Here is a 62,263-nt window from a genome sequence, read left to right as displayed (position 1 = left end):
GTCCTCAGTGAGATGACAGGCGCCATCAGGTGTGAATGGCCACACTGCTATACGTTATGGACGGAAACTACACAAGCGTGCGGTGAGCCCAGTGTACAGGCGTGTGGGTAATGCCATGTGACATGTGACTGCTCCTTCCCACACTCCTACCTCATCGTATCCAAAAATAGCAGCGTAGAAATTCTCCGTCATGGATCTCATGGCCTCTTTCCTATGTATGGCATCAATCTGCAGAAAGAAGCACACAACACAAAGAGGATGTTAGTAAGCAAGCTCATGGGTGGGGTGGTGTGGACAGAGAGAGAAGAGAACCAGCTTCTCAGCATGGGGAAGGTCAGGGAGAGCAACTTGGGAGAAAAGTGATACAGTTTTCTTGGCCAACACGCGCAAAAATGTCAACTTTAGCCTGATGGAAGTCTGCAGACAACTCTAACGAGATTAGGAAAAATACTTTCCCCCTGCTGTTGTCGACGGTTACGGCGTGCCAGATCTGCTTGGTGGCTGCGCAGACTTTTGACACCATTTGAAAATCACCTCCCTCTCTAATTAGGTTTAGCCTTTTATTCTGGTCTGTTCTTTCTATAGCATCTTCGAATGTCTGGCATTCAAACAGTACTGTGTAACGCCAGTCAAACAATTTAACAAGTCTTATCTTTGTCGTCAGCTTTCTTCATGAGATAAAGTAGTGAGAGGGGCACACAGAGTGCCAGGCTTAACTTCACCCTGCATATGACACTGCTCACAAGCTGCTTACTGCGGGGATTTTATCCATAAGAGGATGGGAGAACACACACACACACACACACACACTCACACATTTCCACTTGGCTATCAATTCAAAAGCACAAACGTAAAAGTTATTACCCTTCATGACAAATCCCCCTGTAAGCGGTGACCAGACCAGGATGGAAAGAAGAAAAAAAGATGGCAGAAAACAGAAGGCCAATAAGCCCTCTCTTTCAGGTGCTGCAGACCGACACACACACACACACACACACACACACACACACACACACACACACACACACACACACACACACACACACACACACACACACACCAGAGTGCAACCCTCAGGACTTTTTCTGATTCATTTTGGGAAAATTAGCTTGTTTATTCAGAATCAAGTTTTAAGGGCTCCGACACTCATGCACAGCATGCATGCATGCTTGTTCTCTCTCACACACTCACTCACACAGGCACAAACCTCCACACACACACACACATCCAGGGATATTTGCACGCTGCGGAGAGCACCTGTGCGTAATTAGGGACCTGTGGATAATTGTGGCCATGTGGCAGTGTTTTCCCCCTTCAGCCTGTTATGGCTGACACAGCTCCTCCGACCAAAGGCAGATATTTAATACACCACACCAATCACGGGGGGGGGGGGGGGGGGGTCTGGAAGGTTGGGTGGGGGGTTGATGGGGGGTGAGAGGGGACTGAATACTGCCATTTCGCTTGAAATCAGTGTCATATCACAGTTGGGGTGCATTCCAGTGGCAATTCTGGCCCAAGACACCTCCCCTGCCACACACTCAGTACCTGTGAAGGTCATTTTGTATGCCATGGCCTGTTCTGCATCAAGGAAAAAGCTGGCAGGTCGACTCCGCTCCGAAAAACGCATGACAAGTGTTTTCCTTCTTCTTCCTTTAAGTTAGAAAGGCTGTTTTCTTTTTGCACAATTAGTGTGAGTAACCCAAGCAGATCTCTGACTGACCACAAAGGGGCCGTCTCGTTTCCCAGCGCTGTAATATTATGCTGCTGCTCCACTGAGAAGCTCGAACATACCTGGCAGGAAGGGTGATTGCACTAAATTTGCCAAGGGCCCATTTTTATGGGGTTAGAAAACAACTTCTTCACGCTTGGACATGGACAGAAATTCCTTTGGTGTGACTGAATAAAAAATAAAATGTAACCCTTCTAAAATTGGGTCAAAGTGTAGGTCAAGTCCACAGTAACCAAAAGTATGTTTCCCAACTTCAATTTAACGTGTTGAAGATGAACTAGCCAGTAACTGACATTTTCAAGACAATCTAACCAATAACTATGAGCCACTTACACCAGACAACAATGCTTCTCGGAAAAGTCTTCAAGTCTAAAAAAGAATCCCTCTTTTATTGCATTCAGATGCTTATTTAAATCTTAAAACAGGTCACCTCTTCTGCATACTGCTTTATAGTCGGTTAAGGCTACAGTGCAATAGTTCACATAACCACCAGCAACAGCTTCTTGACACGCACACAGTCGTAGATGTATTTAGAGGATACAGTGGGCTGATAATGTTATTAAACCTCCAGGTGAGCAGACAAATAAACTATTGAGGACATCCATTCTAAAGAGTCTAACTTCAGACAGACACATTCGAGTAAGAAAAACAAACACTCAACACATTCCTTTTATGCTTCAATCAAAAATCACACCCACATCCTGTGAGAGACAGGCTGCCAGGGCGACTTGGGACGCAGCAAACCTAAGCAGTGTTTGTAATTTAGTAGTGAACCACGGAGGATGTTTAAATGTCTGACGCTTTGCCTTGGCACACAGCTGGAAGAGTAGGAGTTCTGCCTATACAGCGGTATGAATCCAGCGGTCCATTGCCAGTCTCTCAAAATGGCCACCGTGACTCCCGTTGCCACAGTGACTCGTACGTCAGGGCTTTCCACGCTCGCGCTCGTGTGGTGTTTCAACAGAGGGACACATTTGTTTGGGGTGGGGCGCTGGACAGATGATGAGGTCACCCCGCGCTGTGGTGGTGTCACCGGGGCGATTGCTGGCGCCAAGGCCACGGGGTCGGAGGGAGGGGGGGGTGAGAGGGGCTGTGACTCGGCACAAGGGGGCCACTCCCTGCTCCTCACGCAGCTGCCCACCGAGCTCCAGATGAGCTCACGCCAACGGGAGCCCAGCAGAATCCAAGGCTGGCGCCCCACTCTCTCAGCACATGCTAAAACCAACTCCCCAACTGACCAACCAAAGTTCCCCACTACTGGGGGAGGATGTGCGCTGTGCATCTGCCAGACAAAGTCCCAACAATGTGCTCCAATGAGAAGCAGGAGGCCACAGGGCACATTTCAGGCTCTTGCTCCCAGGACGTCTGCATTCAAACTACAAAATATTGACTTGGGCGAATAGCGTCTCACACTGCGATGCACCACTGAAGTTCATAGCCCATACCAACAGGTGGTCACGGGACAATTAAGCCGTTCATCTTGGAGCAAAAAAATAAGCTTGAATATTTGGCAGTCAGTGATTCCCAGCCATTTATTTACAGAGATGTACTGGTGGTCTGCCATAGCTGACTTCCTCTCTCTAGCTTTTCCTCCCTTGAATATGACCGTGAATGACTCCTTCCATGGGTAACAGCTGGCTAGTGCTGAGGGCAGACTTTATGGTGAAGGGCAGGGCAGGGCGTGTCACTGACTCAAAAGATTAAGGTTGTCAGCTATCGTGCAGGTAGTCGACATCTCTAACAATTCACTCACAAATTGAACTTGCAACCAGGTTCACCTGGCCAACCATGTGCGAAATACATAGAGATCACTGTTTTTCAGGTTGGGACACCCAAAAAACCCACAAAATTGGTTTAGGATATCAGTGCCCTCAGAGTGGACCAGTAGCAGGCCCTGGCAGCAGTCTACACCTCATACTGGACTTTAAGGATCTCTCATGCTTTGGTCAGCTGAGATGCAAAAGCCCATCTGTTTTCACAAAGAAGCGTATTATTCTCTCATATGCCTATTTTTTGCATTGGATGGCAAATTAAAATTACTGCCTATACAAATTGTATTTAATTGTAGAGCAGAGATGTTCAGGTGAGAAGTATTCAGTCAGCTGTTCAGGCATTAGAGGCCTATGAAATCAGTTTTTTCATATTTTGTATCAATTTGACTATCATCAAATCACATGTCCAATGAAAAATGTACTCAAGACATAGGCTACTGTGCCTTTACACACATCATCTATCTGTCTGAGTGATAGACCTGTTGGTACAGGGTAGGGAATGTAGGGTAGCAGTGTTAGTATAGCCATAAAGACTACAAATACATCATTCATTTACCATCATTTTCAAATACATTTGAAATATACAAATTAAGTTTTTCTTACTGAATTCTGCGATTCTGTTCGTGTTTTCCGCATTGTGGAAATCAATGGGCCCTAGGGCTTCCACCAGAGTGGGAGACTCACTGTGCAAAAGATGAATGACGTGATAATGAAACGCCGTCTTGCAGAGTTTCTTTGTCCTTCGGTCACAATTCAAAGCAACCGATTTACAAGACCGGACAAAGAAAATGCTGTGTGCACCTCCTAAAAGCAGTCATTACACCGTCATTTGCACCTGCTCCTGAGTTAAGGTTAAACACTCCATCACTTGGAAGAGGGCCAGAGCAAATTTTGACAGCTGTCAATTGTTGAACTTGGTCACAGTGTAAACCGAGGCCAATTAAGTCAATACATTAGTTGGTGAAATCCATCAAACACGCTGGCCGGGGTCCAGCTCTTGCATGTGCTGAGGGATTGGATTCTAAACACCTTGTCAGCTCAAACCGGGCTGTTCTAGTTCATGGCGACTGGCGCAGGAGTTATGCAAGCGGCCGAGCACAGTCCAGGGGCCTATGGAGCCATGTGTGTACGTCCTGCAAAACAGCAGCAGTGTGCAAACAGCATTGCTGTGGGGCTGCTCGGTTATGCTCCACGCTGGACTAAACAAACTCAACCCCTACCAGCTTTGTGGTTTGTATGCATCTCATGTTAAAAAGAAGGGTGAAACTCGCTCTAATGTTATAAGAAATCAGCACTGAAATAACATATGTAATATCCTGAAGCCTTCAAGTGCTGTCTGTCTGTCTGTCTGTCTGTCTGTCTGTCTGTCTGTCTGTCTGTCTGTCTGTCTGTCTGTCTGTCTGTCTGTCTGTCTGTCTGTCTGTCTGTCTGTCTAGCACTAGGCCCTTATTGTGGTAGTGGTCGTGGGGCGGCCCGTGACACAGCAGTGTGAAAGGCCTGCTAGAGGGCAGTCAGGAGTTCAGCGTGAGCCAGGGCGATAGGAGACGAACGTGGGAGCCGTGGTGACTGTTTTCACAGCTGGGCCCAAGACTTCGCCTCCGCCCTAACTGACAGCGGCACCCCTGGAGCACTAGCAACCTCAAACACACACACACCTCATACAAAAACACCTACACGCACAGACACGCACAGGCACACACATATACACACACACACATGAAGACATCCCACCATCATTCGGCTGAATATCAATCTCACAGAGACTTGGTGGTGGACCAAAATCCCTGACACAGAATGGGTCAAACCTCTTCGGTGACACCAAAAGTATTTGTGGTTAAGTTCGGTGCAAAGCTGTTTGGGAAAGAATGATCTGAAACACCAGTAGTGCCTGACGTGGCAAAGCCTTGGTGATTCACGAGGAGAGCTCGAGAGCTCCTGGAATGATCCTCTTGGTTTCTTTTTTTTATTCCACCCAGACACATACCTTGTTCCTCCAATAAATTCCACCTCATTGAAAAAAAAAAAAAAAGAAAAAAGAAAGGGATTCCTGGCGAGGCTTGCACTTGGCCTGCTGGAGGCCGAGTGCTCGGCAGTATAACTCACCCCCATGATCTTGCTTCTCTGTTCCACATCCTCCCACATGGAATGGACGATGTAGCGACACATATACTTCCCCTCTCGGCCCTCCTGACGCATTCGCACCAGACACATCCTGCAGAGAGGCGGGGATCAAACAGACAGGCCAGTTCAACAAGGGCTTGTGGGGTCTTAAAAAGACTCATTTTGGCCAGTTGCCAGTGCTGATATATACACTTTTTTTAATTATTTCATTGAAGAGAACACCAAGTCTCTCCTGTACTAGAATGAACCTATTACTCTTGTAATGTCATAACGAATAAGACATTTTCATATCTGCCGATACCAATTATTAACTTCTTAAGCTTTTACCAGCCAATACCGATGACATGCCGATATCATCATGCATCCCTATTTTTTAAACCAAGAGCTGGATTTAAACTGCAGTCAAACAAGCAGGTAAAATGTTTCAGTTTATACAGACAGTTTGGTTCACACCGAGATAGACTATTGACACATTATATTATCCAGGTCAGATTGGGACAAATTAAAGGTTTAAAGTGGATTCCCTGAATGGGTCTTACAGTAAGTGTCTTATCCCGGGAGTTTGGATGCAAGTTACTATCTATAATCTAGCGGTTGTGCAGTTACCTTGCTAATCTGCACCAAAATACACATACTCCCAGACCAACAGCCAAAATCACACACACAGCAACGCGCAGCACATTCACACAATAGAGCATACAAGCGCGCGGGCACACACACACACACACACACACACACACACACACACACACACACACACACACACACACACACACACACACACACACACACACACACACAGACACACACACACACACAAGCGCGCTCTGAGGGGCAGAGTGAGTTTGATTGAATCCAGGCTGTGGTTTTCCAGCTTGTGTCATACAGCATCCCTAAATAAACAGAGTTACTCATAGGAAACCGACTTTGACTGGGAGTCGGAGGCCGAGCAGGAGGCCGTTTGATGAAGAGGGCTGTGGCAGCGCAATTCATCATCAGGCCTCTCATGAGCTCACGCATTCCCCTAATGCCTCTAAAACAGGCAGCTCCTTTATGCCACATGTAACCTGAGTTACCTGGGCCTTAACATAAATTACCATATTTAAAAGGCATGACCATGGACATAAAAACTAAGGGGGTTTAGGAGTGAGTGTGTGTGTGTGTGTGTGTGTGTGTGGGTGGGGGGTCAAGGGGGTTATATGACAAACAGGTCAGGCCTCCATCTCGTATTTCTGACAGTTTTAGTTCTCCTCGTTTGCCTTGTTCTCCTTGTTCCAGATCTCTTTCCCATCCACAACAGCTACAGTGGATGGAAGTCATCGGTATGGGCTCTACCAAAACGGACTAGAAAGTTGTTCAAAGTGCATGCCATGTTCCATAATTGCTCCAAGTCAGACACTGGCCTCCTCTCATTCATCGGATTATATGATGGCACCACTGGGCTGAGACTGAGAGCTTAGGGCCTCAGGAGCCACAAGGCAGTCTGAGCCAATGACACCTGTCAAGGGTAAGATGCAGGAACCAGAACTCACCAGACATGGAGCTGCGCCACCAGGAACCAGGAGTTGAGCGTGTCAGGGAGGGAGCACTCTGGGTGATCGAGGAAGAGAAAAAGAGAGAGACGGAGAAAGAAACAGAGCAAGAAATAGGCAGACAGAAAGAGTGAAAGAGAAGAGATAGAGAGATAATCAGCATAGATGGAGAGGAGGCATGACCGAGACGGGGGGGGGGGGGGGGGGGGGGGAGAGGAAACATTAAGAAAGAGTGGGAAAGACATTAACAAAACATTGAGAGGGAGAGAGAGAATAAGAGAAAGCAAGAGCAAAGAGAGAGAAAGCACAACTTCAGCCAAGCCTATGCAAACTTGGGCACATATTCCAAAACCGCTATTGAGTTTACACCTGTTTTTCCCCCTGCTAAGGAAAACAGCATAACCAGGCTGTAAAGTGTCACATAAATCTTTCAGGACAGGGAAGAAAAGGTCCCTTCAGGCAAATTTCTGTCAAAGTGAGCAGCATTTGGGAGTTTGGATCCTTTTCAAAAAATAAAAATGAGCATGACATAAGACTCATAAGTCCTTCCCTCCTTATTAGTTTCAAGGGCCAAAGACCCCCCCTCCCCCTCCATCCCCCCTCTTTCTTTTTGTTGCATCTCTTCTTTATTCTCTTCTACCCTTTCATCACTTGTCCCTTGTTGTCCCTTGCTCACTCTGGTGGCAAGCAAACCTAAGTGGGGGATTATGTGATCATAACCAGGATGTCAACATTCCTACATTACAATACTGGATGGATGGCAAACAGATAAACTTACTTTCAAAAAAATCATCGTAGTTGATTCTCTCTACACAGCATGTGTACATTCGCAGGGCAGCAATCTTTATTTTCTGCAAAAGGAAGGGAGAACCAGAGAAAAACAGAGACACTGAGCACAAATGTACGATCCCTCTCATAACAAGCATGCATACCTCAGAGGCTTTGTCACACTGTTAAATGAATGCTGGCTAGCCATGGCTGCTTGAAGTCCACCAATCCGTTGATTCCTTCCCTGCCTGTAACATTTCTGTAATCCCCTGTCACATTGGTGGGGATGCCAGCCCTCACCATCAGATGAGTGTGGGTGATGAGTGTGTCCCAGTGTGGGGGATCTAGAGCATGTCTGTCTTAGCAGGTCTTTAGAGACCTGCCGCAGCTGCTATGGGCTCACAAGGACAGCGGAAACCCAGCTGCAATCTGACTACTCAAATGCTCTGCGTGTGCCAGAGGGCCTGCCATCATATACAGTGCCCTGGCCTCAACTCAACACCCTCCACAGAGGGCAAATTAGAGCCTGCAAACCCCAACTTTGATGGGGTCTATAAAGGTGACTGCTGGAGAACATGATCTTCCCAGAACAAATATTTCATCGATGACAAAAAAAAGGCCAGCCTTTGGCTTTTAAAATGTCTGTACATCTGTGATAAATCTCATTATGCCTTGTTTCCGAATGCTAAAATAAAGAGTGAGACAGCTAAACAGCATAAAGGTCTTAAGCCTTGGCTCTGTCCAAACAAGCCTCATCTTCCTGTCCCATTTCTAGACATACAGCAAATGTAATGCTGTATTTATGCACAAATAGAGCTGAAATGGATAGTTACTTTACAGTCTCAACTAAGACACCTCTGTGGAAATGTGTGTGAATGCACTGAGTAAATGTAATTCAGAGGAGCCACTTCACCCATTTGTTGTATTTGAGAGGTCCTGTGAAGCCCAAGGCCTCAATAAGCTTGGTGAAGGACCCCACTTCCTCCTCTGTGGCCTGCGGGGTTTCTTTTACCGAATAAAGCTGTGGGGTACACAGATACAACAATCAGGACAACACGTTGCATGTGGACCGACAGCTGACCGACAGCAACAGCAACAAGGACACACCAACCCCGGGCATAAATATACCTGTATGTGCATACATTGAAAGGTGTTCGTGCAAAGTCACGCACACACACATCTGCATAGCCTTATATAAACCACAAGCAGTTGTCCAATAGTTAATGTATTTTTAGATATCCTGACCCTGGAAACAGGAGTCATGGACATCAAGTAACATGTGACAACATGTTTATCACCAAGTCAGTATGGAACTTCAACTTCCACGGCTCATGATCAACAGTGTACCATTATAGAAGAGTACAAAGTCAGGTTGAAAATGCTCAGGGGGCACTAATGATTACACTGGTCTTCTGTCTTGCTGGAATGACCCACTAAGCACTCCACATCATATATCAAGTTTGTAAGTGTTTGTGTTTTCTGAAGATATTAGTGCACTCTTGATGAAGTGCTATAATTCATCCCTGTGTTTTACGATCTGAAGAATAGAAATATACTATACAAGATAAAATATCTCTTTATTATAAAATAAATAAATAAATAAAATAAAATCACAGAGAGCTCTTAAGAGAAATAGTAAAACTTCTCACATAAGGCAAATCTCCCATAAGGAGTCATGGGCATACCTGTCTACTGCTGTGCAAGATCCTGCATTGTGTCTGGGAGGAGGGGATGGTGGCAGCAACAACTAAAGCTTTGAGACAACCATCTTGATCTACTGCCTGTAAAATATGAAAATAGCTATTTCAGTGTATTACAACTTTTTGGTTCTGACATGGCGAGAAGATACAAGCTTTTGCCACAGACATGTGGTGAACGTTTTTCAACTTGGTTTAGCTGAAAACTACTTTCAATAATCAATTCACTTTTCAAGTAGCTTTGCTCACTGAGTGTGGCAGTTTCATTGCTCCACTATTTACACCACAGAAACATCTGACATTAATTCTGTAGAATTATCTTCAATATTGAGGCAGCCAAGATTAACTCTAAGTCCTCTATGGTGCAGGTGTGCGTTTCCCAAAAGTGTCGTTTAGTGTCTACCATAGTTAAATGATGGAGAGACAATAATTTAGAACGCTATCTCTTCACGGTAACCACGGTGGTTGCTCAACGACGCTTTCGGGAAACGCAGTCCTGGTAGGTAACACTTAACGTAATCAAGCAACCAACTAGCTAAACTTCCACCACTATCAGTGAAGTTCATCCAACGTTAACTGGCTAATTAGGATAGCTAAACTATCTACGACGGCTCACTTGGACGTGTCTGCTGTCCTGCTTTTTTCACGATTAAATATGAAAAGAATACGCACTTCGACCATTATCGTTTAGGTTGGGACACCAGTTACGGTCAATGACATCCGACAAATTGTCTAATAATATTAGCTTCCAAGCTATAGAGTGCATGAAAATGTCTTAGTGTTAACGTTAGCTAACGTTACCTTTCCGAGAGTGGCCTTGGATGCTGAAACGCTTAAAATGTTCCTGACGGCGTACTGTAATGGTCGCCGATACATTATCCCGCTAACAGTTACAATATTTTAATATTGCAACTTTGAAGCGGTCAACAATTACGCGTATTGATTACAGCGACAGCGTAACACGTTTGGTAACACCAATATTGTCCCTCCTCTTCTCCTGCAATGTCAAAGGAATCTGTCCCACAGCTTAAGCTTTCCGTGCTGAAACAGTGTGCGCCAACACATTCCCAGTGTGTAAGTTGTGAAACAGTCTACCGGTGGCTTCAATAGTAATAAAGCGATACTCAGAAAAATAAGTCAACACGATAAACATGTCTGCACACACTGCGATTTGAACGATTAAGGTGGTTAGTGGAAAATATCCTACTGCTACAGTAATTCACAAGATGAACAATGGGTTGTGTGAATGTTACACTATTACCATGTCTATTTGTGTCGATAAAGCTTATTAATAGCTCATAATCACTCGTTACAACAATCTCGTCGCTTGTGTTTCGTGGTAGAAAGATGGGGATTGTCAAGTAGGCTAAGTATTTTTATTTAACTTCCTTCCGTCGATAATTTCCACTGTGACAGACATGCGTCATTTTGGCGCCAATGCAAGCACCAAGAATGCTGTTCAGGATGAACATACCATTTGAAATCAGTCATCAGACGTCTGTTTATTTTATAATCAGGCCTAATAGTTTTTGGAGCCTGGTCCAGTTTGGTTTACCAATGCCAGAGTTTATAAAAAAAATATTAACCTAATGGCTTTCTGTCTGGCTTTGCTGAAAAGATAGGCTATCTTTAAAATTGACTTAGCAACAAGTTTGCTCCCTGAATGCTGAATTTGAAATGATAAAAACTCATGTCAATTTTAGGGAACAGCAATGTGGACCAGGAGTAACTCGTTAGAAGAGAATGCACTCTTTGTTATTTGTGAAAGGGTGTGTGCACAATTTCAGCCTTTGGAAGAACACAGTAGAGTGGAGGATATTGCAATATTAATTTCACTACATTCATATTCACATTCACTACATTCACAATATCGTTACATTTTTTTAGCCTACAGTGTCCCGGGGTTTTCCCATGGGTATGGCCTGGAGTTCAGAATTGAGCCTTGTATCAGGCAATTTGTTGTGGTCAAAATGTAAGGTCTGAGAGCTTTGTATTCTTCATGGTGCTATGAAAAGTCTAATGTGAACATCTACACTGAGATGCAATTTAATGACATCAAATGCGCTATAGTGACAAGTAGCTGGCCTGGGGCATGGACTAAGATTAATGTTGGATAAGTACCTGATTTCACAGCTCCCAAGCCACAGAGTAAGCAATGCCACGCATCGTTGCGTCCACAAATTGTTCAAAGGCATCCAAGCATTGGGGCGGCTTCCTGCCTGACAGCATCCAAAAATCACAAAATATGTAATGCACTTCTGCCTGAAAGATTGAGAAAAATAATACATAAACCCCAACACTACACACACGTAAAAGTACCAAAAACACATGGGGCTTTGAAGTAGGGATGTTTTCACAGCGGGACTAGATGAGGTAATGTTTTAGTTGTCTGTGCGTTGCTCTCCAAGGCCTGTTTATGGTAGGTGAGAATTTTCCTCTGCGCAGTGGACTTTCACATAATGTCACAAGTCCCCGGTTTTCATGTTTTGATTCAGGAAGAGGCATGTCACCCTCATTGCTGATGAAATATTTGTCTAGCTCTCACTACCACTTGTTTCTGCACTCAGGAGACAGAGGGAGTATTACAGTATGCTTGCAGTAGAATCAGGCCTTACAAAGGGAATTGTTCTTCACTCTTATGTCACACATACTTTTGTGGAGGACAACCATTATGTTTCTGTGCAGTTCTTTAAAATCGGAACAATGTCTTTAAATTTAACAATTGGAAAATAGAAATATTATAAAACATTGGTATAGTTTGTTGATGTCCCAGGCTTAAGTAAATGTAATAGTCTTTTCTGCTTGAGAATCAGATTGCTGTTTAGAGGGCACAGACATAGTAACAACGAAAAAAAAATATCCCTTGACATGATGGGAACATGTGGGTAAGGGTACTTCAGCAGTGCAGTGTAGTAGCCAAGAGGACTGTTCAGGTAACGATGGAGACATCTACACCTAAAATGTAGTCTCTCATTGGGTCAAGTAAATGATCTAATTTGCTTTTTGATCACATTTTGCCTTTCAGTTTAACGACTGGACGTATCTTAATGTTGTCCTTTATAAACAGACCTTTATGAAATATCCTTTGCATGCATAGCTTTAACATTATGTAGGATAGAGCTCCACTCCGAAAAGCCTTAAACTGAAATCTAGAGCTCCTCCTGGAGCTGCACCTCATTGTCACTTTTTTGTAGTTCAGGTCACTGTTATTCCAGGCTTGCTTGTCGTGGCCCAAAAGGTCTGAATTGACATGCCTGCAGTCTCTTAAATGAAACCGCATCACTGGAAACCAAAGTCTCACTTCCAGCACATGTAATGGACGGCTAAGAAAGCCAGCAACATGCACTTCACATTGTTGCAGTTAACTTCTCAGTTCTTGTTTGACTGGCACTGTGAAACTGCACTGTCAAACAGGGTGTTTGTTGTACCTTTTTGGTGCCGGGCCTCCGCATTTGGGCACTGAACTTTTTATCACTTCTTATTCATAGGCCTCAGTGGTCTTTAAACCTCGCTTGATGACTCAATGTGAGGCGTTCTTTTTTTTTTTTCTTCTCCACTCAGAAAACAAAATCGCCCTTTTCCTTGAGTGGAATACGGGTCTTTTCGCCATGTTTGGATTAATAAAGGGTGATTGATGACGATGGGAGAGGAAACGTCGGATTCCTCGTCTGTTCCTGTTCCTGTGAGAAACCTTGGGAAAGAAAGCAACCATAAATAAAGAATGTCAGAGCGCCGAGGCCATCCTGCTTAGGAATTCTCCAGCATGGGCGAAGGGAGGGCTGAGGCCTCATTCATCCTGCGCAAACCCTGATGGCATGGCTTTGGACGCCAGGCAAGGAAAACACCCAGCGTACACGTATACAAACAAACACGGCGTGGCAGAGCTCTCCCTGTTCACAATCATGCAATGTGTATTACAGCGCACCATTCCAGACACAGGTAGTGATGGATCGCCAGGCCTGTGTCAAACAAGCATTAGAAAACACATAAACTTTTTGCAGATGTATTTGAAATAGAGGCCCTCTGAATGCTGGAACGCTGACATTTTGGATTCTCTCATGTGCACATTTCTCTAAAACAAGCTTTTCTTTATCATTCTGACGCTCGTATATATACTCATGAACCTATGTTAGCCTATTGTAAATACAAAAGGTCTTTTTATGGATGGGCCAGTGTAGAGTAGACAGGACACGGATAGGGAGTGGGTTTGGGAAATGACCTCAGGTCGGACTCGAACCTGGGTCCCCGTGGTCACTGGACCCATACATGGTGTGGGACGCAGATGCTGACGCAGACCAAGCTCCCCCCCAAAGGTCTGTTCTTTAAAAAAAAAATTAAAAAAATAGTATGATGGGTTTGGTCCAGGCAGTACTGTTTAGACTCCATAGAGGTTAAATCCATTTATATGTAAAACGCAAGAATTAGGATATCTTGGACCGGCATGGGAGGGACAGAAAGGGTCAGGCTCATATCGTTGCATTTCACCCGAGTGACGCACACGTTTGTGAAACAATAAACCCAGCTCTCATTAGGGGTCTTGTCTGAGCAGTTCACCCTTAGAAAAATAAATCCACCCTGTGATGTGAGTATTGCCCAGAGAGGAGACCGTTGGTGGTTGCACCGGCACAGACTTCCTGACTGGAGTGGCATGGTGGAGACTTAGCACCTAGAGGACGTCTCGCTGAAAGACAAGCTGTTTGTCACCTCACGCAGAGAGCCAGTGAGAAAGACGCTGTTAGAGATAGGATCAATGACAATTTGTACTTTACAGAAATTCAAAACATATGGCATGATATCACACATGATCAAAAACAGACAAAAATGTCCTGGTATTCAAGTCATCCTAAAAAGAATCTCGCATGAGAAGGATCTCATGTCATGTCTCATCAGCATCTTGATATGCCCTCATGCCATGTGCAGAATGTTTTTTGAAGACACAATCTAAACTAAACTTCTAACGATAAAACGTTGCCAGGGTCTCTCAGAAACATGATTCTCTTAGTTGCAGTCATTGGAGGCCAGGGAATTTCACATTGCCAAGAGTATGAACTTGATAGAGACATTTGCCAGAACAAAGGAAGTTTACAAAGGTGAAAGTACATATCATTGCAGTGATTGGACAGTGGTTTTTGTGTTAGTTTGTGTTCGTTTCTAAACAACTGTTTGAGGGCATCACAAGTAGCAAACACTGGCATCCGTTTCGAATGCCTTCACGCCAGTCTTAGGTCTAAGCTCAACACCATCCATTATGTTGGCTTACATGATGGCCAAGACATTTGGCAGCAAGACTGTTGACTCTTCAGCAACTCACATTATGTTTAATCTAGAAGACGTCTTTAGTTGGACAGCACAGATCATTTAGTTGTGTTCCCCATTTGTGTGTTGGAATGTATTACTCAAGTTTATGGACCAAATGTGACATTTTCACGTAAAAACTAAATACAGAATTAAGTGAAGATGTTGAGTGCTATATGGTGAAATAAATCTTTGTGATAGAGGCGCATAATATTATAGCAAAATTATTCATCTCCAAGATGTTCTTCAATACCTTTGTTGTTTGAACTCTGTTGACCCCATAAGAACGTTGTTGTGTAAAGTTGTATGAACTAACCCTTTGTGAATAACTCTATGTTTACCCAGGTCTATTTTAACCTGAAACTTTTAAACAGTGCTTTATCGAATGCGCTGAATGTGTTTAAGTCTGTGTCACACTTTTAAAACATGAAAAGCAGTAAAAATGCTGTTGAACCAATTTCCTTGACCTGTCAAAAGACACTCAATCCTACTGGAACATTTATTTAGAATTGCTTCAGTAGGAGGCACCAGGTTTTCCCGGCAGAGCAGCAGCCATTACTGTAATCGCTTGAGCAGCCAGTTATGTCTTTAATGCACACGCTGCAAGGTCGACCTTGGCTAGGGCCTTTAACTCGGAGTGATGCGGGAAAAGCGTGGGGGAAAAACAAAGTTGTGAAATCAATCTCCGAGTTTCACTTATATCAGTTGGCATGGCGATTAGCACCTCCAGCCGTCAATCCCGTCAATCCTGGGCCGTCACTCCAAGGGCCCGGAGACCGCCCCATTCCCCCCCCAACAGGCCACGCGGGAAACCGGAGAGCCTCTTGACCCGGGTCTCTCTCTGAAGCCAGCAATTTTCAGGGCTCCTGACGTTTCTGGTTATTCTTGTGTTGCGCCGGCCCCTCTGCCTGGCTCGCCTCATTAGCAGCAAATGCGGGGAAGCGTAATCCGATGTCTCTGTGTATTTATCCAGTGGATGGGGCGAGGCGCAATCATAGCGCCGCCTGTGCCAAGGTGTGAAAGGGAGGCGCCAGTGGAAGGCAGCTGCTCTTTATGGCTGTTTTTAAGTAGACCTTGTGTGGGAAGCTAAGAAATGGAGATGGGGTGATTGGGGGGTGGGGTGGGGCGGGGTAGGGGGGGTCAGTAATAAGGTTAGTGTTTGTTTTTGGCCCCTTGGCCGTGATGGGGTCTCAGATGATCACACTTTAAACCAGGGTGAAATCCACTCGAAAAGTGTAGAGGCCCCTAGAAATAATTGGCAAAGTTGTTACATGTTGCAAAGTCAACTTGGAGCAATACTCAGCACCCAGTAATGATTTAAAGGCGTGTTGGCCGGGGATCGGGCTTAATCAAACTAACTGGCCGGACTGGCGGACGGGTCGTATTTGTAACTGGGTGAGAGTGATGTTGTTTGGCTCCTAAAAGGAAGGGTGACAGATTGCTGTCTGGTTAGGAAAGCAGCACGGAGGGGCCACAGGAATTACAGCAAGAAAATATGAGTCATTCACAGAAGCCATGCCTACTGGCCTCCTGCACTCGTGCGTGCACGCACACACACACACACACACACACACACACACACACACACACTCACACACACACACACACACACACACACACACTCACACACACACACACACACACACTCACACACTCACACACACACACCTCAGCCAAAGGCCCAAGGGACCACTCAAATCAAATGCAGAAACGCCAACATGCGCACACACATACATACACACACAAACATACATAATCACATGCATCATCATACACACAGATGCATATTTTTGGATTTACCCCAATTCTAATATACACAGAATTATACTCTGTAATACAGTCATTGAGTGCCTCTATTTTAATGCATGCACACATGCTGAAATGCATGATGTCATACAAACATACACATGCATGTGCATACACAAACTCTCATGAGTGTTCACACCCATAGGAGTCACTCCATTGCTTACATCCAATATTGCACTCTCTCTTGCTCTCTCTTTCACACACACGCACACATACACACACACACACACACACACACACACACACACACACACACACACACACACACACACACGCACGCACACACACAGGGGTGGGGGAGGGCGGTGTAGTGCTGGCTGCATTTATTCTGTGTTTCCTGGCTTGGAGCAGGTCATGCATAGGTGGGGAAACTGTGACATGTCAGAGACGCCCTTAATAATAGGGCCCAGCCAACAGAAACACTGCCATCGTATACACATGGGCCACTGCCTGGCCTGTGGGTCAGCTGCTCACACAATCCCCAGTGGAGGGCTGTGCTGTGCAGCATGACCAACGTAAAGTAGCAGTCGCAGAGAGCGTGTGTGAGAGAGAGAAGTTAAGAGACCAATATCGATACACTCTTAAACACCACACACACACACACACACACACACACACACACACACACACACACACACTGAATAATCTGGGTTTTAACAAAGGGCCACCCTACCTGCTTAGAAATAGATGCAAACACAAAGACCTCCCATAAAAAGAATACTCACTGCTTACAGTAGGAAAATTATGAATATTTTCTCAGGGCCTTGCGATGAAGGATTGGATGTGTTCATTCTGCTGCCCCCCGCCCCCCCCCCCCCAAAAAAGGCTAGCCGCAAGTGGGCCAATTTTGCCCTCAGTTTTACTTGTTCAGAACTGCGTGATACAACCCAGGACGACGCAATGTCATTCAATCTCCCAGAGCATGGCAACATTGATTTATGCGCTAAAATCGACACAAGCCAACCTGGTTCCAAAGGGGTCTTGCACAATATTTCTCCAAATTACTCTTTGGAGAATCAATTAAGAGTGTGGTGCTGAAAGGCGAGATGCTGAAAAACACTTCTAGTAAACTGCCACTCTTGGGAAAGTAGGGGGCAGGGGCACTTTTTTTTTTTTCTTTGCCTGCGGCTGGGTTTGCATGGTGGCAAAGGTGCAATGTTTTGCTTGGCATGGACTCCTGGGCCCCTGCACACAACAAACAGCAGTGACCTCATATCTTTAAAGTCCCCCCGTAATGTATAATCGCTCCCTGAATGCTAAGCAGCAACATTTAAAAGGCTTACAGAGGCCTGTGCATGTGACGTCCTGCTGCCTACGGCTCTGCTCTCCCCTGTACTCACTGCTAACTGCAGGCCCTAATTGCCTTTTGTGTTTTATTTGAAATTACCACCACATATAACTCTGCAGCGCCGTATGAGGACAATGCACAATGCGTTTGTGACACGCATGCTTTATTTCCCTCACCCTGTGACTGACGCACTTGATAACGAGACAAAAGTGCAAAAAAGGTCAAGCAGCCAGGAGGAAATGGGGACGCAGTGCAGTGCAGGATGCACTCTGGGATGCATCGAGTCCAGGAGTGTCTCTCTTATCACTGACCTCAGTCGATGGCCCTTATGCAATGTCTTGCCAGGAACAGCAAGGGGTGCTGTTGCCCCAGCTGGGCTGTGGTGATTGGCCGGGTGTCGAGCCGGAGCCTCACCCACTCGCCCACCGGCGTGCACACGCTGCGTCTCATCATGGCGAGCGTGACATGTTCCCATGCCGAGCCGTGGCGTGAAAGCCGAGCACAGAGACCAACTCCAAGTTTTGTCTTCGGGATGGCCCCTGTGAAACAATGGCATTTTCCACACATGTGTTTACGGTTTGTTGACATTGAGCGTAACTGTGCTGTATTCTGCCCTGCCAGGCTTTGTAGGGGGGCCGCTCTATTCAGTGGCTCCTTGTTTTGCAGTCGCTTTTTTTTATTGCGGCAGCCTGGTTTTCATTGAGTGTCCCATCAGACTCTTAACAGGGGCAGCTACAGCTCCCCAATGCTACTCCCAGACAATGCCGCTCCTGAGGAGCCACAATCACCGGGCCCTGTTAAACATCCAGGCCCCGAACCCTCAGCTGCAACCCCCCACTCCCCAGGCGCGCTCCCTCCCCACGCAACAGATATGCACCCACGGTACCATTCAGCTCCAGCATCATTGTGTTGAACGTAGTTAAGTCTACAAACGTCAATAATATACACCGTGACCATTAAACATTAACAATACACGCTCGCACACATGTGTTCGCACACACCCACACACTCACAGATACACACACGCTCTCACACACACACACAGACACACAGATATACACACACACACACACACACACACACACACACACACACACACACACCCAAATACACAACTGACACACATACAAGCACGCATGCATGCACACATGTACAAGCGCGCACACACACACACACACACACACACACACACACACACAAATACACAACAGAGTTTTCTCAATGGCCCCTTTATTGTCTAATATTAGTTTAGATCATAAAAAAAGGTCCCCAGTCATGTAAACAACTCCGAAAGCGCAGTAAGGTGAGCCCCTGTGAGTGATGTCAGCACACAAAGGTTAGTGTGGAGGACTGCTCCGCTCATAAATGAAACATTACAAAAACAGTGCTGGACTTGTGACAGCGAGAATGAGAGAACGAGAGAGACAAAGAGAGAGAGAGAGAGAGAGAGAATGGGAGAGAGAGAGAGAGAGACAGAGAGAGAGAGACAGAGAGAGAGAGAGAGAGAGAGAGAGAGAGAGAGAGAGAGAGAGAGAGAGAATGAGAGAGTGACAGTGAATGAGCGGCTTCCTGCCTCTCCCAGAGCTCCACGACCCAAAGCCACAGGAAGAGTGAATGCTGTGAGAAGAAGGGCCGACGCCAGTCCAAACTGGGGAAGCTGTTAAATGGCAGAGGCGGGTGGATGTGGCCGCCGTTGTTTTCTTTGGGTTCGCTCCACGCCCTCCCCCCCCCAAAAAAAAAGTTCAACAGGAGAATCACTGGAAATGTGGCAGATAACTGGAGCAGGACCATTGCTGGATGTGAGGTCACTGTTATCTCTGGGAACAGTGCTGTCAGGAGAATTGTGTGTGTGCGTGTGTTTGTGTGAGGGAGGAGGGGAGAGGCAGGGTGAGGGGGTAGAAGGAGTCGCTGGAGGACTCTCTCCCTCACTAAAGACAAACACCAAGGAGTTCAACGCTGAACACCTGCTTGACTTTCCTGACATGTTCTTAAAAAGAAAACAAAAATCAGGAATTTAGCTTCATGGTATGGTACTTTTGCATGTGATTTATCTCAGTGACCTCAGTTCACAAAAAGCTTTTTTTTTGAGAGGGGGGATTTGAACAAATAGTCCAGCGGGAACCTTCCACTGTTATGCTTCTTAGACTTTAATGACATATAGGTGCGTATGTAACTGCTCATGGAGGAATGGCAAAGCAAGGCCCTTCAAAAGGAAAAGCAGAGAGAAATTGCAAAACACTTCTCAATGAAATCAACACTTCGGCTCCAGCAATCTTCAGCTTTTTCTCTCCTTGTCTTTGACAAGCTGCTGACATCACAACTGACATGGCTTTACATTTGCACACAGATATGGCCGTGCTTGCTCTCCTCCCAGGGGTTCAAAACAGTAGGTGGTAGAAATAATGTGTTATGTACTGAAAAAGGAAAGCAAGAAAAAAAGGTCATCCAAATAATTACAACGATTCTGTCAGGATTTATTGGGCCACGTTAGAAGTTCTTACTCTCCGTCGGGCCATAAAAAAGGGGCTGATAAGTTAAAATGAGTACTGGGACAATGACATCACGAAAGGGAGAAAGTAATGTTTTCTTTCCTTTTTTTCACCACACTTTTTTTTCTCCAAAACTATAGTGTACCTTTCCCTCGTGGTTCATTTCTGGACCAAAACAGAGGCAAAGCCATTCATCTGGTGGGTGAGAGCACAGGAGCCTTGTCTGTTTGGATATAAGATGTGATGGCGGGGTGAAGGAGTTCAACTCAGAGGGCATGTTGTGCTTCCAATAAGGCCCTCCAGTGTGAGAGCGCATTCGGTAAAATAGCCGGTCACCAAATCTTCCACAGGTTTTTTTGGGGGAAAATCATCTATCAAATAAAGGGCTGTGTTTATTGATTTTGGATGTGTGTGTTATCTCTAAGCATCTCTGTCACAAACACATACCACATGATCACACATGTACACGTGTGGCTTTAATAATCGCCTGGCCGTTCACAGAAGTGTTGAAGTTTGTGGCCATTGAAGGCCGTCTCCTATCATGTTTGTGTAAATCATAAATGTAGTAATTCCTGGGTGTGAATTGCAGGGCTGCCTTTAGTAATCCAAACATGTGTCTCTGTATCATACAATTATCAACCATTGTTGGGCATGGCAGCAGGATTTAGGTTTATTTGCCAAATGTGCCAACATAAATAGAATTCTACATCTCTGCAGACCAATGTGGCAACAGAAGTGTTATGGAAACTAACAATGCCGTTAAGGCGGTAAAGATGTGCAGAAAGTAGAGATGATACGCTACAGATGAAAAAAAGCATCATCTATGCTTGCTGACAATAACTATACTGAATACCTCTGACAACTTGATAACAGCTCAAAAGGTGAACTGGAATTGGCAGTGTAATGTGACATGCAAGGCAAAATCTTCAGCCAAAGCATTGTTTTCTGCTTCTTCAGCAGAGTATGCATTGGCCCGCTCCTTCTGGCCTAGAATATGCCAATATAGGGTCACATCTGGACCAAAAGAATGTAACTATGCCAAGACTGATCTATCGTTACAACACCACAATACAACATTTTACAACAAGGATAAATGGCTCAAGGCCTTTGCCAAATTAGCCAGATACAGTAGAAGGGCCAGAACCTCTGTCGGAGAAAGACTGTAATAGAAAATTGAATGCATAGGATACATATAATAGACTAGTGAATGCATAGAGTACATATTGGTCAATGAGGATGTAATAGTAAGGATTTAATCGTCAACACTCAAGTACACTTCTAGCACAGCATTTCAGACTGATTTATTTGCTTGAAGAGTGATAAAGTAACTCTCCCATACTTATTTTCATTGACCACCGCCCAAATGTTCCTGGGGAAGGGTTAACAACAGTGAGAGTTTCCCTGAACTGTACACATCCCAAATCTTCTTTTATTTGCCCGTAAATGTTAAGCGGATCTTGATCAAGTGCAAGTTTACATCAACGGCAAACTGGACAGCCTGTTTATTTCCAAAGAGTGCACTGTCTTGAATTAATCATGCAGCCTCTTGCAAGAATGTTGGTGGGTTTACTTTACATTGTCTATCTTGTTATAAATTGTGTTTGACAAGGGAATTAGATTAAAAACTCAAAGGCTTATTTTCATCAGAGCTGCCCTGAATCACATGTGACACGTACCTCAAAACATCTTGTGGTGGGTGAGGAACGTTTTGCTGGGGTACCTGAAACATTTTACCCCACAGACGCTCAGGCATCAAAAGGCTACACTGAATGTGTGAGAGAGAGAGAGAGAGAGAGAGAGAGAGAGAGAGAGAGAAAGAAAGCAAGCAAGAAAGAAAGAAAGAAGCAGAGAATAACAGTAACGTACACCGACGACTCATGAAGCAGTGACAAAATAATGAGGTGGCTGAACTTGCCTCATGCAACCCGAGCAATAAAATTGGCCTTAATAGTTTGGCAAAGCCGGTGCCACAAGTGTTTATTTTCGTGTTTAACAGCTACATTCCACATGGGGCATCACTGGGAGGAACTGAAAGTGTATGCCAGAGAGTACTGCATGTTCTACCTAATCATCATATCACGTAAAAAAAAAGAAGGAGAAATACACAAACAGAGATGTTCACATGAGACGGATCTGGTTGGGGAATAATCCGGATCCGGTGAGAAGCCCTCCCCTGCCCCTCTCTCAACTCGGTAAACCCCAGGAAGGACTTTGTAAAGTGACTGATTTGAACACAATGTTTGTTTATAAAATTTGATCTAAGCTCCTAATTACCTTAAACCTGATTAAGCAATAGCAACTCTCAGTGTACAGCTGGAACTGTTTTGGCACACTCTGCGGGGATGAAAAAAAGGGGAAAGAGAGCGAGGGAGCAAGCAAGCCAGGGTAAAAAATGGAAAGCGATCGGCTGTGCCGAAAGAGAAGTGATGTTTTTAATTCTTCGCCTGACGAGTTCCCCGCCAGATAAGCAGTGTGTGTGTGTGTGTGTGTGCCGCTTCAGGAAGTGTAGAATTCGTTCTAAAATGTGTCTCCTCTCCATCAAGTTAACCGGGGATTGTTTCCACTGTGTTCAGATCAACCGCTCCTGACTGTGGTCAGGTCATAAACTGCACTTTCATCCATTCCAAATCCCTGTCAACTCAACTCCTTTACAATTTCATTTTCTGAAGGTGTGCTTTTATTGAAAGCAAATGTGGCCCTGTTGCTTTTGGTTATATCAGAATTGAGACTGAAATGGTGAATGGGAGGCCTTTTCACTGCCTTGGGGGGGGGGGGGGGGGGGGGGGTAGTATGCAGTATTCATACACGCGCACACAGACACTCGCATACACACACTCAGTCAGTCAGTCAGTCAGTCACTCACCCTCTGATCTACCCACACACTCACATACCCCACACACATGCATATGAGCACACACACACACACTCACACACACACACACACACACACACACACACACACTCACACACATACACTCACACACACACACTCACACACACACACACACACACACTCACACACACACACACACACGCACACACACACACACACACACACACTCACACACACACACACGCACACACACACACACACACACACACACACACACACACACACACAGACACACACACACACACACATGCACATAGTAAAACATAGGACCCATACTTACCCGTACCACTACCACTCAGGCAGGACATGAGGTCTTTACCCTAAAGATCTATTGATAGTGACAGCTAACTTTTAACTGCTGTTGGGAGTCATTGCAATCTCTGAGATATGGCTCACTTAGCCATAAACAAATACATGAAATAACCCGATAATATCAGAGAGTTCGTTTCAGAAGGTTTTGCCAAGTCCCCCAAATTCTGCTCCCAAGACGTTTCTCTCTCGATGTTCAGATCGTTACATCTCAGTAACTCATTCTCTTTAAGTTGTCTTCATCTTCAAGGAATGCGTTCATTCAAACACTTTTTTAGATACAACACTTTAAAAGCCTTGCTGCGTTATTTATGGCTCCGACCGAGCAAGGAGTTCCTTCAGCATTTAATCTTATCATTTAGGTCCTCCAAATCATTTTAATGCAGCCTCCACAGGTGGGGAAGATCAGCTGGACGTGCTTCTCCGAAACTGAGGGGGTGGGTGGGGTGGGGTGGGGGAGAGGTGAGAGGCAGCCTTCCTCCCATGTGAAGATAAGGGGCTACTGTGGTCACGATCGAGGCTCACTATTACGGCAGGTAATTAATGAAGAGGCCGCGGTTAAGGGGAGGGAAGTGGTGCGGCCATTTTTTTTGCTCCCCAGAGCGTCAGTCGGCAGCACTCGCGGGCCCGTCATCCCCCTCACAACTTAGCGGTCAGTCCGCGGTCCGGCGTGAAAGGAGTCCTTTCTTTCACCCACCACCCTCCCGCGGCTGCCACTTTCACTAAACACCTCGGATCGCGAGGGTTCCTGCAGGTCCAAAAAAAAGAGAGAGAAAGAAAAAAAATCGAAACAAAGGCACCGGTTATGTGACTCTGCTCCTGAAGTGTTGTACCTCAACCCCTCCACCACCAGCACCTACCCACCCCACCCACTCTACACTCTCAGTGCTCACTTTCACCTCTCGCTTTTCAACTCTCTCTTTCTCACTCCGTCCACCTTGCTCTTTTTTCCCCTCTTTCCTCTTCCATTCACTCGCTCCCTTTTGCCCTCCGTCCATTTTGCTCTATCCCCCCATCCTCACACTTCCCCTTTTCTCGTTCTCACTCTCGTTCACCCTCCCCTGCTCTTGAACGCTCCTTTTTTCCCTCTCTCCCCCGCTGCCCCAAACCTTCCTCTCACTCTCCTCCCTTTCTCGCTCCCACTCTCTTTGCTAGTTGGCTACAACTTTATTGTGCTGGTTGCCATCTGTTTTCTATTGATGGAGCTGAGAAGCCCAGTATGGAGCCCTTGGCCAGTGGCCAATAGGACCCTGTGTGGGAGTCACAACAGCAGAGAGCCTGAGGAGATGTGCAGGGCTGAGGAGAGCGCAGCTAAAAGCACCCCTGCTAAACCTGGGAGGGCCAAATATGCACATATGGAACCACCCAACAATTGAAACACTATCAGCCCGCATGATAATACTGTAGTAATGCATGTCTAAATGGAGCACAGATCAAATCACGGTTTGCCCAACAGGTTTGCGAGATCAAAGGCCACGCGCTGCACAGACTTTGCGGCTTTTTAATGGCCAGATGCTTTAATTGGTCAACGCTATTGGAAAGCTGGCGTGACATCATTTGGGGGATTATAAAAGACGGGGGTAGCCCGTAGCAACAATTTATGTAGTGGTCAATGACACCACCACCATCACCGACCGCCCACCCACCCTCCACCACCACTCCCTTGCATGGCAGACGCCTTCAAATCAAACCCGTCTCGACTCAACTTGACTCGACTCGACTCTCGACAGAAATAACTGACAGATGAGAGCTTCAGACTTGGTGTGTTGAGGGGTCACAGTGGAAGCATATGCTCGTATTTAAGCACTTGTCATGCGATGTGAGGTTTCTGTTTCTTTCTGTTTTTTCTTTCTCTATTTCTTCCTTCCTTTCTTCCTTCCTTTCTTTCTTTCCTTGTGTGGGAATGTGGACTTGGTGTACGAAGGGCCCCGGCTCAGTGGGAGATAAAGGGCTCGCAGTGCTCCGTGTGTCAGACATGTGCCCTCTGATCTACCCCTTCACACTCCACCCTGATGCCCCCACACACACACACACACACACACACACCCCTCCACCTCACTTCGTTGTTGCGCTCAGAGGAGTTGAGTATTGTCAATGTTGTTGTTTGTTTTTCAGTGAGCGCTTTGCAGTGGAACGGTTGCCATGTTGCATCATGGGATTCCATTGCCACCACAATTCAAGGTGAGCAATGATGATAGATGACCATGGAAAGCGCCGGAAAGGGCTTTTTAGTGGGACATCAAATGGATGTCCTTAAGAGGGAAAGGGTTGTGATCCTTAGATCATCTCCTTTGTGCGTCTGAGAGAAACCCTAGCCCTATTGCTTAGAGTGTACACAGTTATAGAGTCAAAGACTATTCTTAGGATGGGGAACGCCTATGGAAGGATTGTCAAATTTTAAATGCAACCTATTACAAAACCTGAGGTAATCCCTGATAATTTTATAGTCATCTGTTGTTTGGGGTGTGGTTAGGATTTACTCTTTTAAGGTAGCTTTATAGCAACACAAAATTAACTATGGCTATGGATCAACGAACAAAGGATCATTATTAGTTTGCCAGTTCAGTGCTAATGCGGTCATGTTCTTTTCTACATAAACATGTAGCTATTTTTGAAAATATTTTTCCTGAGATAAACAAATAACCAAAAAATTGCCTGTCTCTGAGAGTACAAAAACAAACGTGCTGTCAGACTGTGACAAGTCGTTTCTCATTTTGGGTAATTCAGTTCTTAAACAACCTGATCGTCATTCAGATACAATCCTCACTTTTTTTTTAAAAGTCACTCATGTCAATCAAACGCCCCTCTCACAGCATTATAAAACTTATATTCCTCGTCCATTTTTTCTTTCACCCCCTTCCACTTCCTGACGGCGCACTTCAGAGTAAGGCTACGCTGAAGGAAATTGCTTCAGAGAGAGAGCATATTTTCTTCTTTCACAGCGCCATGTTTGCCCAGCAACTTGCAGAGAGAAAACAGTGTTTTCTTAATGACAGGTAATGGGTGAAAATGTCAGCGGGATCATGTAGCCAGAGGCCCCGGTCTACGTGCAAAGTTTACACTAAATGCCAGATGCAAAAACCTTTAGCTTGCTGACTTCAATGGGCCACAATCGGGGGGCAGTGGGTGAACACAATCGGGGGGCAGGGGGTGAACACAATCGGGGGGCAGTGGGTGAACACAAAGGCCGCTTCTTGGGCAGTGAGCCCAGGGGACAGACAGGGTGGGAGGTAAGGAGGGGGTGTCACACTGGAGCTAAAAAGATTATCAGATAAAAAGCCCTCCTTGTGAACACTTAGCCCCTGCTTTCTCTATTGCCCTTTGGAGTAAGCCTACCCTGTCTTCACTCCCCCCCACAATCACTGTGAGCTGGTTGCTACAGACACAACACCTGTTTTAATTCTTGTCAAGGGTGGATGGTCAATTTCCACACGAGTGAGTGGTTGTAAGTGAGTGGTTTCAACAGTGAAATAAATAAACAAGGTAATGCCTTTCATTTTTATAAATTAAACATCCAGAAAAGTTTTGTGTGTGAGCTTTTGCTGTTGAGTGATTGCACAATTTTGAAAAGGTTTTACTGCTCATTCCCAATTGAGTATGAGGAGTTGACAGAAGACTAGATTGTTTGTTACCCTGGGCATGCGAGAATAATCCTAACTGGGTCTATGGTCTTTTAGGTTCTTCTTTCTAAATGGCATTGAATGAACTGCAGATGCTGTTAAAAGTGTTGCTTCTGTTCAGATTTACTCTGTATTTGTTATATACGTGGGGGTTACAAAATGGATGTCTCAAGTCATGGTGCCCCAAGTGAAATAAACAGGATGAATGATTAGCCTGCTCCTTGATCACCAGTTAGCATAATGTTGTGATAGTTCAGCATGACAACGTACAGTTTTTCAAATAATCTAGCACCAGGTGTCAGGTCACCAAATTCGGGTCAAGACACACACATCTTACCAACAGCCCATTCCGCGAGAATGATGCAAACCAAGAAAAGCGATGATAAAAGTTTCTTTTGTCAGTGTATCTGGGACCCCTGTACTGAAGTGAAGGTTCGGCCCAGATGCAGCGCTGCTGGTGGAGGACCAGTGGAGGACTGAAGTGTTTCAGGTGGTTGGATTGGTTTTAGCCGCACCACCGCGGCGGCACAGCGAGGGATGTGACCTGCTCCTCCTGTATGCTCAGCGGAGGTCCTCTGATTTCAGTTATGCATGCACCGGCTTTGATCACGGCCATGGCAATGGGATCCATACGATGGTCTCACCAGAAAAAAACTTTAAATCTGTCCCTTCTTGACCACCACCTACTTTTTTCATATGTTGATGTCTTTACAGAAAGAAAAACAGCAAAATAGCATTATTATATTATTTTAGTGTCTTCTGTTTCTCTCCCCCTTGCTTTTTCTCTATCTCACTCGCTCACACACCCCTTCACTCCAAGCATTATTAGTGAAAGCGGCTGCAAGGTACTTTTCCTGGTAGGTGCTCAGATGAAAAGTTTCTCTTGTGCCTTTGTGTGTATGTGTGTGTGTGTGTGTGTGTGTGTACACAGTGTGTGTGTGTGTGTATGTGTGTGTGAACTTGCCAGTGCGTGACAGTGTGCGTGCACGCATTTGTGTGTTGCTGGGGTGCAAACCAAGGATATGATGGCCAATCATAACAGGTGAGACTGAGGACATGTTTGTCCAAAGGCTGGAAATTTTCCTGCGAGATTGAGGAGCATTCACGGCCGAAAATGATTACAGGTATTTGAACAGATGCAGGGGGTTGGGGGAGGGGGGGAGTAGTGGCAGGAGCATATAAAGAGGTGATTTGTGGCAGCCTGATATTTTGGCCCTTCCTGAAAATAGCCCTTTTCTCGGCGCTGTCATTTTCTGCTTGACCCAAAGAATGCTGGCGTGCTGGTCCAAATCAACATCGAGCTTAAAAACAGTAAACCCATTAATTATGTATCTTTAAGCTGCCAGGGATGTTGACCACTATGTTGTGAGATTTGTCCGTCCTTGTTACGGTCTCGCCCCCACAGCACTGCAAAAAGAAAGAGAAACGTTGTGTTTTAGACTCACAAAATTACCCTCTGTGTTTATATTCAGCACCCCATAACATGGAGAGAAAAAACACATCATTTGAAACATTTTGAGGGAACAAACTTAAACCCAAGTGCTCTTTCAACACTACTTTGTCAATGGAAATGGCCATATCACAATGTTTATTTAAGCATGACACAACCAAGTTATAGAATCATTGCTGGCTCGACTCACATTTATGTGCAAGGCTAATATTAATCAATATTTCACTGCATCTGTTGAACTGTGCTTTACCAGGCACATACACACATTTGAAGCAGGAAATGACATAATTGTGTACATGGCGTTAGGCAGTTATTCAACCACTAACGGGCAGGCATTGTTTAAAATGGCATCACGGCATGTTTACTCACCCGTCTTAAATTTCATACTGTGGCCAAATGCAATAAAAGCTAACAAAACATACCTGTATCCCATTTGAACCCCAGTTGAAGTTCCACTGGGGTTCATTTGACAGCTGATATGCAGCCAGGTGAGTCTCGAAGGATGCAAGCATTTTCCTGTTAATAAATAACAAAGTCATTCCTGCTTCACCTTGCAGGAGTGCGTAGTACTAGGAAGGTATCAGTTCTCCTCTAGGAGGTGAAAAACCCTGAGCCAGTGATCTGCCCTGGGAGAGCCACTGGAACAATTCACAATAAGTCCCTTGTTGAATATTAAAGCGCACACTGATAATCTTAGCCATGCTTCAGCTCATTTTTGGTTGTTTTTCGTGTAATATTCGTGTAATCATTTTTTGGTGTAAAAAACTAAAAGTCGGGTGTTTTCCCGGTTTCATTGCATTCAAAGCAGAGCAACTGAATATTTCTACCTAGTACCTGAGGCGCACATGACTTTCAGACGTAGAGAAACTGACTTTTTAACTCAATGAGCACAGCTCTTTAACTCTGTTCTGACAACTGAAAGCTGCAGGCTATGAATCTGCAGATCATGCTTTTTTTGTCTCTCAAGCAGCCACCACACAAATCTTGACCATACCTACTAAATCTATGTACATGCTTACTCGCTACTGCAGACACATAATAAAACATGCTTTTATCTGTTTAGAGCAGATGGGATTACCCTGTTAGTGAAAATAGTGCCATCCAGAGGCTAAATATACATCAAGGTTTAATGGACTGCGCTAGCAAAATGCAAAGATGCAATGTTCACGCATGTACTGTAACATACTCTAAGTCTTTTTTTCATTAAACACTTTTTGAGCAGTTTAGACATTATGTCTTTAATTCTACCACCTTCAAATGTGGCAAATTTCTCTTTAATCCAACATTGAATATGTCCTACTAGTACATTTAAAATATATTTTGGGTATTAGGACTAAACCTAATCCTGGAGCAAAGTCATGTCCTGAGATAAGCCTCCCGTCTGACAGAACTTCTGCTTGGCTGTCCCAGATGGAGAGAGAGAGAGAGAGAGAGAGAGAGAGAGAGAGAGAGAGAGATCACTTGGAGACTCCTTGCCCCGGAATTTCAGCTCTGGTGAGAAAAGAAAGCACCACTGGCATACTACAATAAACACAATAAAAAGATATAAATGGCCAAATAAATACTCCCCCAGGGTGGCCCGCAAATATTATGAGAGAGTCCATTTTCAGTGACAATTGGAAATGTCCATGCATTTCTGCAGGTGTTCGCCACATTGGAAACCAAGGCAGGAAAAGAAAGCAAAGTCAGAAAGACAGGTACTTGGCAGGGTTTTAGGGGGAACGCAGCTTAAACAGACCTCCCCCTCCCCCTCCCCTCCCCTCCCCTCCTCTGCAGATGTGAGACACAGATTTATTACAAAAGCCCAAACATCTCCATTAATATGTCTCGCCATGACGAAGTGCCGCGTTAGGCTGCTGTGGTGTCGAGAACGCAAATAGAAGGAGGCAGAAAAATTGTCTGTCTCACAAGGAATGCCTTGATGCGAGGAAATGTCAGCCAAAATCATGTGACTCGAGACATAGAACTATGCATGCCATTGATCCATTAGAGCTCACTCTGTGAGTAGCGCTTTCTTTTTTTTAAGTAACATGATGAAAATCGGTATTGTCTAATCTGCAAAATGCATTTCCAACAGCCAAAATTCAAAAGGACAGGTGACCTGGCAAAGGTATGAAGCAGACAAAGGCAGGACTGTGTGGATGCTCAGGTTGGTGTGTGTGTGTGTGTGTGCGTGAAAGAGAGAGAGAGAGAGAGAGAGAGAGAGAGAGAGAGAGAGAGAAAGAGAAAGAGAGAGAGTGAAAGAAAGAAAGGCAGAGATAGAGGGAGAGAAACAGAGAAGACGAGTGCATGTGTGAGACATCATGAGGAAAGAGTGAAGAAACAGTTGAAGGCATGCAAGAATGTGTGTGTAATAGACATAGCATCATCATTACATACTGGGACATGCATTCCAGTCCACTACCTTGTGATGTTAGCTCTTATTAGTCTGGTCCAGCTCAGACACACACCCACACACACACACAATACAGATTGTACCTTTGCTATTCCTGTAAAAGCATTCCAGTGGGAGTAAGTTGCACAACCTTTGGATGAGTTTTGCCAAGCAGATTCGCAGTAGGAGGTCAGGAGCAAGGGGCTAGTGAACTCCCCAGAATAACACGCTCCTATAGCAAGAGCCATTTGTGTTGTAAGAGAGTAAAGTGTGTCTCAAAACTTTTACATGTGTTCAGAGTGCCCCTTAAGATCCTGGCACGGAATAACTGAAATACAACTGAGTATGCGAGTGTCATGCTCTTTGCCAGATAAAACCCTTTGCTGAGTTTCTTTCCCTGCGTAATCCCCTCTCTCTCTCACTCTCTCTCTCTCTCTCTGTCTTTCTCTCCCTCTCTCTCTCTGTCTTTCTCTCTCTCTCGCTCTCTCTCGGCCTCTCCCATTTTCTCTCTGCCTCTCTCTCCTGCTCGCTCTGTTTTACTCACTTGCCCACCTTTTTTCAAATATTGGCCTGCAACACAGTGAAATTCCTCCAACATCTGTCAAGGAAATATAAGACTGCATTTACAAAATGCTAAACACTGGTCAGGGAAGCCGCGCCAGATCTGATAATAAACCAGCAAAAATGCAAAGCTGTGGAGGAGAGACCTCTGGGACACGGAACACTCATTCTGGACAAAGCCACAGAAAGTCTATAAAAGTAAGTGTCCCGGGAACTGGGGTTACTAGGTGTCCTCTAAGAAGCCTGTTAGCACAGACACACTGTTGCCCAGCTTCCTGAAATACCAGAGTGGAAAAGCAGGATAGGTTCGCAATTAAAGTTGTGTTCAATTAGGTTACTCTGCAAAAAAAAAAATGGCCCTGGAATATGACTGAGCACGTGTTCCCAATTATGTGTAGAAACACAACACCACTTTTTGATGTCATCTGATCCTGTACAATTTAATGCAGTTTGACACCTTGCCACAATACAGGGCCACTTACAGTGACAAATGAAACAAAATACTTTAAACAATTTGTGCGTTTGGTAGCGCAGACACTTCAGCTTTCATGAAAGAAGAATTCCACATATTCCATAGAACATAATCGCATTAGGACGGACTCTATGGGAATGTATGTACATAAATCCACTCACTTGGACAAGTTCAGAAGAACCACTGTTGAGTGAAATCACTTGTTGATATGTCTTTTTATTTAGGAAACATGGATATACCATAACTCTGTGAATCTTGACTGTATGTGGAGGAGTCTGACACATGCCCTTGTCTCTTGGACACAGGAGAAACAAATTAATAGCAGCAAATGTCTTTTCAAAATTGAGAGAATGGTGCTGGATAGTAAAAAAAGATTCCTGAACATAAGCCTTATTCTGACAGTCAGTATTGGTCTAAATCATAACTATCATAATGATTTCATTGGAAACATTAAACAAGACACACCATCTTGAGACCTTGGTCAAATCTGCTTCCGCATACAGTACTAGTTATAACTGGATCCCAACAGAACATCTGAGGAGTTACACACAAAGCCTATTCTCCACAGCCAATGATCAAGTATTTCAAACAGAGTGTGTTGTGATGCAACATCTTTCCTGTAAATTGATATATCAGCACAGTTCACTTCTTTGTTCCTCTTGTCTTTGTCTTCAACACAAGATGTGACTGAGATGATATTGCCATGGGCATTCATTCATTCATTCATTCATTCATTCATTCATTCAGTGCACAGTTGAAAGCCAGTGAAACATAAAGGAAGCTAATTTGGAGCTACACAAATGTCCCATGGTCCACTCACTGGCCTTTTCCTGTGATAAAAATAATACTCTGCCAGAGAAAACCTGGGGTGATGACAAATGTCAGAGATAACTTCTGCAATCTTAACACACAGTATATTTGTTACTCAACTGACATCAACTGACATTACTCAGTTGGCAAAACCGAAGCTACATTTTATAACAGAATGTGTTTGATTGAAAGAGAAGCACATGATGAGTAATGGAGACAAGAGAGAACTTGATCCACAGCCATTGTTACCTAGGTGACAGTGATTTGGACTACGACATACAGATGTACACTTCCCATGGTCCAAGTGCTTTAAAAAGTGAGGAAAACAGGTGTGCGGCTAACCTCTGGTGACGATATGGAACACTGGTCCAAAGCACTGTAATGTTTTCCATTATATGAAGTAAGAGCATGAAATGTTTTTCCATAAAAGGCGATTTCCTCCGACAGTGACCAAATGGTGGGTGACATGTACACTCAGACACCAAGTTAAATAGATTTATAGATGATGCTTTGAGAAGTACACAACAGCTTTTTTTTTTACATATGCATTTCACATACAGTATATGCATTCTATCAAATTAGCTGTCAACATGGCGCAGACACATGGCCAAGATCTGCTGACTCAGTGGCTTCAAACTTCCTAAATCTTCCACGTAAGTGTCCACAGCTACTCAGAATACTGCCACTTTCTTTAGTCATTCAGGATTTTCAGTTTACCATAATAACAGATGATAATCTGTTATAGTATATCATAATAAGAGTCACTTTCTTTAGCTTACACATATACCGAGTGTTATACTCTTATCGTTTCCTCACTTTCCCGGTGAGGCGGGGAGGCGAGCCCCCAGCGGGCTCTCACTTCTGGTGTCAAACGGGCCCAGGGAGTTTGACTGGGGCAGTACAAGGGCAGTACAGTCAAACTCCCCACCTGCCACTGTCCCTGGAGCGGCTCGTGCCCGCGCCGCTTGACACCAGAAGTGAGAGGCCGCCTGGGGGCTCGCCTCCCCGCCTCATCGGGTAAGTGAGGAAACGATAAGAGAGACAAGAGAAGTCCAGTGCCCTAAAAAAAAGCATAAGTGGATTTGAAGTTTAAAATGTCTCATGTCAAACTCATGTCTTTTTTTCTTCTACTGTGGGCAAGGAGAGAGAAGGACAACAGTCATTCACCAGTCAGTTGTGACTGTATGTATGGCTCGCTACCTGCATCCACAGGACTCCACCACCATGTCCTCATACTGTTTGTACACAACATTGTTGGCTGAGTCTATGTAGAGGATGCTGATGGGGCTCAACCTAGTGGGCACACAGCAGGTTGGGGGTGTGGACCTGGGGTCCATGGAGTTCATGAGGGTCTGGATGATGGCGTGGTTAGTGGGCTCCAGGTGCGAGCGGATGGGGAAGTCGCACACACCGTCGCAGTGGTAGGCCTCATACTCCAGTGGGGCAATGATCCAGTCGTCCCAGCCCATCTCCTTGAAGTTGACGTGTAGCTGCCTCCGGTTGCAGCGCGGCTTGGGGCTCTTGACAGGCTTCTTGCCCCGGGGCAGTGGGGCCCTGCGCATGCGCCGCTGGGTGAACAAGTACTCGTAGACCGTCTTGTTGTCATGGCCCGAGCGCGCCTTGATTTCGTTGTAGAACAGGCCGCGCTTTTTCGTGCGGCTGAAAACCACGAAGAACGCCTTCTCCTTGGCCTGCCGACCAACGCGGGCGAAGCCCAGCTTTCTAAGGTCCCCAGCTCCACGCCCCTGCTCCACGGCCTCCAGCTCGAAGCAGACCTGCGCCATGTTCCTGAAGCTCTTGAACAGTTTCCAGATGTCAAACACCTCCCATTTGGAGATGCTGTGGTCCTCTATGGCGCGCGCCTGGAGCAGGGAGGCCTTCTGCTTACCTGCGGCACAGGTGTAGAGCCTCAGGCTGACGGGGCTGCCCGAGGCGTGGTGCTTGCGGGGGTCGGTCGGACGCTTGCGGAGAATGCGGAGCTCAGCACCGAGCAGACCCTCTTTTTCCAATGAGCTGATGTTGAAAGAGTACCTCTGTCTCCTCAGCTGGGGGAGACGGTCGTCTGCAGAAAAACAGAGTGGACAGTAACATACCCCGTATTTGAACAGCTTTCATTTTGACAGGCCAAAGACTCTCATTTTCACCTCTGTGGTGAACACCAAATGTTTAATCTTTCTTCCCTGTTTTTTTCTTTCTTCTAGCAAGAAAATATGATGGTCTAGCAGTGTACAAATGAAATGAGCCACTTTCATCCAGGCATTGCTTTCAAAAGTATATTAGAACCAGACATTTCCAGACTGCAGACCACAAGGTATTGTAAACAGACCATTATTATCAACCTGCAGCTGTTTACCAGCGAGCCCACCCCCATTACATATGGCATTTGAAATGAGGACCAGAAAAAACATACCTGAACAACTCAAAACATAATTCAGAGGGGGTAGATAATTGGCTGTTACAAAATGTGTATGTGTGTCTGTGCACATGTTTGGGGTAAAGCATTTAAGTTTAGGTGGGTGTTTGAGATTGTTATACAGACTGAGTGAAATCTCTGAAGTTGAGGCAGTTTTTATTAAATGAAATGCGAAAAACCATCCATATGTGTTTTCAGGCAGAGCAGAAAAATGTGCAGGTTTCAATTTGATCTCCCCCGCCCCCTGTGAAGGAGGTCATCTACAATTTGCAAAGGACAAGCTACACAAATAAAGTGCAAATTAAAAGTACATTAAGTGCTTGAAATGTAAACCTTTAGCAGCTAGAAATATTAAACTGACGTGGTTTAAACATCATTTTAAACAGTTTTACACAGAAAAGAAAACATTACACAGAGGCCACCTACTTGTAGCCTCATGGAGAGTTTATTTACGTTTGAGAAGCCGTAAATCACGCGTCCGGCGGCTGTGCAGAGGACTACTGACAAAGTCAGGCCAGAGACACGGCAAGCGAGAGGTGTGTCGAGCCGCATTCCCCTTTTAAAATACTTCCCTAATAAACAGCCTTTGATGGGCTACCTTGGGAGAAGGTTCACACTAACAACAGACCAGCATCTAGAAATATGTCAGTGTGGGTGCTTGTGCACACATAGTGTGAGTGCAGACGTCTGTGTGATTTCTACGAATCAACGATTTCAATAGTTTTCTAAGAATTAAGATTTAAAGTGTTTTTAAGTGCCCAGAAACCACATACAGCAGGCTGTTCGCACTCTAAGACAAGTGTGTAGTAGGCTAACAGCAAATAATTAGACGTCCAGTTAGTGCAATTACTATTCAGCTTTATTGCGCTTTCACATACCTTGTCCTTTATCAACAAAACTGGTGATGGTGTTGGCCAGTCCAGCTTCATGTAAAACACTAGAGTTCACTTCCCCTGTTGATAGCGACCAATATAGCGACAGCATATAATCATGCGGTGTCACCAGTGGGTGCTTCGGAAGGTCCCTTTCAGTTGTTTTTGCTGAGACTTTAGAGCTTCTTTGCGCCAAGGGAGAGAATCCTCTCTGTGCAGCCACAGCCTTCATCTGTCCCGTTCGCCCGGCAGCCGGTACTGTCCTGGCACTCGCCCTGCCTTTGCTCTGTGTGGCGGCATTCTTTCCCAAATGAGTGTTTAGTGCCGCGGGGGAAGATGCGCCACCGGAGACAGTTCGGCTTCCATCTCCGGGTACCCAAGAACGCGCAGCTTCCCTGCGTCCCAAATTGATAGGTGCTACAGCGCGACTGTCCACCCAGTTAGCGGTCCTCTTTGCGTTTGTCACTGATGTCACAGATTGCGCTTTGGAGGACTCGCCCTTTATCAGTGGGGGTCCAGTTCGGATCCGTGTGATCCTTGCTCCACTGGAAGACTTTCCACCCGTAGCACCATAGCTCCCCACCATTAACAGTGCAGTACTCCCGCTTCGGTCTGCGTCTGTGTGAGTGCCTGGTCTCCCTTCTGAGCGCTGTGCCTCGCCTGTAAGGCCCGTAGACACTGAGACGAAGTTCAGGTATAAAAGAGTCCAGCACCCCAATAAAAGAGGGAGACGTTTCAATACTTTCATCCTCTGAACTTCCTTTGAATTTTTACGTAGGAGAAATGCACACTGTCTTCTTCGGACTTAAGTAAGTAACCATGAACAAGTTTGGAAAGGAGAAAATATGGGGTAAAATTAAGTATTTGGGAATAAATTAAATAGTGCAAACCATTATCCTCTGCCCCGTTCTTCAGTACCATAGTGATGCAAATTGTTTGCCTCTGGATCTGCTTTCCGATGTAGATATCCGAGAAAATAGTTTGCATTGGGAAGCCCAACCTGACTGCCTTACAGCCCAGCAATTCTGCTCGATATCTTGTAAGAGACTTGTTTAAATCCCTCTTTTTCCAAGAGGGAAGAATGGCGTAATGCTGTCGCTGTTTTTTTTTTCTCTCTCTCTCAAAGTTTGAACCACGTCCAGTGAAAATATCTCACTCACTGAAACCTGCAGGTGCTCAGAATTCTCCGCAAACCTGAACTCAGGAATTGGAAACGGAATTCCAACGAAAACCAGTTTAATTACTCTCTGATGTCATGCTGTCTAAACTAATTTAAGTGCAATATTTCTTCTGAAATCTTCTTTGCTCTCTTTAACCACTATGAGTCATACGGTACATAAAAAGGCACTGAAACAATTATTTGCATTAGGTACTTGAAGTAAGTATTCGTTCAAGATTGTTAAGTAAGAAGCTTAAACTGCAGTAATGATTTCTCAGAGGGATTTTAAAATCGATTGTTAGAAACAAAATCATCCCGGTCATACCACTAATGATAACAATAACAATAAAAACAAATGTCTCACTGAGAAGCAAGCACTTAAGTGTAAGACATATTACTTGAGTACTTAAGGAATAGGCAGATAGATCCATGTAACAAATTTGTACAGAAATTCCAGCCAGAAACGTAGCTGCTCTATGCATATTGGGTTTGTTAAATGCCAATTCACATTCACAGCCTTTTATTCATTTTCATTCAGAGTCAGGGTTCTACCGTAGATATTATGCCAACACAAGATTGATCTGTCCAGTGAAGACAAGGAAACTTTTTTTTGTCATTGCTGAATAAAGCTCTTCAACAAATAAAACACACTTACACACTTAAACTGACTGGGCAAAGTAATAGTTAAATGCCCAGTACAGGCACAGTAATGGTTATCCCTAGGCAATGGTCACTTCTAATGACATATGATACAGTTTCATCCTGTTATATTTCAAGGGGCGTTTGACATTGCGAGGTCGTGAGACCTAAATTTATAACGTCATTTAGCCAATCTGCTTAAACAGTGTCGTAAATATAAAAGTGCAGCAGCTGAAATAATAAGATGCCAAAAAGCAGGACTGCACTCTGAAAACTGGCAGGTAATCACGTCTCTTGTGTTTTCAAACAGAAACTTTGGCTATGCTTAAACCCTAGGTGTGCACACAACGCTCTACTCCACATTATGCAAAACTAGAATCATTCAGCTCACATGGTGATGTCAAACCCAGTGTCTTTATACTTGGGTAGTGCCCTAGCTCTAATACCAGATATAGTCTTATAGTAGTCTTATCCTGTGGTGATCATCCAAAAAACATATATGGCCCAGTGGGATTCTGGGATACACAGTACACGTGATCACGACCAACTTAGGCCAGGAAACCACTTTGATTTTGTACTAAATTGACCCATCGCCACCAACGGATTTTTTTCCGACAACCTATCACCTCCCATCATCTCTCATTCCCTTCACATTGATTGGTAGGATATTCCACAGCTTTAATCATGTGGGCTTGTTGCCAGTAGAGGACTTTGACCCACTGAATGTAGCTTGACACAGCATACCATGAATTCTCTTTATTGATTATTAGATAGCTAAAATACTCTTGAACTACTATTAATCTAATGTGCTTTTCTTGTTATTTCCGTTTCATTTTGGTTATTTATTACTGTATGTTAGATTTATTTCTTCCTACCATGATTTTCACTTGGGTCTGTGTGAAGTCAGATCAATCATCCATATCTTCATCATCATCATCAACAACATCATTCAACATTCATAAGCCAACAAGCCCTGTTTTCCTCCAGTGCAAATAGAAATCTCTCAATAGATGTAATGTTTCGGCATACAGTGCTGTTATTAGCAACAGAAGACACTGGCTATTTGGTCTTGGTGGCTAAGGACTTAAAGAGGTAAGCCATCTTGTTTCTGGATACTCACTCACGCGCACACACACACACACACACACACACACACACACACACACACACACACACACACACACTCACGCGCACACATACACACACACACACACACTCACACACACACACACACACACACACACACACACACAACACACACACACACACACACACACAGATATAAACATTCTCAGTGAGGGATGAAAACCTCATTGCGCAGACACACTGTTGAAAAAGGTGAACACAGCACATTCTCAGGCTAACTGTCCTGGATGGGCTCTTCTCAGGATGTTTTAAGAAGCCCAAGAGGAAATCTGTGACCAGCTTGTGGTTTACCTCATGCTTCAGCAGCACGCAATGGCAAGAACATTTCTTTTGTACATCTGCTCCACTGCACTCCCCCCCCCCCCATCGGCAGCACCACGACGCGGTAGTAACTCTGTGTGGAGAAATGTGTACACTATTGGTATTGAGACGGGAGGCAGTTCAAAACCCGCAGAAGAATTCTCCATCACAAGCACAGTCCCAATAAAATAAAGAGACCACTTGTTACCAAAAGGTGGACAGAGTTTTGAACTGTTACTAGGAGACCTGACTGCCATTGGGTGGTGACCTCCCTGTTAGTCAGATTCAAGCATTACTGTATTATTGGAATATACAGAATAGTCTGTGTCTGACAACTGTAGAACATTTCTGAAATATGATGGGAAAGTTTATAGGACGTGTTGAGTAGCCATATTTTATAAATAATGCAGCAGATTGCATAGTGAACAGATGTTGCTGCAGACATTTATTGATACAAATGACATGAGATGTGATCAGCATGCTGGCATCAGGTTGTTGACAGTGGCTGACAAGGAGCACACAAATAGCTCACACACCACTGCCCCCCTCAGGCAGCTTTCTATCATTCTCCGAGGAAAGGGACAGTGGGAGTTCCTGATGTCAAATGTCCTAATGGTTTTACTTCTCCTTGCTGTAAAGCTTGTGTTTCTTCAGCTAGGCAATCGTGAATTATGCAGTCAAACCTCAAAAACATGTAAAGAAAGAACATGATGGTGAAATTGGAAAGATAACATCTTATTTGCCCCATTTTGACAACGATACCCAAGCAAGATATGACCATAAGGTATTAGAATAGACAAAAGCCACCTTGTGAGGAAGTCCATGACCGTTAAACCACAGAGAGCATGCTAAGGGGCTGGAGAAATCTCAGCACCGACCTTCTCAATTCTACTCCCCGCCCCTGGAAAATTTCATCTTAAAGTAATTTCGCTTGTGGATTTATTTGGCTGTCCTGAGGGAATGTACATTACAGAAGTAAAGGCCATTTCCCGAAAGCCTGTTGCTGACCTGCTGCAAAGTGAGCTGCCTGCTACACCCTCAGCAGATAATGAGTGCGACTTGCTGAAATGCTCCTCAGTGGCATTTCAGAAAGAGACTTCTATACCCGGGCATAGTTTTCCACCTGAGCTGCAGGTGTTTGCTTTACGTGCTTGTGGCTGTGAGTGGTCAGGCCTCATTCATTTTAAATTTGGGATGGAAATGTTTACCTTGTGCTCCACAAGCAATTGGTTCCCAGTGGACACAGAAGCTGATATTTTGATTATCCGTGTTGACTCTTCTCCTCGCCTTTCCGTTTGGCTTCAATTCGATTGAAACTGCTGTGAATGTCATTATAAAAATTGTCTTGCTGGGAAATGACATCCAAGTTGACGGTTAGATATTCAAACTGAACAAATACCTCAATATGTGAGAGATGCTGTATGTAAGAAGAGTTGAGATTTTGCCAAAACCAAAATGAATACAGTAATGTCGCAAGCAGTGCATTTTCATGTGAATGGTTTAACTCCTAAAACACAATAAGGACTGTTAATGCATAACACAAACATTTTCAGTCGACATAATCATTATATTTCAGGCTTAATCACTAAAGTTCATGCTTTTTATGTCATGTGTCACTGCCTCATTAATCACATTGAGTTGAGTTCAGTAGCCCATAGCTTTGCATAACTAATATGGGATCACTGGCAAGAACATCCAGAAGCTGCAATACATCCAAAACAGCGCTGCCAGGATCCTGATGAAGGTCCGGAAATATGAGCACATAACACCAATATTACACTCACTACACTGGCTCCCTGTCTCTTTCTGGATTGACTACAAAGTCCTAATACTCACCCATACATGCATAAATGGGCATGCACCTCCCTACCTGCATGAATTAATTACTCCCCAAACCTCCACCTGGACCCTCAGATCTTCAAACAGCTCGCTCCTCCGCGTCCCCAAAACCAAGCTCTGCACCATGGGCGACCGGGCCTTTTGCTCGGCAGCGCCACGCTTATGGAACAGCCTCCCTGACCACCTAAGGGCAACGCAGACGCTGGACTCCTTTAAAACTGGACTAAAAACATTTTTATTCAGGAAGGCATTTCTAAGCCTAAGTTTTCTATTATGCTTCTACTAGTCTTATTTTATTTTATTATTATAGTTAGTTTCTACTATGTTGGCACTCTGAGATTCTTCGGAATGAAGAGTGCGTTACAAATCAAATGAATTATCATTATTATTATTATTATTAATAATAATAATAATAATTAAGGTGTAAAGCAATGGCAAATGAACAATCTGTGTTGTGAATATTTGAGCTTCTAAGCCTACCATGTTATCCATATGAGGATACTGATCCTTCCAACAAGAAAACTGAATTGTACGTGATTCATACCTCAGATGGACAAACCATCACATCAAATCCCAGAGCATTATGCTATCTGCCTTACAATTTTTCTTTGCTAAAGCCTACTCGTTATTTAGGCCTGCTCTCGTTTCAGAATATGCTAGTTTTTAGAACCCATTTATAGTTCATTGCAATTAATTATTGGTCAATAAACCCATAACCAATATGGAAAGTTAATGTCACAGTTAATCCAGTTACCCTTTAACCGAGGCCAATTGGTAGCATATAAATGAGAGGGTCTTTGATTTAAGCATGCAATATTGCTACACGAAACCATCTGGACCTTTCTTCGGTTCTCAGCCTGTTTCACTTTAAGTCCACAGGGACTCAATTTTTCAGGGAAGAAAATTTTGAACAGGAGCACTTTTTAGAGGTCTTGTAAGGCATTGCCCATTACTGATGAGTTTGACCTGACTTTGAGGGTAAACTTACAACTCTCCACATGTAATTTAAGTGAAATCACCTTTGAGGCAAGCGAAAGCCTCGAGAACTACTCATACATTGCGATACGTGCTCCCGCGTGACAGCAGCAGCCTCCAAACTTCGCGCGGCCCTTCTGTTACCCGGTTTGCGGATGTATCGGTTTATTTATGCGAGGATACGTTTTCTAGCATTCTCTGCCAGAGACAATATTATGCTGGAAATATACAGGTATTAACTGTTAAAGTTACGAACGATAAAATAAACTACAGTGCTGGCTCCTGGCACAGTTAAACAGAGCACAGATTGTGTGCGCTGCTGGCTAATGAAACGCTGGAGCTAGATCACTAATGATTACCACACCCTTGAACTCCAGGTGATTATTGCGTGTCATTCATCTTTGGGTCTGCTTTATTTTTACTGGTTATTTTCAGTAATCTGTAATTGTCTAATTTTCTGCAAAAGCCACAGTTCTTTCATTGCAGTGTACCTAAATGTCTTTACAAACGCTAGTTGTTTGAGGTTATTGGTACCTCTTTTCCACTACATGTTGTGGACAGCTGTGTGCTCCATATACAGTATATAAGGATTTCATATGCTTAACAATCAGGGCCTATTTTATTTTCAGCTATGTTGTTCGGCCTGAAAACATGTCCCACTAATGGTAGTCATTGTTAAAATAAACGGAAACACTGATTCAATCCATGTACCTTCTGAGTTTGTTCACAAATGACCTATAGCCTATCAATTATTAGAGGCAGTGGAATGGAGATGGCATAGGTGTACAATGCCATCTTGTGGAAAAACATAGCTTGGACTGGTGTCGAAGTTAATTACTGTGTCATTTACGTTTCTCGACCCCTGTCTGTTATCAATATTCTAATCAGTTTACTGATCAGCTCTTTCCAATACAATTATGGCTAGAAAAGTAAAAGCCTGTGACGATTCTAGGAAGGTGTAATAAAGATTGGACGGTTGATTTTCCATTTTATAAGCAGTGTTTGCCACTTCAAACTTTTATGTCAGTGAGATTAAGAGCAATGTATCATTTTATTCTTATTTTTTTTATTTAAGCTCCAGTGGTATTCAAACCTCAAATCTAAACCATTAATTAGACTAAACTACAAAAGCAACAGAAGTATCAGCCTAAAAAAAGTGGTCAACGATGTTAAACATGTACCAAGACTTGTTGACTATAGGTTACTGACTGTGATACAACTGTATTTATTCCGTATTACACATGATGGTACAGTGACATTATTTATCAAGTAGGCCTGCCCGATACAATTTCTTTAAAATCCTAATTAGATCCAGACTCCTAACATGCAATTTGCTCTGGACTCAGGACATGTTATTTACATAACAGAAAATATTTTCTTGATCCGCCAAGAGTGTAGTAACCACTTTTGGTCAGCAGAGGACAATAGTTCCATGCATGAGAGAAAAAAACTCAGTAGTTATAAATGAAAGATCTCCGGTGTTACATAACATATAAGAATTATATAAATTATTTAATTCTATTTGGTTTTATTCATTTATTTGATTCTCAGAAGAATAATGGTGTAATACATTTGTATTAAATAATTATAACATAACGAGGAGAGCATGTAAAGGAGGCTACTATAGATAGAAGTGCTCCTGTAAAACTGTTCTGGCGTATGTTTCGTACACTTCCCTGTGCTTTATGGTGTTAATAAAGACATAATTTTTATAGCCTTATCTTGGATGAGTCATTTCCTTCTTTTTGTTCGGTTGTCAGAGGTGTTGTGAAATAGCCAGCAGTCAGGTATGCAAACAGCCAGGTGGTGATGACTCCTCCACTGTTGTTGCTCCGGGGGAAAGTCATGGCTCAGTGTTGTCTTGTACGTGTGCGTCACACTTCCTCATCCTCTTTTCAGCCAGAATGTTTATAGTTAGAGGGAAAGAGAGGGGGGGGGGGGGAGTAGTTGTATATTTGCAATGTATAAAGCTGTTTGTGTGTAGGGTGTGGGTGGGGGGAGGAGAGAGAGAGAGAGAGGGAGAGTGTATGTTGTTGGGAGGGCTAGAAAAACAACTGTGCAATGTGTTCATGAAAAACTTCCAGTTTATCAACCTTGTTCTTGAAATTTAACTTGCTTCCTTATTGAAACACTGCAGTATTCATGTGAGGTAACACTGTGGTGAATTTGTACGCAACCAGGAAATCCCCTTTAAATTTCCCCTTTGATCATTAACTAAAGCCTCTTGTTGTTTTCACTGAAACGTCTCATGAAACCACAATGAGTCATCATAACACTTTGAAAATTAGACCAGCGAGGAGAAGTGACCCAATTTTTTTAAGATCTAAAGAAAGTGAGTTAGTGTACAGAAGACGTCTGAAGAATGTAAGCATTCCAGTTATAATCAATCAGAGATCCACTGTTTGTTTTGTTCCCATTTTCCCATGCTGAATACAGACTGCAAAAGCAATGACTGTTATCATTGACATAATACCTTTAAATACCTAAACCTCTCCAAGTGATTTAAACACAGCCTGAGGGCATGGCCTGTACTTTCTGAACTGAGGAATTAAAACAAGGCAAAAATCATACACCACCAGTCAGTCCTCCTGATTTTTAAGTTTTAGAAGAACTCTCGTTAAATTTTATTTGAATAGTCCAGTCAGTGTTTAACTTCAGGTATTGATAACACCTTATAGGAAAACTGACCTGAAAGTTTGTAGGTATTTTGCAGCCATTAAAATGTTACCATGAAATACTGCAGCATTTAGTGCTTGAGTCTCCCATCTGCAGGCTACCCATGGTGCACTTCTGCACCCACTGCTGTGGCGGCTGTCTCCTGTTGTGCACTGACCACGTGTCCCTCACATGGCTCTCCAGCTTTTGAGACGTTGAACCCTATGTATATCCAAGGGATAGAATGACTGGTCTCAGGGGAAGCCGCACTGTTCCAAAGTGGCATCTCTGAAAGCAGCAGTGAATAACCCCTCATACAGTGGGAGGCCATCTAAATTCACGTGGCCAGTTCAGCCCTGATGCACAGTTCTCCTCCTAAGTTCAGCTGGAGGAGAGCACCTGTGGAGTGAGCTGGAGTTGATGCCCGGGCCCCATATCCAGCCACAGGCTCTGGCCAGGTGTCCCAGGAGTTCCAGGTGTTGTTAGAGGTGTGTCATAGCCTGGGTGTGATAAAGCACCAGTGTGCTACTGGGAGCTGTGTGTTTGAGCCCACAGGTGACGCATCACCTTTTCCATTGGATGCAGGCAGAAGCAGGCTGAGGCATACCAGACTCTTGCTGAAAGGGGCATACCAGCCTCTTAAACAGTTGGGGGTGTACAAATATTTTTGTCACCACTCTGGGGTGGAGCTGAACATAAAGCACCAGGGAGGGGGGGTGCGGGGGGGGGGGGGTTGGGTGTGGGGGTGGAGAACCTGTCTCACTGGTGTGTAAGGATTCCATAGTGACACTGACACAGTCACAACCTCAGCGATTAAAACACTAGGGTGCCTACCCTGGCACAAGTGGGTCTTCGTAATGGGCAAGTGAGTAGCCGGAGATGTGTAACAAAATGGGTTGGTGCCTGTGAGGCATTTTTTGTTTGGGTGGTGTGTGACTGCAAAGTCATCAAGTTAACCATGGTGCTGTGTTTTGTGTCAGACTGATTGACCCAACAGCCACCATTAGTAAGACCCAAACAGAAGGACTCTTCCTAGCTTCATAATAAGGTATGATGTAATCCTCATCCTCTATAACGCCACAATGTAACTGTATGTTTTGCTGTTTCAAACAGCTGTGATTTTGACATTTGACCAGTAGAGCAGAGGATTAAATGACTGCAAAGCAATATTAACATGTAAGTGACTTATTGGTGGAAACTTGGACCAATCCTCTGCATTACAGTGCCAAAGGTAACAGGTAGAGGTAGCAGACAGGGTAGAAGTATGACTACCACGTGAGTAGAGTGTAAATGGAGGTGTTTACCATGGCTGCTGCTTGTGTAACACAGCAGCACAGACAGGCAGTGGCACGCTGGCTCATTGTTCCTTTCTGGATCTTTGCACATTTCAATACAGGGTGGGGTTATTCCCAAGTTTCAGCAACCGATGACTAGCCCCCATCCATTATAAAGGGTGAGACTAGCTTCCAGTGAAAGGACAATGCAAAGTGATACGTGTGCAGAAGTTGGCTTGACAATTAGATCATAGTGTGACACTATTCGAAGCAAGATAGAAAATGCGAGATAGAAAAATCCTTAGGTGCTGGGAAAGTCGTTTTGAGAAAGACCATGCACACTTCCATAAAATATGAGTCATTTAGAAACATTTCAGTAAATCCCAACCATGGCATTGGAAGATGTAGAGATATATGCAAGCTCAAACTTTTTTTTAGCAACAGTCCCCTCTTGCTTTCAATCCTGACACTATAACATATTAGCAGCATAAGGTTCCAATGCATTCATGTGTTAAGACCATTAGGACAGATTCATTGTGTTGTACCAACCAGTGACATTATATTCACACAAGAAACAAGAAAGACCAAGATCTATTGTTTATAGAGCATGAATAGATAGATAGATAGATAGATAGATAGATAGATAGATAGATAGATAGATAGATAGAAAGAAAGATAGATAGATCCCGGTAAATATATATATTAATTGATTGCTTGATTCCGTTATTGTCATTGCACAGAATGCACTCACACATGGTACACTCACACATAAGACAACAATTAGAAATATAAAGAGTTCAAACTAAAACTAAATTTGAAGTGTAAAATATAAATCAATTATAAAATGTATATATTTCTTTGACCTATTAAAACAAGATATAAAACAATACTAAACTATGAGAAAGCACCTGAGATATTGTACTTGAGGATGTTACACTTTGATATTATTTTTACTTTAATATTGCAGTTTAGAATATTGCATTTGTTGGGTTATAGTGGCCCTGTTTACAGGTCGTGCAGTTAGGAATATATCAAAGGTGCAGTTAGAATGTAAACATCAGTGTGTGGAAGTAACCAAAGTATTGTAGTCCAAATAGTCACACAGGTTCGTGGCAGTGTGTGGCAGTGTTCAGTTCTCGTATGGCTCTGGGATAGAAGCTGCTCTTAAGTCAGTTTGTCTGTGATGTGATGGACCTGAAGTGACTATCCGAGGGCAGCAGGTTAAACAGACCTCTACTGAAGCAGCGTGAGCTATACAAGTCCTCCAAAGATGGCAGTGAGCAGCAAATGATTTGGGCGATGTTGATGACCCTCTAAAGGGCTCTCCTGTCTGCTGCTGAGCAGCTGGAGCACCACGCCGAGATGCAGTACACTCTCAATGGAGCAGTGATAGGACATCAAAAGCTTCTATTTAAGGTGGTTTTTCCTGGGGATCCTCAGGAAGTGGAGTCTGATGTGCCTTTTTGACTACTGCTGTGGTGCTGGTGGATCAGGATATCTCTTCTGCAAATTACTGTACATATGCAACAATATAGTTTTAAATGCTGTTTGTACAAACAGTACTTCAGTTACATCCATAACTTCAAATCCATCATGTTACATCATATATGCTGTCAAACCTCATTTTTGCTTTTTATTTTCTGAGGTTTTTCTTTAATTGCACATGTTCAACTAGCTTTTAGCAGCAATAGTAAGGAATTTGGGCCTAAAACTAGAAAACTACCTAAAAGGCATGCCAAAACCTTGCAAAGACCAACAACAGCCAAGTCGGCACTGAAAAGTGCTTATGATCATGCTAACTGGCCTTTATGTGTGCTGTTTGTTGTGCTGTGAAAGCTTTTCTTACATTTTGGAGGGGTGTGCCGCCCCAGACCACATAACTACATAGTGCATAACCTAGATGGCTAGTGAGAACAACATGTGTGTTTATCCGTCCTTCACATGACTACATACCATCAAAATGAAATTGAAGATGATACCAAAGCTAATTGCCCATAAAAACATACATCGAAAGGTAGCAAATTGTTTCTTAAAAACACAGACTTAAGAGTTTCAACTTGTGTGCATAAAAATAGCTTTATTTCCAAACAGATCAGAACCTGCGTGCAGAAATCAATGATTCATTGACTCCTCCACTCGATTGGTGATTCACATCTCTTGTTATGACGAAAAGCAGCAGATTTATTTTTCCCATGCAAATGACACATGGCTCAATTCTGTTCCCCTGAACAATTACATAGCAATCCTTCTACAAAACATAAATATATACCGCTCAAAAATGTCTAAAAGTAATAGAAACTCTTACAAAATAAAAAAACTGCTTCAAAACTATTTGCTTCAGAAATCTTAAAACTAGTGTATAATATATATAAAAATATTAAAAATCACATATACAACAGCTTAGAGGGGGAAAAGCCCCAACCTGAAAGAAGGCAATAAAATATTTGACAGTTAAATAAAAAAAAAAAATCCAACAAAACTGAAACATGTTATCTACTGGAACACTGAACACAGAAAAGTTAGTACTAGCATTGGTCATTCTTTCCCACTGAGTTTCTGAAGAAACTAAACATTGTGCAGTTTATTTCTTTCTCTATTAGCAGTACCGACATGAAACTGAGACAAAAAAAATAATCATGGGTGGAAAAAAAATGAAAATAAAAAATTTGGCATTTAAATATTTGGTTACTAACAGACTGCCACAAAATGGCTAAGTACCCTTTTTTTTTTTTTTTTGCATTTTATTTTGATGTCTATTTACAAATCCCTGGAAGTTCAAAGTCCATGTGCAGAGAATGTGAGTCATCAACAGCAATATACATGTACCTGTTAAAAATAGCTTTGCTGACAAGATACCAGCATCCAGAGTGAGCCTATTTGATTGGGCCTGGCTATCAGCTGATCGAAGAACACCGCTTTAGAGTACGTGATCTTTTTCACATCACACACGGCTTTAGTTCACTTGCTCCCTTGTACTTTAGACAGGAGCGTGTGAATACATGACTCTCCCACTACTTTGAACTGGCAGAAAATGGACCCCCCCCCCTCAGACCTAAAGCAGATTTTCCTTCGAGTTGCTCAGCTACACGACAGCCAAAGCACATAGTACCAACGGATTTTATTTCATATAAAAACGCACTGCATTTCGTTTTCAACCACTGATTTTAGACTTAACTTAAAAGGATCAAATTTAGCAAATTACATCAGTCATCTTACACAGGGATTCATTTAAAAAAAAAAAAAAAAAAGCAACAGTAACATCAACTCCCACAGCCCCATTGACACCAGGACAGGTGTGAGTGGAGGGGGAGGGAGGGAGGGAATAAATAACTATACCAATGATCTCTGTACCATATCATGTCACAGACTGAGCACCGCAGGATACCTTTTAGTGTTATAGCTTGAACAATAACCTCCAGAGGACAGAGGGGTGCACACTATTAGACACTGAATTACAGTGCAGCTCAGGACTCAGGACATTAAGCATTTAACTTTGGGAGGAGTTAAATATTTAAATTAAAAAGGAAAAAAAATGATTTGATGTTCCACAGTTTGGCAACGACTCTCTTAATTGCTTTCTCATATGTTTAAAAAAGGAACATGGCCTCTTCTTACATGGCCCACTGACTGGGGCACAGCTCATCAGATTCCAAAGAAAATGCACATTCCAATATCATGACTGAGGAGAGAGTATTTTTACAGTCTGTCTTCCTTTTCTCATCTTTTTTTGGAGAGTTTTACCTCTCCCTCTCTGGCTTTCATGGAAGTATGGAGGTTCAGGTGTGAGGCAGTCCAGGAAGAGAGAGAGAGAAAGAGAAAGAGAGAGAGAGAGAGAGAGAGAGAGAAAGAGAGCGACAGCTTAGCGGCTGAGTTTCAGAGGCACTGTGACAAAGGGTGCGGAGGCGCCCCGGCTTTAGGCGTAGATCTCCGTAGATGCGGCCTTCGTGTAAATGGGCTTCTTCCCCAGGGCGTAGCTGCCCTCGTCTTTCTTCTTCATGCGGTAGATGAGCAGGAGGATGAGGAGCACAGAGAAGAGCAGACCGACTGCACCGCCAGCGATCAGGGCTGCAAGAGACGGACATCAACATCACTTTAGGTGAGCATGGCACACAGATTCAATTCAGAAAGACACTGTGGAGCACAGCATGCTTGAAGGCTAATGTATTAGCGCAAGGCATTGTGTAGGACTCTTACCTGCAACAACTTCGGTCTTGTTAAAGAAGCTCTCATCTCCTGCCTGTGACATCAGCACGTTGGGAGGGCGGTCCTCGACCCCTGATGAGGAGCGGACGCCGACCTCGTTTTTAAGCACAATGTCATTCTCGTTCACTGTGGGCTGTGGCTTCACAGGGCCTCCCTGCTCTGGGATCCTGTTGTCGATTAGGTCAGGCTAGAGGGGAGAAAGGAACATGCGTCACTCGTGGCTCCAGGATGTGGCTAGAATAGAGTTCATTAAATGAGTGTGACGGTGGTGAGCAAAAGGAGAAATAGGCTATACCTTAGATGTTGGCGCAGTCTCTTCGTCTGACACTGTAAAAATAAAAACAAAGACGACAACAGTATTAGACACAATGAAAGGTGAATGTTACAGGAGTTATAACCAAACCCAAGTGTTCCTTAGATAAAGTGAAGAAACTAACCTCCATCTCCAGAACCTGACGACTCGTCGTCATAGAGTGAATCATAGTCATCGACAAGGTCCTCATCGTCGCTGGTTAACTCGAAGTCTGAACCGTTCTGGGAGTCACCCGACGACACCAGGTCTTCATGAGACTGCTTTCCCTTCGTTGGCATCCATGTCTCCGTCTCCCTCACCTGCTGAGCAGAAACACACAAGCCAAAAACAACGCTTTAGGGCTAGCATGCTAACAGTGCAACAGGATCAAACTCAAGGGAGGGATTTCATCATTTCTGGGTGGGGAGCTATCGATTATTTCAGGTGGTTGGTTTCACATATCTCTCCCTTAATAAAGAGGGGGCAAACACAGGACAACTAATCCAGCAGATCTACTTTACAAGCGCCCTGGTTTTAAAAGACGGTGGTGGTGAGACGCTACTCCTGACAAAAAAAACAAAACAAGAGGGAAGTGTCTACAAAGGTCACACCAGATGAAGAAGCTAGTAACCTTTGGCCTATCTTATCAGACACAAAGGCGAGGCCGGAAGTGATTGATAGCACGGCAACATGAACAATGAGGCCCGGCTCATTTCAGAAAGAAAGATGCATTACACCTATGATGATCTGGTTTTGTTCACCATTTGCTTCTGGCCCTTTACCCTTTACATACCCCTAAAAACAAACAAGAGAGGGGGGGGGGGCATTTAAGTGCATTTAAGGGGCATTTGTGGTTATCTCCTCACATCCACAGTCATCTCAAGGTGGATTTTAATGTAATTGAAAGACATTACCCTTGCTAATCATATTATCACCAGTTAACTTCATTGCCCTTTGCCAAGTAGGCACAGTCAACGAGATTAAACAAAGGCAATTTGATAGCCTGATCCAATTATCAACCCTCCATTTGGCTAGAGAGCCAGACATACACTTGCAGACGGTCTCGAACACAGAGAGACTGCCCTCAAGGTGTAAAGAGGACTTCTCACAGCAAAATTGGAGCCAAGTATGTTTGGGTTAAAGTCTCAGGCAGGCAAAGTCGTGTCCCGGTCAGATATCATCGCTGTGCTGGGTTTGCCCTGATTGCAGAACAGAGAGCAGACACGGGCATACGCTTAGGTAACACCTGGCTGGGCTGGGCTGTGCAAATATGTGGCCTCGTCTACGGTTAAAGAAACAGTCATGCATTATTCATTGTTGAGCTTTGGCTGGGCTGCGGAGTGAGAAGTGGATAGGGGGAGGGGGATTTTTTTTTTTATCAGTTCTGGATGGTTGCTCAAGGCTGGTTCAGGAGAAATGCAACTCAATGCCTTCATATGCCTTCAGCCAGGTGGTCCCTGCCTCACATGAAAAGCCCAATCCCTTCTTACCCCTCCACCAAAGTCAGAGAGAAGAAATGAATAACCTAGGTCTTTTAATTACGGTGGACCACTTCCCTTTCGAAATAGCATAGAAATCTATCGTCAATGTGACCTTTAGAGTGCCAACTGCTTGGTAACCACATTACTCAAGCCCTCATTTGAGTGATTGTGCAGAAGCTTCCTTTATCAGGAGCTGCAACAGTAATTCCATGCTGGAGGCAAAGGATCCCACTGATTTAACTGGCCTGAAATGTGTTGTTTCAAATTGGGTGGATGGAAGTTAATCCTCTCTCTTTAGGTTGCATTTGACTTAAGGGAGTGTTCAGGGAATGCCATTGTTCCAGATCGAGAGCTCGAACAGGCGGCCATTTTATTAGCCCTGTTACCACAGCAGCGAGCTTCCACATGCTTTGAATCATGTGGTCGTGAAAACTAGTACAAAATCAAGACGGCAATCACTCTGGCACCATGGATAAATTAACAACAACAACAACAACAACAACAACAACAAAAACCCTGATTCGTGGTGCTGTGCCTAAATCTATTTTACACACAACAAAATGAACAAAACAACTATATGCGACATATCCCAGACAAATTGGATACAGATCAAGGTTTGGGAATTTCCAAGGTCTTAACTCACTACTCCATCTTGCTCTGACAAGTCAGAGCCAGCAGCAATCCCATTCTCTTTCTCAATACACACATACATGCGCGCACACACACACCTGGCAATCGCTCCACTTTATAGTGAAACAGCCAGCCCTCCCTATAGTGGCCGTGCAGAGGAGAGCCTGTCATAACAGGTTTGCTGGCAGCTAGCTGAATGATGAAAGCCCAGAGCCAAGGGAAGGATCATGAGATGGACTCTTCACAGCGGGAGCTCTATGAGGTCCTGCTCTCATGCCAATTGTCAAACACAAGACTGATCAGATTTGACATCAAAGTCAAACATGAACTTACAAGAAAAGGAAAAGGGAGGGTAAAAAAAAAAAGAAAAGAAAACCAAAACATCCTTACCCCATCTGCTGGCTTCAACACCTTACAAACTCACATTTAACACAAAGTGTGTGACTGATTTTGTATTTGCGCATCTTTTTATGGTTTTGGTTAAAAGAGTAATAAATAAATTAACAATAGCTAAAAACTCCAGAGCTAAAAGGAAACAGGAACATATTAAAATGCTCTGGAACCTTGTTCTGCACATACTGCACCACACACATTTGTGAAAGCAGGTGACCGTCATTACAGGACAACATCTTACATTCATCAACAGGCATTTTCCTCAACAATATAAATCCAATTCATGCCAGAGTTGATTGAAAAAAGCAGACACACATCTCCTCAATGCATATTGGGTTAGATCACAAGTTAAACAGTGGAATGGCCACCATCTTGGCCAGTCTGTGATTTTCAAGTTCTCCCTTTGTTCTAATTCCAAAAATAGTCCAATTTCCAAAACATTTTAATTTGAAGTAAAAGAACAGGCCTACTCTCTACCCCATTTTGGTGACACACTTTGAGGACAGTTCCACTCGGTTTACAACAATATTGTGTTACTGCCAGCGAAAAAGAAGTTACAACTGAAGCTGTGGGCAAACCCCCCCCCCCCCCAAATCTCATTAAATTCAAGTGAGTAATGACACTGGATGCCTGGAGTCCATGCAAATTAAGAGGCTGGCTAAACCCTGCCTTACCCAGGGCTTGCAGACCGGGAGAACAAAATCCCCCCATCTGCTTGCAAATGGCTGAGCATCTGTTCCATTGAGTCAATCACTCCATGCATGAGGGTCTGCCTCTTGCACTGTTTTAACCATATGAGGGAGTCAAACCCACCGTTTATATAAGAATGTAAGAATTTAAGAACTGTTCAAGGAATTATGGTCCTAGAAACATAACACAACTCGTACTAAATCACTACTGGCCCCATTATATTTTCCCTATACCATCACAAAATGTTTTTGCCTGAAGTCACATTCCTGATCATCGACCATGGTAACAAAGTGGCAGCAAGTCCCTGCAGTGTGCCGTCCTCAGGGTGAGATTCACCACGTCCTTTCAGATCACATTCAATTACTGTTCTGCCTCTTGTCCCCTGTGTCACTTGAACCAATCGGATTTGTGATGCACAGTTCTGTGTCAGTCTGATCTCCTCCCAGAGATACACTGGCTGGAGCGAGGCCTTAGCCTTTCGCTCACACACACACACACACACACACACACACACACACACACACACACACACACACACACACACACACACACACACACACACACACACACACACACACACACACACCTTCACCGGAACTATAAATAGACAAGGGTTTTCATCTGGCCATGTCTAAGCTACTCTCACCAGCCTCCCCATGGCAGAGCAGGTTGGACGCTCCAGACATTAAGAGAGACATTTAAAAACAAAAACAGTCTCAGGAGGTTGTTTTAGCCAGGCCGATGGGGATATTTTGAAAAAGAAGAGAAACGGAGAGCTCCTGGAAGGAATGTGCAGCGAATCAATGATATGGCTACCAATCCCCCTTGACCCAGACATACACACCCAAGCACACAAATGAGTCATCCAAATGTTTCTTTGGACGTGTGTGTACGTGGTCATCCTGTTCCAGAAAATACTTGCATCAGCCATTCCCACTCCAAATGACTCAGAAGAATGGGATCTCTGGTTGGAGAGATGAGGAACAGGACCACTGATCCCTGCCCACTTCATAGGAAGTTCTTTGATGTCTTTCAGGATGTCACAGGCTTTCATTAATTAAGCCCCTCACTTTAAAGTGAGGGCATTTCAACACTCAATGGCTGGAGACTACCTGAAAGGCCAGATTATTGTCCCACCATGCCAAACAATTGCTATTGTATAGCTGTGGCACATAAGTCTCTAACAAAAACACTAATACTGGTTAGAGTATAGTGTATCTGGAGAGTCTCAAGGGGTAGGGTAGGTAAGACAATGTAGTCTCCGATCTCCAAAATTTAAAGTTATTTACAAGTTATAATGGCGTCCTAGTTACACTGATTTTCAAATGAAAAAATAAATTACGAACTGTAAGGCAAGTTTCTTGTACAAGCAGCGACGAGCAACAGAACTCGGGAACTCCCTCCCCCCCCAAAAAACCCTATGCTCAGCCTTATTGAGTCATTTCACAAACCACCATAATTCACATAAGGCCAGTAACACAGGGCTTTGTGTGCTTTTTTTTTGCTTTTAGATCTTCCACAACCAGCAGACTCAGGGTTTAAGCTTGTGTGGCATCAGACCGCACACGACAACGGCCTGTGGTTAATGCATCTGTTCACAGCAATGACATTTTCTTCTCCGAATGCATGAGGGTGAAACCCAACACAAACTCCCCAGCATTTGAATGAGAAATGTCAACTGTGATCTTCCCGACTGTAAAACGGTAGGCTGATATGTTAAGCATGATCAGACAGGAAAGGGGGTTTTGACACTTCCTTTCAATGGATCAAACCATATTCTAGCCAACATAAAGCACATTTTTAAAAGGTTTCCCTAAAGTTCATACATTTTATCTATGGCAACTTTAAAAGCTTTTCAGATCCTTACGACTTTATTTGAGACATTATATTTAACACATCAAAATAGCCCATTCAAATAAAACATCAAAGTAGACTAATAGGCAGCTAATGAGCTCAAGGACAATTCAAAGGAAGACAAAGTAAATACATCAAATTCTTAACATCTTTCAACCAAAAGCAGATCAAACCCCTCTCTCTCACTGCCAACATTCCATCTTCAAAAAGGGATTTTATAGCCCAGTGGACAGCAATGCAGAAACCATTATTACATCCTGGTGAAAGTATTTATCATGTTCTCCCTGTGGCCTTTCACTGGGCATTCAATTCAGCCCATCAAGAAGCAGAAGAAAACACAGGCTCATTCTCGTGCAAATCATCTCACGCCTAATTCAGAAAACCACATTCCTACAGACATAATAGAGAGAGAGCACGAGAGAGCGAGAGAGAGACAAGAGTAACAAGATTTTTTGAGAGGGGAAAAATATTTTGATTGGGGAGTGTGGTGGGTTAGGCGTCTCTTATGTAAACTCTTCAAGTCAGACAACAAGCCCATTTGGTGATCACTCAGTGCCTTATCTGAAACAAGTTAGCTTGATGTAATATAAAGAACCATGTCACTCGAATAAGGAATACGTAGCTTTACCTCTCTACAAATGTCCCTAAAACATTACTGCTTACTTTAAGACAACCAACATCAATAACAGTAACCACTTTTAACAGCACTTACAAAAGCAGGAAAATTATGAAAATGTATCAATAATTTGAGGGAGGGTGGCTAAACTTTCTATTCATAGAGACAAGCGAGAGTGCGGGTCATGGCAAATGAATGCCAGTCTCCAGTCCACTGGCCTGGGAGGAGGCTAATGAAAGAACCCTGACCATTTAAATCCGCCCATGTGTGCAAAATCCCAATGAGGGCCGGTCAAGGTCAGCAGGGGTCAAATTCCACAGGAAAACGCAAAAGGAGGAGGGGGTGAGAGAAAAGGAGTTAAAAAAAAAATGAAAGAACGAGCAACAGCTTCTGCATGGTTTTGAGGAATGTAGCAGTCTCTCTGCTCTTGGCCCAGGATGGGCTTCAGAGTTCAGCGAGCTGTGTGGAGCTTTTGATGCAAGTTAGCCACTGCCGCTGCCCTTCAAGTTGCTGGGAAAACAGGCACACAATCATCTAGAAAACTGGCTGATGGACATAAAAACAGACAGGTCGACCGACATGCAGGCACTGCTCCGGGCCAGAGTCATATTTTGGACATCAAATCACATTGACAGCATTAACTATAAAACAGATTTCATCTCAATCCATTTGCTTACATCTAGAGTAGTGAAAACCGACACACAGGGGTTTATTTTTAAACGTCAGACCAGTATGAAGATCTGCTGCTTGAGCAACAGATTAGGATCTGAGGCCCACTGGAGAGGTAGGCCTACACCTTTTCCAAGGGCATGGAGTTTCGGAGTTGTAATCTCTCCATGACGTTCATTTGCATTCTGCTCCTGACTTTGGCTGCCTGACCACACTCACACTGGGTGGGTGGCATCTGTCTATTACCATTCCATTCTATTTTAGCCCACCCCCATATTCAAAGCAGCACCGACATCTGCAAATGGCAATTCCTTCCCATCAGGAAAACAATGCATGCCACTCTCAGGTGCTTCTGAGCGCATACAACTCTAGACGTACAGCCATGTAAGGGTAAAAAAGGTGGTAAACCCTTTAGCACAAGTAGGCTACTGATAAACAAGTTCAAAATATCAATATTATATGTGGGCCTTCTTCTGTACAGAAGCAGATCTGAAAAGCATGTTCTCTCTCATATGACATAATGACTCCAGTGTTGTTTGGACTTTCAATCATTTACAAGAACATAGCGAGAACTTTCTTCAACACAGGCAGGGCAAAACCTGAAAACATTTTTGAGATTATAACGTCCATAGTCATTTTCCAATCTCAGAGGCCTAAAATACAAGCAGTTACACTTAACGTAATGAGAGGGAATCTCACTTACATATCTGACACTTTTACATCCACTAGGATGAACTAAACTTGATACAATGTCTGACATATGTAACCATAGTTAGGACTGGAGAGTGACTAGGCCTACTCAATGGTGTTACAAGTCCATCTGTCTTTGATTTGGATTAACCTTTGCAATAGCTATCTGGGTAGCTACAATTGGTATTCCTAATAGGACAGTAAGTGTAAAGATCCTTCACGGTTTCGTGTACAATCGAGTGAAACATATTACGTTAACAAGCTATGGCTACCAAGCAATACTCCTCGGCGTCAGAGACATTCGGCATCACAGGACATTCTCGAGTTACACCAATTTTTAGCTAACCGTAGCTACCTTAGCAGCTGTGTGCATTTCAACACAGTAAGTGTGCTTAAATGTGTTAAGGCCGATACAGGGAAAGAAAACATTGATAGCTGGCTTAAACGAGACCGGATAGGAATTCCGTCAGTCACAACCACCAACTTCAAGACCGACCACAAGAAGATAATTACTGGTTAAACCAAGCTTCTGACAAAAATCCTAGTTTTCCAGCCACTGAGAGTTAACTTGAGCTAGGACAGCTCACTGTTAACATTACTTACCGATTCAGAGTAGACTGAAGCGACTACAAACAACACGAGGAACAGCTTTTGCATCGTTCTCCTCTTGACAGCTTTGAAGGCAACTGGTATTGTTCTTGTACTGACAAACACTGAGACTGATATTGTACAGCAGTTTCAATACTCTTCACTCGACAGAAATTCACTGACAACTTCACAAGTCCTCAAGGTCCTCGTATGCACAGTCACTGACCAGTAAAGTGTAAGTACGCATCGATTTCTATGGACTTTGCACTTCAGACTCCGCCTCCAAATATATTAGACCAATGAGAGTCATTTTTGAATCGTCACGTTTACGGGAAATCCAAGAGCAACAGGTTGATCCTAAATGTTGGGACTGTTATTGTGACATTCAGCACATTTACTAACTTGCCAATAAACGCTTCCTTTAAAAGTACGACTAGGTACTGTTGCGACAAAAAGTTGAAATGGTTGAGTTATTACAAACTACAAAAAGTAGACTTACGAAAGTAACTCAATGATATATGTCTGCCCTACCTTTTGACACATAAAATAAGAAATATATTTATACTACACTATAGCCCTATAAGTCAATTGCTAGGCCTGTTTTCATGTTTGCGGGGGAAAAAATCCTGGACGTTGTAACTATGGCAACAGGAACTTCGACGTAAACTTATTTGCATGGAATTTTTTTCCGTTGTCGTAATCTTCCGGAAAATGTTTCGGGATGAACCCTCCCCCCAAAAAAGGAGAACAAGGGAAACAGCTCTGACTCAGACGTTTGCGTATGTGAGTCCACGTTCCTCTTCTGCTTTCCACTTGAATTTCGATTTCTATACTACTTTAATTATCCGATTCGTGTTCCTTTTGTACTTCCTCGGAAGTTTCTAACGAGGGTTGACCGATGACATGCTCAGTTCCGTGTGGTGGAATAAACCTGTTTCAAAACACATTTTCAACCATTTTTAGATCAGTAACATATCGACTTACCCCTCTTTCTCTACACAATATGGGCTACAAGTCACATACTAATTTATTTAAGTATGCTATCATAGGTAAGGGAAAATGTCAGTGTAAAAACGCAGGTTTACAGGCCCAAGCCATTGTTTTATTTGGTCAAATTCGGTGTAGCCTAAAGGCCTACAGGGTAAACTAAGCCATGTAGGTTTATCTTCTGGACATCTGGAAGAAAAACATATTTTCAATCCTCTCAACATTCAAGAAAAAGCTAATAGTGTTCTCTATAAAAGTAAACTGAACTGTATGGTAAGTGAACTTTTCACTTAACTATGAACTATGGTTCAGTTTAGCCCTATCAAAAGATAGGCCTACCCTTTCTAGATATTGTTATGATAGAACATGTTTTAATGTCTGTCTGGCATATTGGGAAATTGCCTCTGGCATTTACAGTAAAATGACAGTAACATTACACACAGGAACGAATGTAGGTCCTAAGTACCATGGTAACAACATCTTTTTCAGATTTCCCTAAATTAGCCTACAGAGAGTCAGGGTACGTAGTCAGTAGAGCAATCTAAGTAATACAAACATATTTGGAAAATAGAAGTGTCTAAAACATGGTTTAAGTTTTGTTTTTGAAGAGGCCAATGTAGAATAATCTGGTTGACTGTAGCATGGCTACAATCTTAGACTGATCTTAGACTTTTACATAAATGTCAGACTGGGCCTGTTATCAGAATATCAGTGCTGAAGACACATTCAGCTCCTTACATTTAGTTTGCATGATCAACAGTCAACCCCTGTTATTTACAGAGGGGAAACTTATTTAAAATAATTATGGCAAGTTGTTTTTATCTAGTGGCTGATATTGTGAATATCACAATGAATGTACTGTAAACACTGACTTGTGTGGGGCATGGGAATGATAGTGGACTGTACACATGTTTAGCGAAGGTCGTAAATTGTTGTGACACTAGTCACAAGGTCACTTGTGTGTTACTTCACTCTTGGCAACAAGCTAAACTATATCCACATGTATGAAATTAGTAAGCCAGCCTCACTCGTTGTAAAATAGGGTGCAATGTTGCTTGTTTGGTTCAACAGCAGTCATAGTTGAGCTCTTGTTTGAATGCAAATACAGAATTCCAGACAACCTCTGACAGTCAGATACACATTCCTTTGCAGCGCAACAATGAAAGTCTTTGTGTGCATAATGCTCTGTGTGTGTTAATTTTTTAATACTTCACATCTTCACATGACATTTTAAAACTACTAAGGATTCCTTGGATGGTTTGACTGCAGCATGACACTTTTTTCTCTTCACCTACTTACAAATATCCTCCAATAGGTGATGGATGAGAAATGAGTACAAATGACAACAAAATCCTTGAATCCAACAGAATGACTTGAAATAACTCTCTTCTACCTAACTTTCTACCTGACCAGCTCTGACTGTTTATCAAATAGAAATGTATTTATGAAACTGAGTCACTATTCGAACAGCTAATGATTAACTTTATTATTAATACGTTTATGATATCAGCAGCATTTGCTTGACGTTTACTTACTTCTTTAAGTAGGTTCTTTATGAAAAAGGCAGTGATGAACTTACTTCAGCTGTATTTTAGAGTAGCCTGTAGCATAATATTCTTGTGAAAGGCACCCGTCAAGCTCAACAACTCAGTCAAATTCTGAGGGCTCTTATAAGGCTACATGCTATTGCCTCTTCTAAATCTAAAAAATAATAATAATAATAATAATGTTCTTCAACTTTGACCTCAAGCTCCTGAAATATCCTAAGCCTATAGGATAATTTAGAATCAAATAGGCAGTTGCTAAAATGTCCTCTGTTTTATGAGATTAGGTACTGGTATTGTTCAGTCTAGAACTCAGTACTGTCAATTCACCAGTCAGAGCTGCAGTGAGTTCTCAGCGCTGACAGACTTTAAATGTCCTGCTGCTACAGATGGTAAACTGTGCAATTCATTATTTTTCTTGTTATTTTGTTGTTTTCACAGGATCTGTTCCAGAAGCCAGTAGATCACTTCCTGAGACACAAAGCATCACAGATGCCTATTTAAATATGATATTCAAAAGGTAGTCTGGTAGTTTAAGATGGAGTTTCAGATTCTGACGCAACCAACCATCAGAGTCATGTGGAATGGCAATCTGGTCAGAAGCACATAGTCAGACATTACCTTTTATTTGATCTCGATTTATTCTTTGTGTGGGTCCACATAAGGTACTGATTGTGATTGGAGACAATTGTATTGTTATGGCGCTATAAAAATACAATTGAATTGATTAGCTACTGATTGTGTTTTCCTATACTTAGTCATTTGTCTCCTCCTCCCTGAAACTGCTAATCATAATGCTAAACATAATGTTGTTACCACCAGATGCAGGTATGATGATCTAGGTTGTACCATAGTAATCAAATTGAGTCACACAATTTGGCTTTAAATAACAAGCAAGTGCCTTGAAATAATGCAATATATTCCTTCAGGTGGATGTTGTTTTCATTTACCAAGGACATTTTCATCTCACTCCCCCTCAGTTTCTCTCCCTCACTCCCTTCCTTGTTGTTCCCTCTCCCTCTCTTTCCCATGACTCAATTTCATTGTACTTTTCATCTGAATAAGTTCCACCCACTGGCAAGATCGGTGGACTGGACTTTGAACCTGTTAACACATTCAGAGACACTACCTCCCTCCTTCCATACATAGTTGCAAAGAAGGCAAGGCTTTATTTCAAAACATGTCTCTGTCTTTAAGTCCAGACAAAAACCTATTGCCCAGCTGACCACCCCTCACCTTCAGCACTCACAGGGCTCTGGACCACTGCCAAATACTGTGTAGATTAAACATCCATGATCTTCTATGTGAAAAACAGGAGTTTAAAGAAATATGTGATTGTAATTGTGTGTGTTGGTGAGGGTTGATTTC

At 43.6% G+C, this 62,263-nt stretch overlaps 3 protein-coding genes across 4 annotated transcripts in view; all 3 read right to left on the bottom strand.

The window, feature by feature from the left end:
- The window catches only part of LOC105909983 (ubiquinol-cytochrome-c reductase complex assembly factor 1), a 15,101-nt gene extending 4,404 nt beyond the window's left edge, over nucleotides 1-10,697 (bottom strand). The window contains exons 1-7 of the mRNA XM_012838653.3: nucleotides 10,421-10,697; nucleotides 9,608-9,703; nucleotides 8,836-8,943; nucleotides 7,933-8,005; nucleotides 7,155-7,212; nucleotides 5,605-5,713; nucleotides 151-228 (exon numbers count right to left, since the gene is read on the bottom strand). Of these exons, the coding sequence (XP_012694107.1) occupies nucleotides 151-228; nucleotides 5,605-5,713; nucleotides 7,155-7,212; nucleotides 7,933-8,005; nucleotides 8,836-8,943; nucleotides 9,608-9,703; nucleotides 10,421-10,495 (597 nt within the window). The 5' untranslated portion in view covers nucleotides 10,496-10,697. The remainder of the gene's footprint in view (nucleotides 1-150; nucleotides 229-5,604; nucleotides 5,714-7,154; nucleotides 7,213-7,932; nucleotides 8,006-8,835; nucleotides 8,944-9,607; nucleotides 9,704-10,420) is intronic.
- A 20,704-nt stretch (nucleotides 10,698-31,401) lies between these two features.
- On the bottom strand, nucleotides 31,402-37,289 carry gdf5 (growth differentiation factor 5). Its single transcript, XM_012838637.3, has 2 exons — nucleotides 36,278-37,289; nucleotides 31,402-35,048 (listed from the first exon to the last, which is right to left on the bottom strand). Exons 1-2 carry the CDS (start codon nucleotides 37,017-37,019, stop codon nucleotides 34,183-34,185), a joined length of 1,608 nt encoding a protein of 535 aa, XP_012694091.2. The 5' UTR covers nucleotides 37,020-37,289; the 3' UTR covers nucleotides 31,402-34,182.
- An 11,026-nt stretch (nucleotides 37,290-48,315) lies between these two features.
- Nucleotides 48,316-58,594, bottom strand: sdc4 (syndecan 4). Of its 2 annotated transcripts, none has more exons than XM_012838657.3 (5): nucleotides 58,380-58,594; nucleotides 50,899-51,076; nucleotides 50,757-50,788; nucleotides 50,453-50,648; nucleotides 48,316-50,323 (listed from the first exon to the last, which is right to left on the bottom strand). In XM_012838657.3, exons 1-5 carry the CDS (start codon nucleotides 58,431-58,433, stop codon nucleotides 50,172-50,174), a joined length of 612 nt encoding a protein of 203 aa, XP_012694111.1. In that variant the 5' UTR covers nucleotides 58,434-58,594; the 3' UTR covers nucleotides 48,316-50,171. The 2 variants fall into 2 exon arrangements, with proteins under 2 accessions (XP_012694111.1, XP_012694112.1); XM_012838658.3 differs by having other exon boundaries at nucleotides 50,899-51,073; nucleotides 58,380-58,593.
- Nucleotides 58,595-62,263: the final 3,669 nt, after the last annotated feature.

This window comes from Clupea harengus, chromosome 5, assembly GCF_900700415.2.
Source record: "Clupea harengus chromosome 5, Ch_v2.0.2, whole genome shotgun sequence".
In the NCBI taxonomy this organism is placed as follows: Eukaryota; Metazoa; Chordata; class Actinopteri; order Clupeiformes; family Clupeidae; genus Clupea; species Clupea harengus.
This window is presented reverse-complemented; position numbering and strand designations above follow the sequence as displayed.

What these genes read in the sequence shown, in the direction of transcription:
- sdc4 (XM_012838657.3), bottom strand. Translation starts at nt 58,433, where the DNA reads ATGCAAAAGCTGTTCCTCGTGTTGTTTGTAGTCGCTTCAGTCTACTCT. An exon ending in CTTCAGTCTACTCTGAATCG is followed by an intron (nt 51,077 to 58,379) that starts GTAAGTAATGTT and finishes GTTTCTGCTCAG; the next exon opens with CAGGTGAGGGAGACGGAGAC. An exon ending in CAAGACCGAAGTTGTTGCAG is followed by an intron (nt 50,324 to 50,452) that starts GTAAGAGTCCTA and finishes CGTCTCTTGCAG; the next exon opens with CCCTGATCGCTGGCGGTGCA.
- gdf5 (XM_012838637.3), bottom strand. Translation starts at nt 37,019, where the DNA reads ATGAAAGTATTGAAACGTCTCCCTCTTTTATTGGGGTGCTGGACTCTT. An exon ending in TTTTGTTGATAAAGGACAAG is followed by an intron (nt 35,049 to 36,277) that starts GTATGTGAAAGC and finishes GTTTTTCTGCAG; the next exon opens with ACGACCGTCTCCCCCAGCTG.